The 60,948-nt window shown below is 37.9% G+C and overlaps 1 protein-coding gene across 1 annotated transcript; it reads left to right on the plus strand.

Moving 5' to 3' along the window:
• The first annotated feature begins 33,499 nt into the window (after window positions 1-33,499).
• meox1 (mesenchyme homeobox 1) lies at window positions 33,500-42,921 on the plus strand. The gene is made up of 3 exons (XM_005794733.3): window positions 33,500-34,408; window positions 39,139-39,311; window positions 42,166-42,921. Exons 1-3 carry the CDS (start codon window positions 33,907-33,909, stop codon window positions 42,286-42,288), a joined length of 798 nt encoding a protein of 265 aa, XP_005794790.1. The 5' UTR covers window positions 33,500-33,906; the 3' UTR covers window positions 42,289-42,921.
• Window positions 42,922-60,948: the final 18,027 nt, after the last annotated feature.

The raw sequence follows: 60,948 nt of genomic DNA on the forward strand, positions 1-60,948 counted from the left end.
CTCTCTGAGTTGAAAAAGGAAGTCAGAGCAAACGAGTTGCTAAAAAGAAAAAAAGTCTCCCTATCACAGGGAAAAAACGAGCGTGATTGGAAGTCAGCAATTACCATGTTGGAGATAACAACATGTGAATGATAAGAGTGCCACGATTTGGCCCAAAAGGCAATCCCTTGTGTGTTTCTGTAACTGCTGCTCCACACGTACAGCACACGCAAGATGACAAAAATAGATAGCGGTTCACTACATTTCTTTTACTTTGCGATATCATGCTCCATTAACATATTCCTGGAGTAGGATGTCTTCAGTTAGCTAACATTAACTGGATTTTTTTAAACCAAAGGAAATTCTCCTGTTTGGCTGTGTCAGTAGTTAACTTTGTAGTATCCAAGATAATTTTACCTGCTATTGATTATTTGCCAAAAATATTTGAGCACATATAGAAGGTAGTAACACAGACCTAAAACATCCGTCTGTCTGTCTGTCTGTTCATCCATTCATCCAACTGTTTTTTTACAGTTGTCCAATTCTGCCTTAGGATCTCCTCCCAGTGGAAATTTCCTGGAGAATCTCCAATAGGAAGCATTCTAGATGCATCCTAATCGGAAGCTCAAACCACCTCTGCAAGAATGCACAGGAGCAACAACTCTAATCTGAGATGCTGACAGACATTAAACCACATGGTTTATCTCAGAGAGAGTCATGCTATTTTTCTTACTAAGCTGAAATTCAAATATAAGTGGAATTAAGCAACTCTGTTTAAGAAGAGTCAGTCAACTGTGAAATCACATTTTGTTCTTGTTTTAAGTGCCTACTCAATACTGTTCTTCAGTCATTGTGTCTCATTGTCCAGTTGTTGAGGCTATTTAACTTATTGAACAATTAAAGTTAGTATTGAATAGATTCCAAGTTGATTTTTCTAAATATTTAGACCCATGTATTAAACTGTTTGCACAAGGTTGAGTAATTTTCAATAAAAATATTTTTAACAAACACATGAACTGTTGTCCAGTGCCAGCACACAGCATCTAGTGTGTGAGTGAGTTACCAGCGACTTCATATCTGAGTATTTGTGTGTGTGTGGTTTAGTTTGTATCTGTGTCACAAATCAGAGCTGAGTTTCAGTTGGCTTCCTGCCTCTGTTTTCTGCCAGAATGTCTGCACATGCTCTTCATTTTCTGCTCCTCTTCAGCATCCTTTTATTTTTGTTTTGTTTTTTTTCTCGTCGACTTGAGTATCAGGCCTTCCATCAAAGATGTAAGGATGCTTCCAAACCGCATATACAGTTTCATCCTCATCACGCTCATTATGAACATACATGTCAACAAGAACAGGGAACAGACATTCTTACTCATTATAGATCTTCTCTAATCCACACATGGTTAAAATTAAGATAATATATATATATATATATATATATATATATATATATATATATATATATATATATACATTCACCTAAATATTTTAATAGCCCCACCTATTAAATGTACTACAACATTATTTATCCTGACAAGACCAATTAAATACTGGTCTGTGATCATAATTTCCTGCGGCAGGTAATTTCTTTTTACCAGCATTATAAAGGACTGAGAGAATATCCGAACTGGACCATGTTACAGTTCTGTGACCACGAACTGTGATCATTTTCACAGATTCACATAGGACTGTGTGGCCTGTGTCATCCGATGCAACCACAGCTGAAATGTCAAAATAAGTTTTTTCTGATTTTGATAGAAAGGTGATAGGTTAGCTGCAGAGTGGTCAAGGAGCGTTAGGACTGGTCGACTGAAAAAAGATCTTACAAATCATGTTAGATCATCTTCATGATAAACCATGTGCATATTGCTTACCCGGGGAAGACATTGCACTATGATACACTGTAGGAAAATTTGTAATTTTCTATTTTTTTCTCTTTCTATTTTAATTTGAGTTTGTTTTTAACACTGCCCCTTAAATTTTGCATTATGGCCAACAAGCTGGAAAACGACAATTTGATAGGAGAGCACATGACAGCTGCATCTTTCTCCAAGCAACAACATGTTCCCAAACACCGTAAATCAAACAGGATTTCAACGGGAGTTAGATGTTTTAATTTGATTCTCGGACCAGCTGAGTTATAGACTGTCTATTTTTCACAAAGGGCAAAAGTCCTAACCTGGAATCTGTGTAAATAATTACCGGGAAAACTAGGATTACTCGAGCATATAAAGTATCAGTAACGGATGTGAGCGCCATGTGGTCCCTGGGAAGCTGCGTTGTTACGATCCAAGTCTAAAATGTAAAGAACTGGTTTTCACTAAGCAGCTGTAGCAAAACGACAAAGCAGATGAACACCTGTTCATATTTTTCTATGCACCAGCTGAGATTTTTTTCATCAAACACAACCGGCAATAAAGCACTTCATAGCCTCACAAAATCATGATGCATGTCAAGCTGACATCTGAGTATCTGAAGCAGGATTGGACCATAATGTCTTTACCGTCAGCAGGGCCTGTTACTGTGATCAGATATTTCTGCTGCCATTCTGCAGATCCTGGTTGACAAACCCTTCATTGCGATGGATCTATATACAGTCAGATTCAAACAAGATTGTTTTCTTTTACAGCCAGATGTGATGAGGAGATCCATCAGAATTGCAATACATTTGCAAATGCAATGTCTGCAGATGATCACTGTTTTTTTCCCATCTTGTTCGTCTCGCCATGCAGAAATGACTTATGTGAGAAAAACAGGGGCGATCAGAAGCTCAGATCTTTCCACAACACTGTGAAAGCAAACATCATTAACCCAAAGTAATTTTTATGAGAGAACTCTGTCAGAGAACAGACATCAATAAATACTGCCTGAGAGCGCTGAGTTTCCACAAAAAAGCAACTCCCATGTCCTCAACATTTTTTCTTGGAATTACATTGATGAGCTCTATCAAAGCAGCCTGTAGAAATCTTGAGTCATATTTCATTTCTTCAAGTTTCCAAGAAGTCAAACTTCCTTGCAATACTTTTTTTAATGCTTTTAATCAGAATTTCTCCAGGATTTCTGAAAGTCTTTCTTGTGACTTTGAATGCTTTTCAATGCATGACCATTTCTACAAGGGTGTGCCTTTCTTTATAAGCAACTTAACTGTGACCTATAAATCCTTCAGGTATACAAAGTTTACTAAATCTCAGTCAATGAATCAATGTTGTGTTGAAACATCGCAGAAAGATTTTAAATAAATGCTTGGGGAGATTGTTACATCCCACAAGAATTCAAATGTGCTTATTGTCATCCACAGAATGAATCTTCTCACTGCAAAGACAGTGGTACGGTACCCAATGTTCCTTCTTACAGCTTCCATCAAAATCAACATAAAAAAATAAAACAAAACATCTGGAAGCTATGATAAGAAGAACAATTAGTACAGATGCAGAAAGCAAATACATTTGTGACTCTGGTGCACATACACAAGACTGATCCAAAGTGTGGAGTGTAATTGTAGAGTCATTCTTGGAAACAATGCATTAACACCCCTTTACTTAAGTCTTAAATACAAACCACAAATGAAAGAAAATTAGATGTTATCGTCACCAAGATAACTCATGAAGAACAGATACAAACCTCTGCAGAAGAATTAAATCCCAATGAACCTCACACTTCGTTTTACGTTAGACCAACACAAAATAGTGTACACTAAAGTAGAAAAAGGACAGGTTTTCAATTTCTTTTACAAATATAAATCTGAAAAGTGTAACCTACATTTATATTCAACCGGCTTGAGTCACAGATTGCTGCAATAACTCCTGCAGTAAGTCTCTGCCATTTCATTCAGACACATTTATTTTCCCATTTTTCTTTGCTTTCAGTTGGATAGAATGTAGTGAATTTGTAAATAGCAGTTTTAATTCCTTGCACAGATACACAGATGGAATTACAGTCAAAAGAAAAACTTAAGATATGCCATGAAAGTGTTTTGTAAAATATCTGGACATATGAATAATTTATGTCAATTTTCGCCATACTGAATAATTATTAAAATTATGACCACTGGAGATGTGCAGCAGTGCTCCTGCAGTCCTGCACGGATGGATGGTTGGATAAATAAACAAAAATAACAAGATCAAATGGATTTATTCTGAGATTAATTTACAAACAGGTGGATTCTATTTACTAATCAGACTTCTGAAGGTAGCTGGTTGCACTACATTTTATTATCAAAGTAGGTTGAAGGGACTGAATACAGTTCAAATTAAACTTTTATGTGTAAAAAAATAATAAAATACCCTCCCTCTCTCCACTGCCACCAGGGATTTCTGTGTCCCAATTTAATTTTTGTCTCTCATTCATTTTCACTTGACAACAATAAGAGACAACATGAACACACATCCACATAAAAATATCCCACTCAAAAAAAAAAAAATAACGGGGATATTCTAATCACCCTTAATATATACGATTGCATATTTATTAATGCAATCACAGCAAATTAGTTGGTTTGGGATAACATTCCTATGCCGCCGTCATGTTTACTCTGCACACAAGTACAGCAAAGAAGGTAACGACAGGAAACTACAAAGAAGGTCAGAACTAAGCCAGACTGAACATGAATGCCTTCCTGGTAAGTATTTCTGAACCTGGAACCCTTTCTCTGTTTATTCGACCCGAGTTTTATATTATGCATGAGCTGTCACAGAAACTCTTAACAAAGCAAGTCGAGGCCTCAGAAAATGAGTTTCAGATCTGTATCAAGTCCCGGTCTGAACTGGAGGCAGTTGTTTTGTTTCAGTGAGTCTATTTAAGGCCAGGAGCTGGACACGTTTCATTGAGGATTGCTCTGCCTGAAACGGTTATTTGAATTCAGTGATGTGGAGAAGACTGATTTGACCGTCATTTGTAATCCACTGTGGATAGGACATTCTGTTTGATTTGTGTGAGCACATTTCAGATCATGTTCACAGCATTTGAGTCAGTTTTGCATCCCTGCTGTACGGAAAGCAACACAGTGGACTCTGGGGCAGAAAACGCCAATGCTTCACTAAACAAGATGTGCTTTCAGGCTTCAACTGAGCGCCGTCCAACTTCTGATACACGAGCGCAAAAGGCCGTCACACACGTGCAGGCACACCAGTGACTTCTGTTTATTGAGTTGGATGTTAAATCGTCCTCCAGCGACAGACGCTGAGCTTCAAGAGTGCTGAAACAGACTGTGCCTCGTGTGAAAGATTTCCAAACACAGCGTGTCCAAGTTCACTCTGGAGAAGGCCCCGTGAGAGCCTGACCAGGTCACATCATGCTCGTTTTACCACATCATTGTCCAAAAGCTACAACAATCCATCTGTGAGACTTGTGATGAGGAAAGAGTTTCAGGTCTGCTCGATGAAGTTTAATGGAAATAGATTTGCCCAAAGGAAGCATGTTTTCACGTATACTGCGGACCAGTGTGAAAATTTTCATACCCCTTGGACATTTTGTCACATCATAACCACAAACTTTACTGGTATTTCGTTTTGTGATAAACCAAAGCAAAACAGCACAAAATAGTGAAGAGAATGAAAAAGTTTAAATGATTTGTATCATTTTTTGCACGTACATTTGTATTCATTGCCCCTGAGTCAAAACTTTGTAGAGAAAATGTTCTGTGCAGTTTGATGGATACAATCGATGAACATAAGATTTTTCATCTTGCAACACAATTCTCACTTGGTTTTTGTTCTGGACTTTGACTGGATCATTCTGACATATGAATATGTTTTATCCAAACCCTGTCATTGTAGCATTGGCTGCATGCTTAGGGCTGTTGACTTGGCACTAGCCGCACCTCCACAAGTCTGACATCTTTTCAGAATGTAACAGTTCTTTTTTATATCACTGTCCTAAATTTGGCTTCATCCATCTTTCCATTTACTCCTACCAGATACCTGACAATGAGGCTCTCCACAGCATGATGCTTCCACCACAGTGATTTGTTATAAGCATGGTGTGTTCAGGATAATGTGCAGTGTTTTTTGTGCCACACATAACATTTGGCATGTAGGCCAAACAGTTTGGAAACTGGGATTTCTTTTAGCTTTCTTTCAGTTCTGGCTTTTTTTCTTACCACGCTTTCATAAAGACCACTTCTGTGGAGTGTTGACCTAACAGTTGCTCTGTCAACAGATTTTATGGATCTGAAGGTAAAGTTACAATGTTCTCTCTTTTTTCCGGTCTTTCAGTTGGGGTGGTTGGCCTTGTCTTAGTAGGTTTTCAGTTGTGTGTGTTTGTGTGTGTCATTGTGTTACAAGCTTGAGATATTGTTTTATAACCTTATCCTTCTTTGAACTTTATCTCTGTTATGTCTGCTGTGTTCCTTGGTTTTTATGATGCTGTTTGTTCACTAGAGATCTCTGAAAAAACATCTGAGACCTTCCCAAGACACTTGTATTTATACTGAGATTAAATTACACACAGGTTGGCCACAGTTACTCATTAAGTGATCTAAAACATTTTCAAAGTTCTAGAATAAACTTCTAAAATGGTAGGAGTTTATTCAGTTTAGTTGTAGCACAGACAATAAGGATTTGTATTTGTGAAGCATCTAGAAAAGCATGTATTAGTTTCTTTCCTTAGCCCATTCATGCTTTGTTTTGGTCTGTCACCAAAGTTTTCAATATATCTCATAAAATTATGTGATTGTAATGTGAAAAGGTTTAGAGGTTGTAAATGTGTTTTGCAAGGCACAATAAGAACATTTACAGTCTCTGTGAAAATACTAAATCACGGTCACATAGCTCACTCCTGTGGACAAACGAAGTATAACTCTTGAAGTCATGGCTCCATAGATGGTTACAAAAACCCCCAACTGTTGTCTATCATCAAAACAAACTTCCAAAACCTTTTGACGGCGATCAAACAAAATCAAATCTGCCATTCATCTTTATAATCCAGGATAGCCTGACAATAGAGGAGATACATTTGTTGGAAATAAACCTCCACAAATGTTTCACAACGTGACCTTTTCACTCAGCAGGAGCTCGTTGTCAGACAGTATAAACAAATGTGACGTAACTGCACTGGTGTAAAGTGCATGAGTAACTTGTTGTCTATGAATAATGAGTGGTCATGGTCTCGGTTGGTTTGTGGTCAATTGGAGACAGATGTGTGAGAGAGAAAGCAGCACATGGGTGGCGTAATCAGGACCAAACTCTCATGGGAAAACAAGCAGATACAAACAAATATGGGGGTCCTCTCAGAGCACTGGGAGACCTGGTTCTATTTAATTTATGATATTTTTGAAAGTAAGAAAACTGATTTTTCTAAACAAATCAAATACAAACTTAATTAAACAATGGTTAAGACCATCAATTAAAATAGAAGTGATAACTCAAGTGTACAACATAACACTAAATCTTAATTTAAAATGAGTTGCAACATGGTCCAGAGGCACCTGATAACCTATGTAATCTGGCAAAGCCCCCTGCATATTTTAGGAAAATACCCTTTAATTTATGAGGGAAGAGTGGCTCGGGAAGCTACCAAGTTACAAATAACATGGAATTCATAATGCAACTCAGTCTGAAAAACCTGGCATGTTTCAAAAACTGACATGTAAATTGATTAATTTTTTGGAGTTTTCTACAATTTATGATTACTATTTATGTTCTTAGAAGGTCCTGTGAGGAATTTCATTTGCACTTTTTGGAACTCAGATCATTTTCCAGAATTTGCAGGTTGCTTACATTGCATTTACTTGTAGCATTTCAAATCTTACTGGTTACTTTTGCTGAATTATGAGGTGACTTTTAACACAGTACCTTTTGGAACTCCAATAATACAAACCAGAGTACAGATTAATTTTGTATTTTCCAGAAGATAACCTGAAAATGCAAACTGAAGTATATATTCCAGAAAGTAATCTGTCAGTGCTGAGGAAGTTACTTATTGGTTCTAGAAAGTATTCTGTGAACAGAGGCAAAGTCCCATAAAGCTTCAGGAAGTAAGCCTTCAAACGCACTTTTTGACTTCCTTGCAAGTCAGCTAAAAAAACAGATAATTCCTGGAAAGTACCCTACAAATTTCAGAATGTCAGTTTTAGGTTCTGGATAGTTAAGCATGAATGTACAGAAGTAATACTCAAGTTGGAAAAAATCCCCTCAAGGATATGAACTGGAGGAAACAAAAGATCACTTTGAAAAAATGTCTTAAAATTTATCACAACACCTGCAAAACAGATGGGGGTGTGATTAAAGGAATGCTAATGATCTGAAATAAACAATATCTGTACACAACATGCTGTGCTTTTAATACCTCAGGTGTCTCTTATTTGAGAGGCTGTGTAGTCTTTAAAGATTACCTGTTTGAAATGTTATTTGCAGAAAAATCTTTGAAACTTTGTAATATAGCTTTTCTTGACGTGTTCATGATGTTCTTGCTCACTTGTAAAGTACAACTGCTGTGCTATGTAAATTTCAGCAAGGCTTTGTCCACGACAAACAAACCCTCTACACTTTGTACACTAACTTGTTCAGGACCTTCATTGCAAATGAGAGTTGTAGGCTGTAGGTTATTGGTACTTGTTGCTGTTGCAGTCGGAATACCCAGTATTGGACATATCATCTGTAACTTTGGGGTGTTGGAAAGGAGGCTCCAGTAGATGAAGACACATCTGTTGGGGAAAAAAAAAATATTGGGCATAAAGTTGAGCCTATATTCCCAGTATGTGTTGCATGTCACCAGGGCTCCTCCTTTTCTGACAATGCTGTATGTTCTCTCATTCCAACTCTTTAAGTCCATCTACAGTTGTTGGTACTTCAGAATAAGGTTACAAATGTGAAGAATTGAAAGGAAGTTAAAAAGCTAGAAAAAAACAGTCAGACTTTCTCATCTACATTTGGCTCAGACACATTGCTGCTACAGTGACCTATTCTGCTCAAACAAGTAGAAATGTTTGCATTGAGTGAGCATTAATTTAATGAAAGACTGAAAATACATTATTGTGCTTTATATTTGGGATTTGTTTTGTAAATTGTAACATTTTCTAAGGTTTGAAATATGACTAATTAAAAATTGCATTTGTTCTGCTAAGTTTAAAGACATATTTTTGTCTATGTCATGAAATGATCCCTGTACAGATATGAACAGATGACTACTAGTTTCAATCAATGTTATTTTGCAGCATCCAGATGATGGATGGTTTTTGAATATCCACCATTTATTCTGCCAGAAAAAGCCATCAAGATTTTTTTTTTTTTAGCAATCCCCTTGCTCTTTTTTACTCAAAATATTTCGAGGTCTCTAAACATGGGGTAAGTATAAAAAAAGTCTTAAATATTTCTTTTGGCACTGATCAGCATGTCAACAGGATTCTGGCAGAGAATCAGTCAGTATAATTTGGATTTAAGATTTGAAACGACAGCTCTTTTAGTGACCTGCAAGATGAGTTCTGGGTTTGCCTGCTCATTCTTTCTTCAGCTCTCTGCAGGGAAAAGAAAGGTTACGCCAAAGTCTTTGCTCTTTCCCAGTTTTAAAAAGATTCAGCTCTGGCCTACAGAAGACCTCCTATCCTCTTTGGACCATCTGACAACCCTCTATCATCTTTTTTGATTTTTTTTACTCCCTCATGCTTTCCCCTCCTCGTTCTCCTCTGTCAGATCTGTCTTCGCTGGGGCCTATAAAACCACCTGGCAAGAGAAACTCAAAGCATTGGACTTGAGTTGGATCTCCCGAGTCCCACAAACCTTTACAACCATTTTTACGTTTTATTAAAAGAGAAAAAAAAAATCACTTTAACGAGGTCCACTTTTGTGTACCAAAAGGTCAACTTTTTCTGAATTTTCACCTTCATTGTTACAAAATTATTCAATATAAATGTATCTCATTCTGGGCTTTTCTAAACAATTCTTGTTAAATTTAATTTACTAAGCATGTTGAGGCCAGAGCCCTGCGACAGACTGGCGACCTGTCGACGGTGTACCCCGCCTCTCGCCCGGAATGTTTGCTGGAGATAGACACCAGCACCTCTCCCAACCCCACTAGGGACAAGGGTGTTAGAAAATGGATGGATAGATGGGTTGAGGCCAGATAGGTGCAGTTCCTCTGCTTTTTCTTCCCTACACTCTCAATTATAACCCCAAAAAGCATTGAAATATTTTTATTTTTTATTTTTTTATTGAGACATGGAACAGGTAATGCAACAGGGTAATGCAACAGGTTACGGATATTCTATGTAGTGGAATTTAAACTTGTAAACACGCGAGGGAAAGATACATAAAAAGCTGGCTAAAACATTTTCTTACTGCATCAGCATAATCTCACTTTGAAAAACTAAATAGACATTTCTCAAGCTTCCATTTCCCTACAATATCTCAAGTGTAGCCATTTTTGACAACTTTATAGCCTCTGGGGGGAAAAAAAGTATTTTCTTTGACATATACTTTTCCTTGATTGACCAGAGTTTCAGGGAACTTTTAAATAGTTTTTTAAAATTCTAGTCACGCGAAATATTAATATCAGAGAACATGACATTTAAGTTAAACAAATGTGTGTTGATCTTCATATATCCAGAAACAGCAGCTGAAAACTGCTTCTTAGATAAATTTGCTTATACTGGCAGTGAAAGGATGTTTTTAAAAAGTTTAAGACAACTGGAACTGCTAAAAACAAGGCTGCACTAGGACGCAATTTTATATTACCACCACTTACAGTAAGGGGAGTTATCAGGTGGGGAAAAAAACTACAGAGTGGACTGTTGAAACCTTCACCTGAAAATGGCCTTAACTTAATGTCCCAGAAGGACTCAGCCTTGGAAATTAGTCTGCATGTGGCACCCATCTAACAATGTCAGAGTTGCATGGTTACACTGGAGCGTGCTGTTTCAAAACTACATGTCATCACTGGGCATCAAATATCAAGTCAGCTATGGTCCAAAATACACAAATACCATATTGCGCTGAGTGAGAGCAAAGAGCTGTTCTTCCTGTGTGTTAGTCCCGCTGCAGCCTCTAGATGGCAGTATTTGATAAAAACTTTGGATATACTTAAATCCTGAAGTCTACTATAGTTTCTGAGATGTATAGAGACCTTTTACACTTCTATGCATTAATATTAGATATAATAAACCAGATTTTTTTTTTTTTTTGAGTTTCATGATCCATTCATCAAAATACTAAAATATTTTGTTAAGACAACAGATGTATGCTATAAACTCTGAGATGAAAATAGAGTTCAAGAAAAAAACAAAACAAAAATAATGACAAAATAATTTTGGTTATTACAACAGACAAAAAGAAAAAAGTAATAATCAGAAATCTGACAAAAAGTGTAATGTAGTTCAACAAAAGTGTAGAAGGCACTATATAAAAGTCAGAAGATCATTCTTCTTTCAGAATTCTTCTTTCTTTGGATCTTTCAGAAGAATACATTTTGTATGGTGTATCACTTGCCCCAAATCTATGAAATATTTAAATATTAAAGCTTCTAAATAAAAGGGAAGAATTGCTTTGATACATAAGTGAAACTTTAACAAAGAACCAACTTCAGTTATTTCTTTTGGATGTTACTATCAGTGTTTTTTTTTCTATTTCATAAAATGCATATTACAATACAAAAAAAAGAATTAGAATGATCAAAAATAAAACACACAGAAGAAAAGAGTTTTAGGACAAATCCATTTCCCAAGAACATGTGCCCTTAATAAAAGGGATGTTTAATGCTAGCTTCAAGAGTTGCTATCTTATCTATTGTTTCTTATAGGCATATTTTCTAGTCATCGTTATCCATCATTATTCCATCATTATAATTTTCTTTTGTTTGTTTTACTGCACCAAAATGATTTTACTTATTTACATTTTTAGTTTTAAAAATAAAATGTTAAATATTTAAAATGGAAGTAATATAAAAACAGATATTTAAAAGTTCATTTGTTTTGTTTTGTCACAGTTCAATTACTGGAGATGCTTTATGCAGGAATCAGTTTTCAGGAATTATATTTTTTTTATTTATATTTTTGGCTGTATTGTTAAAAGTCAACCCAGATTTATAAGGCATGGTTACTTTGGTTAATGTTTAATAGAAAATAGATACAAATTTTCACATTACTTTGTTAAATGTGAAAATGGGCTCAGTAAACATTCTGTTTCATTAGATCTGGTAAAACCTACTCTGAAATGACAAAAAAAGAACCCAGAAAACAAATTATAAAAAGTATTGTTAGTGGTAAGCATTAACTCACCAGCATCACATTTCCTTAAGCGTGTTTGGTGCTTGTCACTCATTTGTGGTTACAAAAACAACCGCAGGAGTCCACAGTCGCATTAGATAACAGTAACATACCACCCAAGCTTCATCATCACGTTATACAACTCTCAGAAAGCAGGGTCTGGTTCAGCTCAAGCCAGAGTGAAAGTGATCGGGGACCTTTTTCCTCCTCCGTGATGGTGGGGAGAAAGAGCAGAGTAGGCTGTGGTCAGCACTCGACCATGAGAAGAGGTAAAATGAAATATCTTAGAAATGAAGCATGACTATTCAGAGAGGTGAGAACTAAGCTGAACAGCACATGGGAAGGCATAGTGATGATGTTAGAAACCACAATCTGAGCTCTCCAATCACACCCACACACGTGCACAGAAACAGAGTAAGCGGCAGTCATGTAATAAGGCTCAAATTATAACTTATGCACATTTAACATGATTCAGGAGGACTCAATTATATGGACCTACACTGGTAAATAAATGCTATGTCTGATTATTTTTTTATATACGAGCCCTTGCAGAACTACTCATTCCTTGAACTTCTGATCCTTTTGCGACGTTACAACTTCAAACTTCATTTTATTTTGTTGGGATTTTATTAATATCAATACAATTTTAACAAAATATATTTAAATTTGTGCTTTTGTATGGCAAAATGGTAAAAATGGTTGAGGATGTATAAAGACATTTCCATAGTATAGTAAGCTAATATCTCCACAAAACTGTGACATTAACAAACATCAAATATTTATGCCTAAACACAAGCCTATCAGTAGATTCCAACCAAACTACAATTTAAAGATTTTGCACATAGTGCATAAATTGTAGTGAAGTAACAGTTATTTTTAAATGTATAACCCTAACCCAATTTTGCAAAAGCTATGTAATTTTTTTTATTTTTCTGATGTGATTATTTTTTTATTTTATTTCAATGTATTTTGAGTCCATTGTTCTTTGCTATACAGGCCACAGAGGGGACAGTGTATTTTAATGGCTCATAGAAACTTTATTGACAGTAGTAATTTGAAGAGCAAGTTATATGAAGAATTCCACTGTATCATGAAGAATCTTTGATAACCCAATGACTAAAGGAACACATGTCTTGTGTCTTCAAATTCAGCCCAAATCATCATCCCTTCATCGCCATACTTTGCCATTGCTAGATGTTTATGGTGATTTGTTGTGTTTGTGTTTCTTCCAAACATGGAAATGCTGATTATAGCCAAACATCTTAACTTTGAACTTATCAAAGAATATTTTTAGAGAAATCTCTCCATGCTTATTTAGATTTAACTGAAAAGAAAAAAAAATTGTGGTGCTGTATTTTCCTTCAAAAAAAGCCTTCAAGAAAAGCCTTTTTCCACAGGCAACCATCTGAAATAAGCCATTCTTGGATATTCTTTTTCCATTTCTGCTCTGATAAACATATTCTCTCCTTAAATGTATTTCCATTGTGTTAACACATTCCAAAATGTTCCAAAGTAGCAATCTGCAAAATGTTCCAGTGTTAATGCATTATTAGAAACACACAGATGCTAAAGTCCCTCTTAAAACTTTGAATTTTGCCTTAGGTTTTGAGTATCTAAGGTTGTTTTTAATATACCTTGAAAAGATCAAGTTCTTTTATTGACTGATTCCTCCAATCCCACAGCTTTGAGTGGGTGTATCAACTTTTTCACAACAATCCAGATATTGTTCAGAACAAAAATGATCACACACACTAGGAATGTTTCCCCAAGGATAGTATTACATTTTACGTTATCTCTGCAGCCTGGAACATAAATGAGAGAATATTTTTTTGGGCAGGGCTTTAAAGCATTTCTTGATGCAATGAGTTTGACTAAATTAAATAAAAGATGCTTAAACAATGTTGAGAAAAGCTTTTAAAGAGCCAGAAATTTGAGATCAGTGCACATTTCGTGCTCCAATGGCATGTTCTTATTTGCTGAATTTTGATGTGCAACAACCACAGTGGAAATAATAATGCTTATTTAACTGGGACAAGCTAGAACTTGTGATGGATTGGCAGTGACAGCACCCACTGTATAATGACAACATTTGAGCAGTAAAACTTCAGGGCTTTAGTCAGAGTAATGGCGGAGCTAATGCAGCGTTTGCAGTGCCAAACCCACAGCAGACAACGGTATGATAAGACACAGAATATCTGTGATGCGAGAAAAATTGCCTCAGACAGCTCCCATTAAGATAAATACCTGGGGTATACATTAACTATTGAAATCCTATAAGGGTTCAGTTTGTGGACAGGCAAACAGCACAAAAAGACATGATATCATGTGTGGTAAAATAGTGCTAGTACAAGAACAAGACAACTAATGTCTATATTTATATACAGGGCTTTGCAAAAGGATTCAAACCTCTTGAACTTTTCCAAGTTTTTTTCAAGTTACCACAAACTTCCATGTATTTTGTTTAGATTTTTTTGTGATAGAGTAGAACAGACTGTGCAATGGAATCCTATAGCCATTTGTGTTCAGCCCATGTTACACTCATACCCCTAAAGGAAATCCAGTGCAACCAGGGATGCAGGAAATTGATTCATTAACATGGAAGAAGGTACTCAGATCAGATGGGAACAAATTATTATTATTTTTTTTTACTTTGGCATTCTCACACTGAAAAATGTTGGTAGCACCAACATTTTTGACGTTGAAGATGATATTCAGCAGGAACAGGAAAGCTGGTACAAATTGTAGGAAGATGAGTTGAGCTAAATACAAACCAATGCAGAACAGAGTGTAGATCTATAGCCTGAACTTGAGGAAAAGCATATGTTATTGATTGTTAGTGTACTCTAAGTGGAGTGGATAGTTTATTGTTTTGAGGAAAGCAAGATGCAGAGGTTAATTAGACTGTACTAAATGCAGCACACTGCACAACGAATGCCCTACTTTGCTGCTCACATCCCAGAAGATTTACATTTCACTCAGCAAGTACAACTTAAAATAAATTTAACTTGAAATTGGTCTTTGTCTCTTTAAGCACATTCCATCCTATCCAACACTCCTCCTTTAGCACATTATCACAAAATGCTTCTCCAACGGTGTCAATTTATGATGTTTACCACCGTTTTTAGGAGGGTTGTACTTGGTATGATAGACTCAGCAGGTGCTAGTTTGGTGGAACTGTGTGAGAGAAGCATGGAGAAGGGGTCTTCTCTGGAGTGGGAGCTTGTCTGGGGACTGAAGATCAAAAAAGGTGCATAGTGGGAATAGGTGGCTCATTGTAGGAGCAGCTGTTAGGCACCCCCTAAAGGCTGCCACCAAAGATTCAATGATTTTTCAAACATGCATAAAAGAATCAAAGCAACACTCTGGGTATGTGTTTGATGAGGGAAGCACAACATAATAACATACAAAGCTCAAAAAAGTCAATTTTGCAAAAGCTATGCATGGGAGAAGTTATACTCCCAAGCCAGCAGTGTGCAAAGTCAAAGGTTTTTTAAACTGATAGTTTAAAAATAATAAAGGATAAATGTCCTGTTCTTTACAGGCCATTTATAAAATCGCTTTACACTACATTCAGTCATGCACATGTTTACACACTGATGGTGGTGAGCTACATTGTAGCCACAGCTGCCCTGAGCCATTCTGACAGTCATGAGGCTGCCGTCAGTCAGAGGGCCCAGCAACACCAGCCTTGAGACCACTATCAGGAAGCAAAGTGGGTGTGGTGTCTTGCCTAAGGACACGTCAACTGAGACAGATGGAGCAGTGGTTAAAATCCACAACCTACCGATCACAACACTAACTTCAAACTTCCATCAACGTCACCACCATCAGATTTACTTTGGGATTGGACTTCTAATTAGAATTAATTAGTTGGGTTGAATCTGGCTCAGACACAATGTCTATGGGCCAGGTCTGGTTGGATTTTCCAGACCCAATCTGAACTCTATCACTGAAAGAAAGCCTGTTAGAGTCAGCAAAAGACTTGAGATTGGGGTGGAGGTTCACCTTGTAGCAGGCAACAATCCCTAACATACAGCCAGGGCTGAAATGAAGTAGTTTAGATAAAGAATGGTCATATATTAGAATGGCCCAGTCAATGTCCAGAACTATGTTTAATTAAAACGTTTTGCATGTCTTGACAGAGTTGTTGACATCCAAGATATTTTGCAAAATAACGGTTTCTAAATCTTTCTACATCCCCCAAAGGACCTGCAAATTGGAAATCTTATACAATTTTCTTTCCATGTCATATTAATACACTACTTTGTTTTGGTGTGTTACATAAAACCACAATTAAGTACCCGGAACATTGAAGTTTGTGATTATAATGTGACAAATGTGAAAAAGTTCAAATGATATGAGCAGTTTTGCACTACATTCCAGCTGATTTTATGATGATGGATAGTACACCGAGTGAGCCTTCCCTCATTCAAAATGAATATTAAAGAAGAGGAGGAAGAGGAAAATAAAAACAAAAGGAAAATCCAGATGTCAACTGTAAAGTTTGTCCAGCTCCGGTCTGTGGCCACTGGAGCTTTGTGTATAGCTACAGCTGCTTAAGAGATTATGTCCGGCTGCTGCTGCTGAGGGAGCTACACAACAAAGCCAGAGAATTCTCGGAAGCACTTCAATCAAGGTCTCCTGCATGGTCCCGTGACTGTCACAGTTCCCTGTCCTCAGAACACCGTTAATTTGACGGGTAGATGTGAAGAAAGGGTGTTTCCTGAAAATGTAATAATGTGTAATGCTTAAAAAAATGTGGATGCTGTACTTTTGTATATGAAATCTTCTGATTATGACACCCTGAAAAGTATAAACTGGATAAACTGATATGACATTGGCTGTAGGCACTGGTAATATGTTTAGTTGATGTTTTTTTTTTAATCCAGGTTTAATTTTGTTCACATATAGAACCATGAGTATAGGTGGTGAAACCTGGTTTGTAGCTCTTCAAAAAGTAATGGATTCAGTTGAGGCCACGACTCAGTACAGGTCATTCAGGTGAGCCAGACAGCAGAAACCAGTCTTTGTTAGTTACAGTCTGTATAAAGTATCACTTTTTAAAAAGGGTATGCCTAGATAAAGAGGGCAATCAAAGCATATTGTGAAAGTTCAGTGGGCATATGGATGGAGTGAGTTCAACAAAGATTTTACTGCCGGGGACAGAAATAAAAAGAAAAGCAGAAACAAAATCTTCCCTTTTATTCCTGCTTATATAGACATACATACTAGTGTTAGCACTGCACCACGGTTATTCACTATACATTTAGAGAATTTAATTTAATTTCAGTAGTAGTACTGCTGAGGGGTGGGCATTTATTTTGCGCCCATGCAGATATTTGACTAGAATAGCCTCATCATGTTGTAAGTCTCCCCCCTGCTGTTTCTTCGCCTGGATCCAAGCTGGTATGTGAGCTTAATTTTGTGTTTTTTGCACCATGTGCAGTCTTTGTATTAATTTAACATTTTGCTACAGGTACACAAAGTTAATGATGTGCTAAGTGTCATGCAGTTTCTTTCTTTCTGGAAAATAAAAAGGTGCATGGAATGTATGTTAATGGCACTGTATTATTTCCACAGAAGCTAGTTCTGTTTTAACATTTTATTTTGTGTATCACACCGCTAATTAGCATTTTCAGACGTGCTAGTCCATCTGATTGCAGAAACACTGCTGCTTTCCCTTTTTGCAGTTTTATGCCTATTTGTATTTTAAATTTTCCAATTTTGCATCGTATTTTCTATAAAGATTGTTTTAATCAGTGTGAACTATTGTACATGGACTAATTTGCTAATATCAACATTTGGCTTAAAGGTCACGACAGCCTTGCCTCAATTAATTTTTCAGTGAATGAGATTGAGTGAGTGTATGAAAAAGACTTTACACTCTTTTTACAGGTTTTTTTTGTTTTTTATGCATGTTTCACTCCCTTCATTTTTACCCAACTATCCATGAGCTGTTTGAAGTTGTACCTTATCTGATAATATCCCGTATTAGATGTCTACTGTGTGTGCTACACTTTAAAATCCATATGTCCTGATATAAGCACTGTCCCACGGCTCAAATTCTCCGTTGTGAGCTTTGGCGAGTTGGCTGCCCCTGTGCCTTGGGAGTCTGAAAGCCAGAGTTTGCTCAGTGTTTAAAGAAATGTTTGGCTCTGTGGGTTTGCTCCCTGTTGAGGTGTTTGTTAGCCAAAGCCGATTTTGACAGCCCTCAGAGGAGCGTGCTTGGTATGCCTCTTCAAAGAGTCTCTGCTCCCGAAGCAGGATGTTCAGTTCTGTGCAGCTTGGAAACAACATGAAGCAGACAGGAAGGAGGGTAATCCATGAACACGCATACTCCTGCGACTGTCCACATAGCTGAACACACACAGGCATATTTATTCTCTTTCTTGATGCCAAACAAATGGCAAATGTTCTGTTCTCTCTAGATTGAACTAACCAATAAATTCAATAAAGTCAAACTACTCCTACCAATTTGGTAACTTGTGGTAAGGATAGGTCTTATAAAAGACTTCAAATAAGTTTAAAGAATAATAAGTGTTTTTGTTCAAGTAATTGAGTTTGTGATCAACAACCCTTGAATTCACATTTGCATTAGCCTGAGTGTGGCATGGAAGAGATCAGCCTGCTCCCCTGCTGTTCAAAAAGCCAATAGCCGATTGACAGTATCCTTCAGGTCATCCGGATTGTTGGGTTTGGTGTCTCTCATCTTTCTTTGGCAGTATTCCATAGATTATCTAAGCCAGTTTGGTGGCAAAACAATCACAGTAACACTATGAGCTTGAGTCTGTTTTTGGTAACTTTGGGAATAGAATGTGTAGCTGGAGATAGGCACCAGCAACCCTCCCGACCCCATTAGGGACAAAGGGTGAACAGAAAATGGATGGATGGATGAAATCAGCATCTCCACAAAGCTTGTCAGCTGACGGAAGCATGAAATGCTCTACAATTTTCTGGTAGATGGCTCCATTAACAGCGGAGTTCAGAAAACACAGTTGACCAATACCAGCAGATAACATAAGACCCAAAATTATACCGACATCACTTAAACTTTACACTGGACTCAAAACGATATAGGTGTCACTCCACTAGGGCTGAAACGATTCCTCGAATGACTCGAGTACCTTGATTATTAAAATTCCTCAAGGAAAATTTATCTGCCTCAAAGCTTCGTTAAATTATGTTTTATTAAGTAGCGCACCGTGTTCCACTCGGATCATTATTATTACTTCCGCCTATGAGTTGTTGTGAAGTGCTAGCAGCATGGAGATGAATTGTGCAGCGTTTTGCCAGGATTTGGGGGACAAATAAGGTTTGTTGAAGTTTGCGGTGCGATGGGTGGACTACGACAGCTTTTCTGGCGTTGGAATGGCGGCGTCACGGTTTTGGAGCGAGGAATGAGAGAGAGAGATTCCTTGGATAATCGTAAAAATATTCTACAGAGTACTCGATTACTAAAATATTCTTTTACAAAAGCTCTACGCTCCACTTTCCCTCCAGACTTTGTAACCTTGATTTCCAAATTAAACCACAAACTTGACTTTTATCTGAGAAGCAGAATTTGGACCACTGACCAGTAGTTTAGTTCATTTTCTTCATAGGCCAGGTACAAAGATTGAGGCCATGTGTAGGATGCACATGTAGTAGCTCTTGTGGTTCTGCTGCACCATCAGTCCACTCCTTGTGAAACTCCCTCCAATTGTTTACCATAATTTGCAGGATGATCGTGGTCATCCTTGTCATCATAAATTCCCAATATTTAACTTTTTTTTTCTATATTAAAATTTTCAGACACGCTGAATGTTTGGTTAAGTTGTATTTGAATAGCACTTTATCAAGTCCTGAGTATGCGCCAGCAACACCAGGCCATTTGACCACCACCAGCAGGCCAGGCAGATGTAGTGACTTGCTCAAGGACACAATAACAGAGACTCTGTATTCCACAGAGACAGACAGTGGGACAAACTCCTACCACCACTGCCACCATTGTTCCCATCAGCTTAAGCTGTAAAAGTTTAGTCTGATATTTTAATGTGAATCTGGATTCAACTGTTGCCCTGCAGTTGATGGACTGGCGACCTGTCCAGTGTGTACCCCACCTCTCAATCACTGACTGCTAGAGATAGGCATCAACCCCCTTTGTGATCCTGCAAGGATAAGCATGTTAAACAATGGATGGATGGTTTCAACTGTAGTTGTTTTGTTTGTATGCCTTAATCCTTAAACTAATATCTCTATTATCCCAACTCAGCATTCCATCAAATTCAAATGTAGGGACTGAGTAGGGCAGCAACAATCAGCACATGTGCATTTCTCAATACTGTCATACATAGCAGACTTTTTGTTTCGCCTGAAAGCTGTGCTATATGATCAGTGGTGAGTGGAAGATGTGGGTGCAGTCAAGAATGAGACATTTGAGAAGTTTCAGTTGAACGGGCAGCAGGAGAAGATTTTAAGAATGTTTTTAAGGTGTACTTCAATTGCCTGTATGCTCTATGTTTTAGTTAAATAGTAGAGGTGATCAGCATTTCATCAAATGAACAGCTCCTTGTGTGGTGCTTCTGCTTTCCTGTATTGCAGCTATATTTTTATGCGTGTGTGCAGAAATTCCGAAGGTCAGAGCAATGTGCAGCTTTGCCACAAAGGCAGCAGAGACTCTAACTTCTAAAATAGCCGGAAATTCCTATCAAACACGATGGATGGGAGGTTATTTTTTGGGGCTGGATTGATTTGGCTTGGCACAAGTACAGAAGCACATCAATGACACAATACTGAGGGGAAGTCAATGTATCTTTCTGTATTTCAAGGCAATGAGGCTGCATCCTGCTGTGTTGCTATTTGGCACGACACCTACCTGTCAGACAAAGATTGATGATCGCCATTTTTTGGATTCAGCCCAACAATTTTATGTTTATAAACTCTCCGGGGTTATGAGAAATGGAAGTCATTAAAACCCACTGAATTCTAACAAATGAGTGATATAAAGGTAATTTTTTCTACAAGTATACTAACTGTTTCTGAAACAATGGGAGGTTCTGAGTTGTCAAAGCTGTTTCAGGTGGAAACCACCAGAGAGCACTCTCCAACTGATTTTCCATGAATGGAGAATCAACTCATCCTGCGGCCAACAGCTGAGTGAGAATGTGGTTGGAATAAAAAACCGATGTAGTTGCCAATGAAATCAGTTGTCTGGTTTCCACTGTTTGACCCAACTCCGTCCTGCTCGTGTCATACATGTGGCACGGCTGTGGCTACATGGAAATTAGTTCTTGTGGTGGTGTGTGTCAGTAAGGTAAAGATTAGTGTTTTTATTGTTGTAACGTGACCCAATATGGAAGCTGAAGGCCTATAATAAAAAAGACAGCATGTTTGGGGTCAGCTCACGGAGGATTTGGGAAATTCCACATCATCAGAGCAAGAGGAGAGGAAATGTTATTCTTAAAACCTCCACATTCTGCTTAGTTATTTTATTTATTGTAAAACTGCCAAGTGGAAAGTGCATATTGCCGTCATGACCTATTTATTCACACTTTGCACCATAACAGTTTCACATGGTCATGTAATATACTGATTAACAGATATGTGAGTCAATCTTGGTACAGTGCCTTTAAAGAATAGTCATACTTGTTTCACTTTTTGCATTACACCAAAAATTTAACATTTTTTGGGGGGAGGAGATTTTATGCAATGGACCAAAACAAAGTAGGGCATAACTGTGACGTGGAAGAACAGGCAGGCATGGCTCACTACATTTTTATTTTACTGCCTTTTATCTAATCCAAAATAAACACCCAAGAATTAATCAGTAAAGACCCACGGTAACTATGGAGGAGCTGCAAAAATCCACAGCTCAAGTGGAAGATTTATGCATCTGATCCAAAATAAACACCATATGTGGCTATGGAGGAGCTGCGAAGAGCCACAGTGCATGTGGGAGATTCTGTTGACATGGACAACAGAAATCTAGTCATGGACAAATAAAATCTGACCTTGATATAGTGGAAGAAAGACAATCATTATTTATTTAAAGAAATCCAAAGCTCTGATTAAATATTTGCAAGCGAGATAGGGGACAGATCAAACATGCAGAAGAAGGTGCTCTGGTCACATGATCTTTTTAGCCCACACAGAAAATACTGTCTAAGGATAAAAATACTCCATATAATCCTAAACACATTTATGGTAATTTACAGCTGAAAAAAGGGCTAGCTTCCTAGTCCTTTTTTTCCAATAAAGACTAGGAAGCTAGTTGAAGTTGATGGAAAGATGGATGAAGCTAAGTATTCTGGAGGAAAACTTGTTAGACCTGCTTAAATCTCGTCATCTATTTAAAAAAGTGGCTCAGTCAAAGTCCTATCTAAGTTCAGTGCATGCTTAGCTCACCTGATTGTGACTGTGTATAAGTAGGAAGACAAGTTGTCTCACAGTTCAAAAGTTATTAATTCCAGCTTCCTCTTGCCACATGTCAATGTGGGCACTAAGCCCTACCTGTTGGTGTATGATTGTGTCTGTGTGCATTTGGGTGAATGTGGTTCTAGTGTAAAGAATGGTGTGGCATTTTTGAATTCAATTTAAACATGCTTATGCTTTTTTAATTGCTAACAGCAATAACCTGGTTTAATATTTAATTGTTTTGAAAAGCTTTTAGTTGAATATAGTTTATGCCCTATGTAATACAGTAAACCCTCGTTTTTCGGGGGTTACATTCCAAAAAGAACCCGTGATAGGCGAAATCCGCGAAGTATAGTAACTTTTATTTTTTTACAATTATTATACATTAAAATACTCCATAATACATTTAAACCAAAGAACAAAACCTTTTTACAGGCCCAAACATTTGTTTAACAAATAAAATTACTGTATAAACTTTTTTTTTGTTTACAAATAACTACTGTACTGTAAAATAATAATTTTAATACGAACTGAAGACAGATTCCCGTGCCCGAATTGCGGAGATCAGCAACCGCCCCACCCCGACCTGAGTCATTGGATTAGAACGGGTGAAAATAAAAAATGATTATGAAAAAAAACAAAACAAAGTACAGTAGGACAAATAGTGACTCGTGTATTTCACTGCTCTTCTGACTGAGCCGCTGCATCCTGACTCCGCTCTGTAGTGTTTTTTTCTTCTAAAGCCCGCAGTGCAGGTGTGTTTTTTCGAGAGAAGAACATAGTTATCGGTAGTTGATGTCGCTCTTTTTTCTTGTGGGCAAAAAGATTCTTATAAACCGACAAGACTGTTTAGCCAATCAGAACACAATGCACGATGCAAATCCGTGAAGCAGCGAGACTATGAAAGGTGAACCGCAATATAGCGAGGGTTCACTGTATCTAAAGTATCTCCCCGTTTCAGATTTCTTCTTTTTATTTTTCATCATGGATGCATATTTCAGAAAATTCAACTCATGCTTAAAGTTCATTGTCAGACCACTACAATCTGAATAGACATATAAAAACAAAGCACTCACTCAAACAGAACCTATCTGACAACATGAATGAGAGATAATCATTAACGTCTATCAATCCGTAAAAGGAATACAAAGCAGTTTCAAAGACTTTGGGACTCCAGAGAACCATCCTGAGAATAATAATCCACAAGTGAAGAAAACATGGTGAACCTTTCCAGTAATGGGCAGTCAGCCAGGATTACTCTAATGGCACATTGAGGACTCATCCAAGAGGTCACAAAGTACCCAGAACAATGTTTAGAGTACTGCAGGGCTCACTTGCCTCACACTTGACATACATGTGTCAGTATTGCCAGCTCAGTGCTTATGATTCAACAATAAAAAAAGAGATTTGGCAAAAATGGTAAATGTGGGAGAGATCGCAAGCCAAAACATCTGTGGAAAAAACAAGAACGCAAACACCCGTTTAACATTTTAAAAAACAAAATCTTCAGGAAGGAAAATATTCTGTGAACAGAAGAAGTTGAGGGTTATAGTTCATTTAAATATTTCATTTCATTTATACTTCATTTCAAACCAATACAGCATCAGAATCTGGGTGGCATGTTTTGATCGATGGAAGAATGAATTCTTCTTACTATTAGAAAAATCGTGAGTGAAAATGTGTGGGTCATCAGTAACACGAAGATAAAAATCATTCGGATTGTGTTGCAGCACACTAATCCAATAAACACCAACATCTAAATGGCAAAAAAATAACAACAAACAAATGGAAGGTTCAAAATCCAGACTTAAATCACACTCATATCCTTAAGCATCAGCTTTATCAATCTGTTTGTGTTTAAAATCCTTAAATATGGCCAAGTTAAAACAATTCTGCACTGCAGAGTATGCCGATTTTTTTTGTTTTCTCACAGCAATTCACTGCCAGTTATTAGCAACACTCCATAAAAGTTGTTCCCATCTACCCCACTTTTTCACATACAGGTTGGGTTAGATTCTTCCTTTAATAAATTGTCCATTAAAACTAGTTTTGAATTTAATCAAGTTATCTTTGATTTTCACGTTTCATATACAGAAGAAATCTGTGACTGAAAAATACTTTCTTGTAGGTTGTATTTAAATAGAACACTGGTTTACATCGTTTTTGTCAACAACAGAACAGCATTGAGAGCGTTAGATTGACTTTCACTATCCTAACCCTCCACAGTCTTGCTCATATTATTTCCAGGATGTTTTTTTTTTTTTTCAATATTCTTTAGAGATAAATTAAGATAAAGCTGGGCATTCATAATTTATTCTTTAATAATCTGACCATGAAAAAGCACAAAACTGCCTCATGATGTGAAATTATGATGGACTAAAACCTTGGAGAGCCGTAATGTTCTCCCACAACAGCAACAAGCTGTTGCCAACACCTGATTCTAATCATCTGTGATCATATGTGATTATTAGCACCTGTTGTTCCTTCCTCTCTCCAATCCCCTTTCCAGACACACACGTGCACACATGTATATATGCTGTAATTTATGTAAACAATACATTTTGTTCAGTACTCAGCAAATAGCTTGCAGATTATTTCTAGGATCTGTATCATATTGGAGCCCAAACCCTAAAATAGTTTTTTTTTGTTTTTGTTTTTTTTTATGATGGATCAGTCAGCCAGTAGGACTTCCACAGATTTTTATTGTAACATTAGAGCCAAGTCTTTGTAGCACAGACTCTGTTAAAATGTGCTGAGCATAGCATTGTGTTGGCCAAGCATCATCTATAATTCACCCTGCCAACTTCTGTTGCTGTCTGTTTTTGACAACCCTGAGTATTTTTAGTCAAACATTAGAAATAATTGACAAATTTGTTGAAAATGGTGATTGGTGTGTGTTACCTGGACTTTATCCTGAAACTTGTTGAGCTCTTCAGACCTTTCCCATTTCTGCTTTTTGGCATGGAACAGAATCCTCTGGAAAGAGGCTGTAGCCGTCAGGGAATACCATTTCCATGAGTGGGTGTACATAGTCTGCAGCAATGCTTAAGTAAAGCGTGTTAAAGTTACATGTACATCATATCGGAACACAAGGTTCCCCAACTGAACATTGCCCAAAGCATTACACTGTTTCTGTTGGTTTGACAGAAAAATCAACATCCCTGGGTGATAGAACAATCATATGATAGTGTTTTTAAATGATCATTGAAATAGTAGCTTAATTTATGATCTAACATATAAGCTTGTTATCTATTTTATGAATACATTTCTGCATAACAGTTAAGTAAAAAATTAATGCAACTCTGTATTTGACCCGTAATTGACTGGCAGCAGCAACCAGTCCAGGGTGTACCTGGAGACAGACACCAGCCCCCCAATTGCCCTGCAAGGACAAGTAGTTGATCAGTGTAATCAAACTTCCTCTCAATTCATATAGTCCACAGGTTCAACTGCATGGCTTCAGTAGTCGAGGATAACATAAATCATCTGTGGATGTGATGGAGAAGTCCACAGTTTATGACAGTAGTTTGGTGTCAAAATCTGTCAAACAAGAAATTTAGCTGTGTGTTAGGACAGAAAATATAATAATATAAAATATGATTCCTAAACTGTATTACATGTCAAAACGTCCATATTTAATTAAAGGTCAATTCCTATTTATTCACATATATTTCTGTTTATTCCAATCAATTCCCATAAAAAATGTCCAAATGTGAACATTTCCAATTCCAACTCAGACTACAAAAAAGGTTGGCGTCAAAAACCAAACTCTGCATTGACTATAATTTGAGTAAATGAAGCTTTTCCCTGCACCTTAACACTTCTTTCTTTATTCTGTTTCAATTAAGAAACTTTTTCACAGCCAGAAGCACTGACATCATTACTCTGTTTTGGCAGCTTCTGTGTATTTTTCAGCACAGCAGGCAGTTATGTATCTAGCTCAGCTAATGACTTCAGGTTGCATTGTTGGCAAAGTAAGAATAGAGAAAACACTCCATTTATTTTACTGAGATCCTTTCTTGCACATAACTGTTTACACACTCCATTGTACATTATAAATTCCTTTTGAAGCATGAATAATCACTCCCAGCTATTTGTCACTTTTCCATGTTTACAGTAGACTTTAAGAATGGTGGGTTAACACATATGGCTAAAAACATTTCCTGTTTCATGGTGCAGACTCTGGTTTACATTTTTCAACACTATTCCCCTCCTTCCACAAAGCATTTAACATGCAGGGTCTGCAATGAGCTCATAAAATATGACGCAGCCAGTAAATTAGCCAGATGGCCACACAGAACGTGACTTTCTCCTGCTAATGTGCAGGTGAAATGCAACACTTCAAGAGCTAATTTACCTTAGAATTTTTTATTTTATTTTATTTTTTTAGTTTATTGCTTAAAGGGAGAGTAGATGTTTTTAAGTGGTCGTTATGAGAAGTAGTGAGTAACAGGGAGTCAGTATATTAGCTGCAACAGAAAACTGTTGGAACAACCTCAGTCTGAAGAAACAGATTAGTTCTCATCAGAGTTAAGCTGAAGCTGCTCTGTGCGCATACATAAATATGTGCTACATTGTTCTAAGTGTGAGAACATGAAGTGAATTTGTGGAACTTTCTGAAGTTTGTGTTTAACAGATGCATCCATGTTGTACATATTCAGTGTGTGTATTTGGCTCAAGGTTGTGCAACTCAGAGTTGAACTGGCAGGATGGGTTACATTAAGAATCATGGTAACCACATGATGTCACTTTTGTGAGGTGGTAAAAAAACAAAGACAAGACAATTTACAAAAGTAGAACTGAAATCTAAGCTCAATATTGATATATCATTTTGTAAAATACTTCCACAAAACATCAATAAATAGCAAAATGGGGCAACTTTGGGGAGGGGTGCTACCCTCCACTATTGTCCTTCAACACAGGACCGGCCCAATGCATAAACAAATTAACCAGCCGCTTTGAGCCACAAGGCCACTAAGGGGGCCCCTCAGTGGAGCTGTTTTTTTTTTTTGTTGTTTTTTTTTTAGTAATAATTTCTATGTCATAATATCAAAAACACAATTTCACTATGAAGTGATTTGTTTTTACAATAATATATATTTGATAATGTATGTAGAAATTATTTTATTGATAAAAAAGATTTTAAAAATTACTCTTGGGGGCCCCTGGTGGCCGCGGTAGGTACCGCACGCTTCGCCGGTAACATGAGCTGCCGTGTAACGCATAGATCACGCCCAAAGCTCCGGTCAGAAGTTAAGTAAGCAAAACAATGTCTCAAAAAAGGACTTATCCTTCAGGGAGGGAGGAAAGAAAGAGGAAGAATACAAAAAATGCAAAATAAAGGTTTATTTTACTGTGCCTTGATGATGTAATGTAAAGGTGCTAATAGAAAATTAGCTGGATAGCGACCTGCAACGGTCCAGTTCAACAGGCAACCATTTATGCTAGGGTCTTTGTGTTTGTGTGAAACTGAGGCTACATAGCTGCTACATCGATGAGCTACTTTATGCTGTAGTTGGGGATATGTTGTTTTCTTTCTGCTGAGCATAATCATTTTGGGGCTAAAACAAACATTATTTTTACATTAACTTGTAAGTTATGAGAAACTTCTGTTAAAATCAAAATCAAACGTGCAAAGATGACCTGGTGGGTCGGTCTGTCAGTCAATAATAAATCAATAAATGGTCGATAAATCAGATGGCCAATAAATGTATCCTATTATACATGTATGTAATGTAAACGGCACTGCCAGAGATGCAATAAGTTTATAGCAGGTGTGTGAATGATCTAATGATCGGACTGCTGATTGCTATGTAGCCCTGAAGCCTGTCCACATTGTTAGCAGAACTAGAGGGCCCCAAAACCAAATTTCACTTAGAGCCCCATGGGGGCTTGGGCCGGCCCTGCTTCCACACCATATTCATGACGTGGAATGTGATTTGGTCAAATAATAAAGCGATGCAACTGTACAGATGTTTATTAGTGGAAATATAAGAAGAATCCTTTTCTGTATAAAAAGAGATGTTAGCAGACATTGTGAAGTGATATACAACAATAGCAGTATGAACCTGAACCAACAGCTGGATGTCCAAAATCTAGTGAAAACTCTTCAGATTTGAATTCAGAAGATCAGGCCTAAGTAAAACTTTTTACTTAGCGTTTCTTCTCCAACAAATTTAGTTTGGCATGAGTTCTGTCAACGGTAGGTAACATATAGACTGAACAACTTTTCTACACAACCTCGGTTGGAAAAAGTTTAAGGTATCTCTTGAAGTTGGAGAGTTAAGAGTCCTGCTGATCTTTCATTTATTGGATGGTGTGATTTGCTTCTTGGCTGCACCAGTTAGACAGCAGCAGCCTTTTTTATTGGCTCCCATCTCCAAGTCAGAAGCTGATATCTCAGTGGCACTGATGGTTACATAACCATGAGATAAATTAACAGCGGGGTGCTGGAGGGATTTCACAGATTGATTGTTTATGCTCATCATACTGTATGTGATTTCTAAATGCAACCCGCCACCTCACCTGTCAGTAAAGGAGATAGAAGGAGGCTCCCAGCCTAGTCAGATTCAGGTGAATGTGGGGTCACAGCCATTTTGCCGTCAGAATGAGGAGACTGATGAAGTGTCATGAAGATGGATCAGATTTAAACACGCGCACTAACACACACACGGTGTTGCTTACGCACTTAATCACACATTTTTATACATATTTATGCTCAATTTTTCTTCTCCGTCTACATGACTTAAACCTATACTTCAATATGAACTACCTCTGTTTTTTACTTCATTCTTTCTTTTTCTTCATTGGACACACACACACACACAGCCGCACCCCCCCCACCCCCCACGCAGACTCGTACACAGTGCTAGACTGACAGTAACAGGTTGTCGGCAGGGTGAGGGGTGATGTGACTAATGTCCAGCTCATTTATCTGCAGCTTGTGATGTGAGTCTCACTGGGTTTGAGTCCACATACTAAGGTTTCTCAAACAAACACGCTTTGTGTTGCATAAACATCGGCATAGCAGTGATCATATTTTACCACAGCCAGTGCAGAAGCATCCAGGGAAACCTGTTTATTATACAAAATGTATCATAAGTTTATGCCTTTCTTAAACATAAGTTTGGTAGCATTTATAGAACCCAAATTTCAAATAGGCCACAAGAGAATTATTCGGTCAGTTGTTACTGAGGAAGGAAATCTTTGCAAGCTACAAATATCTTCTCAAGTTTTATTGAGTCTTTATATATGTAATAATAGAGAACTCTTGAGAGTTTAAATGTAACCATTTGAACATGCTTGGTCTAATAAAGTTTAATTTTTCCCTATTTTATTTTGTGGTAATTGACTTCTTTACAGGGCCTTGCAAAAGAATGCATACCACTTTTTTTTACAGTCTTTAAAACCATTTAATATGTTTCAATGGGTTGATCCTCCGTCTTTATAACTTCTGGAGTACTGGATATTAGCAATTGGGTAAAATTTAAAACTGCAACAGAGTCTACGCCTCCAGGAAGCAATTGTTTTTCAATAGACGAAAGCCCAGACCCTCTGTACGAGGCAAAGTGTGGTACAAGGGCCTGGTTTTTTACCAGGCTAGGTCAATATCGAAATGAATTATTATTTTACCTCAGTTGTTTGTCTGAAGCAGTGACAGTGACAAAAGCAGTCCAATGTCCTAGTAAAGGTAATTAGAATCCATTTCTTCAATTTATCTGTGAAAGACAAAGTTTACATAAAAGCTATCATAGTTTGTTAGCATAGTTAGCACACCACAACAAGTGGAAAAAGGAACATGTGATTAAAATTTCTACCAAAAGTAAGATCAGTTTAATGTAAAATAAAACACAAGAAATGGCCCATCTAAGACAGAATATGCCATTTTTTCATGTTATAGCTCCATCTAATTATCGATCTGTAACACAGCTTGCTGAGACAAGAAGTTAGATAAATGCCTTTGCAAAACTTCCATGAAACACTACATGTAAAGTGGAGTTGCTTATAATCTACATGTTGATTTTTGCCAAATGATAACCATTTTAAGTTTGTGAACAGGTATTTTTTGGTACTGGACCTACTAAGGCTATTGCTGTAAATTGGCTTTGAAAAGCAGAGGGTTTGCAGTGTTTTTTTCTTTTCTTTCTAACTGAAAATTTACAAGATAAAAAGCCATCTGCTGATCTATGCCCATTTGATTTAACTTCTCGGTAAAGTGCATCCCAGCAGCCTGAATCGTTCTTTTGAGTTATTCGGATACATGCTGTTATTGACGTATATGTTCAGAGTGGTCACACAGAGAAACACACAGTAATTTATCTTGACACACAGATGGCCCCTGCTCTGACCACAAATGTAGTGTAACCTCTGCTCCCTGTGGTGTGGGCAGGACTCAGGCTGCCAGTAAAAACGAGGGATGCTTCATGGCTCAACAATTCGCTAGCTAAATGGAAAGGTTTTGCTGTGTGACCTGAAACTCTCTCCCATGTGCCTCTTTTTTTCCATTCTTTCTATATCTCATTTGCTCTTTTTTGTGTCGTTTTGTCTACTCTTGATTTTGCTGTCGAACTAAAAGTCAGATCTTTTGAGTTTTATTGCCTTACCTTACAATTTTGAACTAGTACTAAATGGAAGCACAGGGTCACTGCAACACCTACGATTAGCAATATCTTTCTTTTTTCTTTTTTTTTTTGCACTTTATGTAGGGCTTCATGCACTGATGTACATACTGAAATTAGCAAGGTAATTAATCATGCTCTTTACATGGGTAGCCAGCCTCTTGTCAGCTGTTTTAGAGTTGACGGTTATCGAAGATAACTCTAGTTTAACAAGAAGTGTTACCTTCATATGACTGTACATGTTTTTCAACACTGGGGAGATTTACAGGCAGCCAATTCTCCTTTTTGGGGGGCAAAGTGTAAAAGTATTCTTTCAGCCAGCTTACCGGCAACTAACCCAACAAAAGTTGGGATAGGCTATCCAGCCAATATCTGGGGAAATCTCAAACCACTTTGGCACCTTCCCTGCCATTCTATGAAAAACGCTGTTAAGTGTTTGAATGATTTGATGGAATTTCTTGTTTACTTTTCTTCAGAACCTTTACCTACCTTTGTACAGATTGATATGGGAGCTTATTTCAAATTGATGGATTTAATCCGTTTTCAAAAAACAAATCCTGTTCAGATTTTTTAAGAAGATGAGAATCACATGTTCTGATGTGTTTCATGTCCAAGATCCGAACAACACATGTTTCACAGTGGGAATAGTGTTCTCATTTTTGAGATGTAGACAATTCTTTATTTTTCATCTGGTCAAAGCATCTTCTTTCAAATGTCTGCTGTGTCACCCGCATAGCTTGTGGCAGACTTTACATAAGACTACTTAAAGATCTCTTGCAGCAATGGCTTTCTTCCTCCCTCTCTCCCATAAAATTAATATTTGTGGAATGCACATCTAATAGTTGCCAACAGATTTTCCTACCTGAGCTTTGGATCTCTGCTGTTTCTCAAGAGTCACCATGTACCTCTTGGCTTCCTTGCTGAGTAATTAAACCCTTTCCTGGATGACAGCCATGTCTTAGCAACTTAAGAGTTGTGCCATACTCTATGTTCAGATTATGGACTGAACAGTTCTCAAAGTACTCTTAATAACCAAACCCTACATTTTATATAGCTTTCTCTTTGACATGTTTGCTGTTGTCAGCATTTTCTGGTGTATTTTGGACTTTGGCAGTTTGTTTACTCGATTTCCATTTAGTCCTTCTACCTGTCAAAAACAGCAATTTACACAGTAGCTGTTATATATATTCATTTGTTCTAACTTTACATTTCTGCATAATTTTGTGGTGCTCTGTAAAAAAGATGCATGCAATGTATGTACAGTTATTTTTCCTCCGATCAGTTTGCTTTATGCCATGGACAGGTCGCGATGGACTGGCAGCCTGTCCAGGTTGTCTGCCCAATGACTGCTGGAGACAGGCGTTAGCCCCCTGTAATCCTACCAGGATCAGTGGGTAAAGACAGTAAATGGATGCATTATTGGATGGTTAGCTCGACCATTAAGTAAAGTCAGCTGTATGCACTTGAAACATTATTGAGCACCTCCACAAAAAAATATTCCCCTCCATAGCTTGTTCTCTCCTGTAACAAAATGCGTGATCCCCCACTTCTAGTTTCTAAGGGATTATGCCTCAGTTCATGATTATAAGCCTTTTGTGTTGTATGGTCAAAATCTGGTTTGGTGAAAACGGTTTTAAGGGGGTTTAAAGTCATTACTTCACAGGGAAAAGGCATATAGAGATGAAAAGTCACCGTCAAATAAAAAGGCAATGTCACTCTACCATAGGTTCAGTTGAGAGACAGTTTTAGTCCATGCCTGTGAAATATGGTCTTGAAATTCCATACTGTGTTTCCTCAACATCAGAAAACCTCGGGAGGTGTGAGCGCTTGCATAAAACCAATATCAGATCCAGTTGTTCTCTCACCTTGAAGCTTCAGAAAGTCCAACCAGGTGGTTTCAGCCACACATATACAGCCATAAAAAGAGAGAGGGAGAGGGAGAGAGAGATTTTTCAAATTTGATGGGACAGCCAGGGATTGGGGTTGGAGTGAAGGGGTTACGGTTAACTTTTCTTTAAAGGGTGTCAAAAAGGGAACTAAATTGGGTGTCAGAAAGCAGTAAGAAGCTGAAATAAGTCAGGGTCTCCAGCTCCCAGGTGGGTGGGTGCTTGCTTTATACTTTTCAGACAATGTCCCTTTAAAAAGCCCTGCGTCTGGAAAGCCCATTAGACGTGCATATAAAATTTCCCCCCCGTGATTAATAGATGATGAGGACGGGTTGGTCGAAGGGTACCAACATGTGGACGGCTTGGGGCTCCTCCTCCTGCAGGCTCATGTTTCACTCCATAAACTTGCCACTCTTTCCCACCTATGTGTTTAAAAAGGAGGAGGAGGAGGTCTCGCTTGTCAAGAACTCCTCAGAAGAGTTGTGAAAACAACCAGCCGAAGGAGGGAGTCACACAGTTGCAGATGCAGCTCCCACGCTGAGCCACGAGACAGTCAAATTCTTCAGAGAGTGTGTGAGCAGAAACGCCAGAGGACGTCACTTACACTCCCACAGAGAGAGCGCTGTCACTGGAAGGTGTCTATCCTCACGCTTTCTGAGCTGTGGAAAACTCAGCAGCCCACTGACAGGAGCCAGCCTTCTGCAGCAGATGAAATGAGAGCTTCGATAAGTTACATGTAGTCAAAAGTGGCAAAGATACAGGTTTCTAGAACTAGTTTGCATTTAGAGGAGGCTTTAAACTCAAGAAGATTACTCAAAATTGAGAGGAACTCTTTTGCATCACCATGGATCAGCCAGCGAGCAGCTGCATGCGGAGCGCCCATCCTAGCAGTCCCATCTGGGGGTGCATGAGAAACCCCCACTCCGGGGTCCCAGGAACCAATCTGCAGTCTCCGTACCAGCAAAGCCCATTCTCTCTACACCAAAAACCCGAGTTCCTGGCTTACACGGACTTCTCCACCTCCTGCCTGGTGCCAAGCGCACCCCATGCGGCCTACCCACGGGACGACAGACTCTATCAAGACAGCCACGGTGGTTACCCAAGAGCTGACTGGCAGTTCAACCCCTGCGAAACCCGGTCAAGGTCAATTGATGCCTGCCCACCCATTTCAGCCACGGTAGTGGGCACTGGAAGTGGTGGAGGTTCTGAGCTGGAGAACGTGGGGGCCGAAAGGGTTCCAGGCAGTGTCCCACCAGGGTGTCTGGATGGAGAATACTCACCCCAGAGCGTAGCATCAGCTGACTCGGACAAGAAGTGCTCTAATAAAAGGAAGAGAGATGTTGCAGGTGAGTCTGAGTTTGCTGTGCCAATGTTGAGGCAAGGCAAGTTTATTGCACATTGAACTATTCATACAGAGGGTCATTTGATTGCTTTATGGGAAAATATGGATTAGTAGAATTAACGTTAAACACAAAGATTCATTTATTGCACAATCATAAAATGCTATAAAGCAAACAGAGGGGGATTTAAAATGAAATGTATAAAATCAATGTGAACAGTCAATCATCCAGTCTACACCTAATTACTCACTAGAAATTGGAACATATAGGAAATTTTGAGTATCTAACAAAAAGTGGTCCTATCTTTTGTATTCTGGTGTACGTGATGATGGAGAAAGGAAGAAAATAACTGGAAATCTTTTAATTTTACCATCTCTGTCAAATAATCCTAATTTCCTCCAATGAAAAAGTTATTAATATCATTCTAGATAAATATCTATAAACACAGATTATAAACCAATGGCCAGGACACTTTTAAGCTTTTGGAATTTCCGTGTCAAGGTCAAGAATTTCTTCCTTGACCTGTATCGGACCTGGCAAAAACAAACAATCCGGCTATTTCCTTGCCAAATTGGGCATATTGTAGCAGCACTCTCTGCAGACCGCTGTGTGAAAGGTGAGTAGGTGACAAGACCTCAGTGTTAGAGATGCTTTTTAAGCTACAGTTACATCCTCTTATTGTCCAAGAGCTTATAATGAACCAGCTTTCATACGACTGGTTCATTATGTTTTATATCCGTCGGAAATGAAGCATTGCTTAAAACCAATTCATCCACATTAAAAAATGGTGCAAAACACGATACTGAGTGTTAGAGGGTAAACATTTCAACCTATCTGGTGCTTCAAAATTTGTTTACTGCAGGTGACAAAATAAATTAATAAATCTTGACCCCTTTGGAGGAAAATCAGAAACTCCTCTTAAAAGAGTTTTTCTGTTTCACCGTAAAATATTATGGCTCCTTACAGAGTATACTTCACTTAAAGGTAGGTGAAGTATTTACCTTTGAGACCAAAAGCAGTAGTAATTCTGTTGGATTTTTATGCCATTTACTCATCATATCTGATTTCACACATGCTAATAGGAGGTTGAAGTAACCGATAGGCGTGACGGACAAATTCCCAACAGTCTCAGGTGTAACTTTAGCAGCAAAAACCAACAGGCCAAAGGAAACGTTTATTTAAACTGAATCTAAATGCCCCAAATTGCCCGTTCTCCAGTTTTTCACTCTGGCAAAATAAAACTTTGTCCTCCACAGTACATTCAAATACCTAATTGTTGATGGTCTCACAATTTTGATTATTAGCAGGCATATCCAGTTTTATTATATAAAAATGGAAATTAAAACTTTAAAAAGTTTTAATGACTTTTTTTAGTTTAATCCTTTTACAAAAGCCATATGATTACAGAATGATTAGATTTGTTTATCTTTTGGCTGCTTCATATAAATAGCATGTTCTCCTGTCTTTCCCATTTTGGCTTTGAATAAGAGCGGCTAAGAAAAATTATATGCTTAAAGCCTATAGAAACAAGAAAAAAAATATAACTCGCGTGAATTAAAAATGCTTCAGTATGATTCATATTATAGGATTTTTTCAAATTTAATTTATGTGTCACAAATTATTTATACCCAAGAAAAAAGAAGGAGGATTGGATAGCCAATAAGAAAAAAATCATAGGGGCTTTGGTCCACTTAAAAAAACTTTCAGTTAAATGACATTCTAAAAATGTTGGGGTGTTTGTGTGGTGACAACGATTTCACTTTAACAGTTTTTTTTTATGTATTGTTTTTTACCAGTTAAACAAATGTACTCAAACTACAGGCTTGATTTTTTTTTTAATAATGCTTAGTGTGTAATTCTACTAATGCAAGACAAAAATAATTTATATGGTTAAAAAATATATATATATTTTTTTATTCTCTTAAAATAGAATGATCAGACTCAACCAACTATAACTCAGCATATCTGATAAAAGCTACCAAACCAATCCATACAGCAGACATGAGGCTTATTAAAAAAATGAGATGGGGGAGGATGAAACCCTCCACCCCACCCGATCCCCCACTCACCCACCCACCCACACCCCTGCTCCATACCCTCCCCCTGCCACCCCCCCACCCCTTCCCTCCCTTTCTTACCTTATTGTAACCTCCACTCTCTCCCCTGAAAACAAGCCAGACCACGTCTGGTAAATTCACTTTCCTCCAAGCCCACTTCTTACATTCTTATCCATTGACATTTTCCTGTCGTTAAGCCGTAACACAATCTCCCACTGAGTGCATGCAACATGTCTGACCACTGCATCAGCTCTTGGTTTTAGACAAAAAAAAAAAAAAAGAGCCATTCGCCTTTATAAAATTGACAGGCTGGTAGAAGAGCATATATTAGGAAAATGTCCCGGAGGCATTTGCATGACAGGCACAGCTGCTGTACAGTCAGCCTTCATGAGTTTTTGCTGATATGATAATGTAATGCAGATGAGGGATACTGCCAAATGTTGTATAGCAAAAGTTCTGTAATTTGACACTGACTTCACGCCAAATGTTTGAGTCTATTTTTTTCTTTTCAGCTATTATATCCTCTTAAATTATTGTAATTTATTTCAGAGATATTGATGTAAACATCTGTATGAACATTAGTAGTTTTACCTTTACTTATCTCAGTATGTTGAATCCTGACATAACCCCAGTTATGTTAATTTGGTGTGACCAAATGCATCGAGGAAAAAGATCACAGCATTTACGCTAATAGCCTTGTGTCGTTAGAGGAAATATAATTTCCAGGACATACAGGTCAGGTTCCTATATAATTTAGGACTATTTTGGTTGTGTTTTTCAGTAGTTTGAAAAAAAACAAAACTATTTATAACTTTGACCGTTTTAAAGGTCACCACGTTATCAAACTTAGGTCAAAATATATTTTCATTACTGAAGCTAAAAATACTGATTAGTTTATTCAACAAATTAATTATTCCATTTTTGAACAATTTTGTTTTCTCTATGAGATCACAACCATAAACATTAACTTACAGCTTCATTCAAATGCAAATCAAAGGCTAGTATAAAGAAAATTAGCTAACTGCATATTGAACTTTTACTCAGAGATTTCGCCTTGGATTGGTTCTAATTTACAACACTTTTAAATCTGTTTAGATTGAGACAAAATGCCTCCACCATCCAGCAAAAGCACCAAATGCTGTTTTCTTAGGGACCCCGCTGACTGCAGAAGCCTCCGTCATGCAAGTTTTACAGCCTCTGGCTGAGCAGGATATTTCTTAGTGGGTCAGTGGGGGGTGAAGGGGTGCAAGTTAGCATGTGGCCTGCCAGGTGTTCAGTTTAACTGGAAACCTGTTGGACACAGCTCCAGAGCAGAGAACTCTGAGTACAGCATCATTTGCGACACTTCATTATTTTCTGTACATGGAAAATAACAAAGCATGCACAAGCCTATGCATGCAAAATGTGTCAGATATGTTATATTTTTCTTCTTTGGCCCACTGTTCTGGCAAGGACAAGGCAAAGGTTCTCACTTTGACAAATTAGAACAATTTTGTGGGTATTACATCAGCTCGTAATGCGGCTACAAATGAACAATTATCACCCAAATGTTTTCCCTTTATTGGAGAGAAGGGGTTTCACAAAAAAAAGTTGAGCCACATTTGTTTGTTTATGTCCAGATTAATGAGGTATAAATTAAAAACAACAGAAATCAATAAACTGTAAAAAACTTTAGCAAAGCATTTTTGCTTGAATATTCAAAAATTCCTATCATAAATCAATGATTATATCATTATTGAAACATAATTATCACATTTAAAAATTAAAAACAAATACTCAGGTGATCCATTAAAATAATTCACTTGATCAAATGCATGAATATAAGACAATAATTTTTTTTTAGATATAGAGACAGTGTTAATGTATTAAATGCATTTATTTTCACTTTAAATTGTAATTATGGCATTTGCAAATAATTGTCTATTTTTTTGTATTATTGCACTGCAGTATTTTTTGTACTATGTGTATTTGCTTTGGGAATTATATATTCATTTTCTATACATGGTGTGCGTCATTTTCATATGGATATTTCAGGAATTTTTTCCTTTATGTCTGCTGTCATGCACAGATGAGTTAATGCTGCTCTTCCCAAAGGGCTCCGGTGGGAAACCGTCAGTCAGACCTGGACACATCCGCACCTTTGTTCTTTTGTTAGATGCTTTAATGATGTTCCGCTGCATTCCTCTCCTAACTCAGTCCCTCTGTGGCCAGTTTGGTGGCCCCTGCCCTGCGCGCGATACATTCTCACACATAGACGCACACGCCAACACACACACGTGTGTGAACCACAATATATATAAACGACTGCTCAGACGGAGAAGCAGTAACTTGCAACGTAATTCATCCATATTCAAAGATAATTAAGTGGAAAATGCAGCTTTTATTGGGGGTGAACTTGAGTAGTAAGTCGAGGTCAGGGTGGTCATTTTGTGCTGCTTTTAATGTGAAGTAAACTGACTTTGGACTGTGGTTTGGTAGCTTGCGAAGATTTTTCTTTTTTTTTTGGTTTGTTTAATAGTTGATGGCTGAACATTAAAAGCCTGAGAACTAACTCACAGCAGATTATCCGATGATTTGCAGGTAATTACTGAAAAATAGAGGATTAGCTTCATGTGAAAAAAATCAGACAGGGAACAATCAAAACCCCAGCAAACAATGTTTATTTTTGTCTCTACCTAGATATTCAGGATTCCAGTTTTAAGGTGGATTCCAGCTGCAAGGCCAGGAAAGAGCGCACAGCATTCACCAAGGAGCAGCTGAGGGAGCTGGAGGCAGAGTTTACCCATCACAACTACCTGACAAGACTCCGTCGCTACGAGATCGCCGTCAACTTGGACCTCACAGAGAGACAGGTACCAGGCTTTTACTGAAAAAAAAAAGTCTGTTCAACACAAATACATTTATACTTTTGGAATAAAACCCTACACATCTAATTAAAAGCAGTCTGATTAGCGAGAAAAGAAGGGAAGAGGTTTTAAAATCTTCTTCAGTCACTAAAAGTATTTTAACCAAAGAGCGTTGTGAACATGACCAGGTAGAACTTGTATATGGTGCATGAAAAGGGTTGTGTTCCGAGACTCATTTAGAGCCAGTCAAGCTTAAAACCATCAGGTTGCCTGCTGGTTTTTCTATTCTTTTTACCAGTTACAAAAACACAAATGAATAAGAAAAAAGAAATGAATTTCTGTTTCTGACCTGGCAGAACCTCTATACAATATTCATGAGCACAAATAGTCCAAAATCATTTACAAAATATCAAAAAATGTTACATTTGCTGCTTGATCAAGACAGTAGTTAAAATTATACACATTTAACTGAGTGAAGATATATAAAAATTCCTACAGCGTGAAAATCAAAGGCAACTTTTCAAGGTAAAAGATACAAACATTGTCTAAAACGTCAGCTGAGCAAGATTATCCACATTAAAGTCTTTGCCTAATCTTCAGGTATTTTACAATCAAGTGTAAAACCAGCTAATTCCAGTCAGCAGCCAATATCTTGGTGCTACTCTGCTTTTCAATAGCTAAAAATATTAAGAAAAAATATATTCAATCAACATTAAATAAGTAAAAAAGATATCCTAAAACATTTTTAATAACCCCAAGGTGGGGGAGCACAAATCTTAGAAATTAATTAATAGATTTTCAGAAAATATCAACATGTTTTAAATTATTTTTGCAGTGCCGTAGAGTAGGTACTTTTAAGGGTTCAGTAAGCACCAGGAACTCTCATACTAAACTACTGCTGGTTAAAAAAAATATAAACCTGGTTGAAAATGCCAATTACACAACTGTATAACTAAATTATTCATTTTTTTAAATTCATCTGAGTTCTGTTTATAATCTCTTGTGCAAGAGAATATTTCAGCCTCCAATTATACTGCCATGCTGATGCACAAGCGCAGATGCATCTGAATTACAATGAGCATTTTTTCCACAGTGCTTTTCAGCCTGTGGTTTGGGCAGAATGACGTGCAGCTGTAATTGTTGAGGCAGCTCCAGACTCGCTGAAATCGGGCAAAAACATGTGTCGATGCTGCTGGATCAGAGCTCAGTCTGCCTGTCAGAGCCAGCGCTCGTCCTAATGAGGCCGCCGTGCAGTGACCACACACACGCTGTCGTCTGTTGCTTAATATCAATCCCAGCCTTCCTTAAGAGCACACACACATCACACTCACACAATCAAGGTTCATCTTCACTCAGAGCTCCGTAATCAACCACACGCAACTTTACAATAAAATGCTCAGGCTATTTGTGATTCTAAGTTGTGGTGAGTGGACACTATAATTCAAATTTCTATGATTTATAAACCTTTTTATTTTTAAGCTAATGTTCCTTTAAAGACTTTTCACTACAATATAAACCAGTTAGAGATTTTGAGGTGACATTTGCTGAAAACCTCATGGTACTGATTTCAGTTGTTTCCTAGTTCAATAAGGTATAAATAAATGCAGATTTATGTTCTTGCTCCAAAAAATTATGATAATTCGTAGGTGGTATATACTTCTGAAAAGACACATAACCTATTGATTGGCAACTCTGTAGTGTATCTGATACTCTTAGATTTTCGAGCCAGAACCAAGAGCTGTGTTTTGGCAACTCATGTTGTGCAAAAAACCCAAGTGATTTTTATCCTTCGCTCTGAGATTTATGGGGGATTACTTGTCAATTTTTTTTATTATTTCCAGTATGGTTTTTTTTCTGACTGTGTTATAGATTTGTCCAAAACAATTGCAAAATGAAGAAAGAAGTCACATCTGTTGTGCTATGAAATCAATATCTGGTGTAGCTCTGCATTTGAGCTTTGTATTCAAGCTCCAAAGAAGAGTTTTGCTGGAGACATTAAAGAATTACTTTGTTTGTAGTCATTTTATTGTGCTTGCTAAAGTTTTTAAACTGCATATAAAAAGTCAAATTCCAGAGAAAATATTTAAAGTTTATGAAGGTAAATTAATTAATCTGCTGCAGCTCAAATATGTATATCCAATAGGTGGTGATCTAAAAATTTGGGGTCATTGTTATTTATCAGACATAAACCATTAAATACTAAGTATTGAAGAAAAAAATGCAAAAACAATTATGTCTACATATTTAATTGTTGAATAGTTTATTCTCTGAAACTTTTTTGACACCAAATCTGCCTAATATTCTAGTGCTGCCATCAACCATCCCTCTCCTGCTGTTAATTTTGCTTTCATGAACATTGAAAATAATCCTACACCAGTTTGTGTGTTTCCTCCTGTGCATTCTTCTCTGTCTTCTCGAACCCTCAGTCGGTTGTTGCAAATGGCCTCTTCTACTGAGTCAGGTCCTGCTGTAGGTTTCTTCCTGTTAAGGAGGAGTTTTTATCTCCACTGTTGGAGATAAAATGAGGGATTGCTGTAAAGTCAGTGACTCAACACTAACAGTTTTCTGCTGTCACTACGTGCTCATCCAGCAGAGTGAATGCTTTGTGTCAATGATTCAATGCAATCAGCTGGCTTTCCTCAAAACATTTTTTAAATTGCTTTGAATATTCAGCTGAGCTTATTGTACTGTTTGAAAACTAAGATCATTTAGAATCTCTTGTTGTGATTGAATTGATTTTTTTTTACAGTGCCTTGAGATGACATTTGTGAATCTAAATAAAACTGAATTGAATTGAATATTCTTTAATATTCTTTGTGTATTTGTAGTTTAATAATATTCATGTATTTTCTCATCCCAGGTTAAAGTCTGGTTCCAGAACAGAAGAATGAAGTGGAAGAGAGTGAAGGGAGGACAATCAGCCTCACCAAACGACCTGGAAAATGATGACTTGGACTCAGCCGCTTCACCCAGCTCTGAATGAAGGAGGCCATCACTGTAGAAAATTACAAAAAAAAAAAAAAAGATGCAACTCGATCAGCTGGACATGAACATAACATTTGTTTAATTCTGTGGAAAGTTGGCTGGTAGAAGCTTTAATTTTTAAGACTTCATTTTTTAAGTATCCCATTGGAAATAAAAGACTGAGCACAGCTTGTACTGTTTTCTGTTGTACATAGTTGATGTAATAAGCTGCGTTTTGACATTTTACTGATAAATACTCAGACTGACAGTTTTTGTACTGACTGTTTAAATATGAATGAAACTTGAGCTCAGTCTGGATTGGTGACAGACAGAAGCTTTAGGTGTCTCAATGACATATCAGACTGTGATTGTGTTTGAAAACAAACCCTCTCCTTCCAGTATTGTTAGCAGGGCCTTTGATGCTTGACTACAACCACCTGGAAAGACTCCGACTGCACTCGCGTTGCCAAGTCCTAAGTGCCTCCGAGTCCGACGTTTTGTTTTTTTTAATAATTTGTCAGTTTCTTCTTTTGCTTGTAATTTTTTTCTCTAACGCTTTTTTTATCTCTCTTTTTATACAATTTGAATGCCATTGATAAAACACAGATGTTGACTTTTTCTGCAAAAAGAATAAATCATCTTTTGCAAACGATTTCTTCCATCTGCAGCAGCTTCTGAGTCATCAATTGAACACTTGGTACAGTGTGTTCTTGGCTGAACAACTCATTTGTGGACAGTTTGGTGAGACAATGAGAGCATCCATCGTTAAAAATTTTGAAGTGGGATAAAGAGTGGGGCGAGGGCAACGACTCCTCACACTAGTGAGATTTCATGAAAGAAAGAACAGGACGCATACACACTCATACCTAATGATATTTTAGAGAGCCTAATTAACCTAACAGTCAGATTTTTGGACGGTGGGAGGAAACCTGGGGAGAACCTACGCATCCACCAAGGGAAATTATGAAAACTCTATGCAGAAAGATCCCAGGCCAGAATTCAAACTCCTGCATCAAGACAACAGTAAAATCATGCGTGCCAGCGAGCAGCCCCGTTCTAAAGCAATCCAATTCATTCCAACAAATATAGTCAAATTAAAATCCAGTGATGTAGTAATCAATTGTAGTTATAAAAACACAATCAAATTTGGTTGACCATATAATGCCAGTTGGTAAAAAGATCAAAGTGAGCCCAGCCGTTGCCTACAAGTCATGAACTTGACAACCACCATAAACATCATGGATCCTCCAACAGAACCTCATTGACGGTAAACTCTATATGAAAGAAAACAGAGTTAACGGCCACAGTAACTCCGTTAACCAGTAGTACAATGGAAGAAAGGTTGAAGAAATATATTGGTTATGACTGTATTTTACTTAGGGATATCAGAGGACAGGGGGCTGAAATCAAATGCTCAGTTGTGTGGAAGGAACTTATGACACAACCAACACACATTACATTTTGTCAAATGCTATCATCAAAATAATAAGAACCATAATACATCAAATATAAACAACTGTTCCTTTTATTTTTGTTTAAATACAAGTCTAAACAAATGGGTTTTTAGCCTTGATTTAAAGGAGATCAGTGTTTTTGTGACTAGAAAACAAAATAAGGAAGGTGTTTTTGCTGCTAGAAAGTGAAATAATTAAAACAGCACATTAGAAGTGTTCATTATTAATTATTAAACCTATCATTATATTTAATGAGGACATTCTTTCTAATTTTAAGAGCGTACATTTTTTGTTTAGTAGCAGGAATTTCACCCACAGATATTACAGTTGACAAAGTTTGTCCTTTAAGGCAGTCTTAGTGAGCGAAGTACAATATGAGGAAGCCTCCTTGATTTTTTAGCAGCCTAATTCCGTCACATCTTCCTCACTAAATCCCAAATAAAATAATCACGTTCAGTTTTAACACTCAACATTTTTGTATGCGGCTAAAGGAAACCCCACAAAACATGTCTTTATTTCATTTTCCAAGCAACTGAGCATTAGTAATAAAGATGATTAAAACTAACATAAAATAAATTAGAATTATGTTTTATTTCTACTAACTCGGGTATTGTCAAATTGTGTAATTTTTTTAGGCTTTTGAGGTGTTATTAATCCTATTGAGGCAATAGAAATGGAAATGTGTTTCAGTGGAAACAACGTAACGCAGCTGTTCTTGTAACCGCGGCATAAATATGTCCACGATTGTGGGATTATTTTAATTTAGTGTCACATGGGCATGCCATCTCACTTAAATTAAACATTTGGCCAAATTCACTGGAAACCTGTTTTAGGAATATTGCTGCTGAGTGCTAAGGGTGAAGTCACTGCCTGCTTGGAACACTGATTAATGTTTTCTTATTCCTCTTTGCCCACAGAGACACTCGTGTTCAAAGGAGAGGAGTTATTTCAAGAATGTTTCCTTCAGTCGAATCTGCTTTTATAATCAAAGCTTGTGGAAAAGGTCTTCTTTAACCTTACTTTGGATGTGACTGTCGAATGGGCAGAGCAAGTGGAGGGGCATTCTTTGAGCATGTTCGGGCATAACTGTGCCGTGGATTTAAAAAATCTGCACAACCCTGGTAAAATAAAGGGTTTTCTTAATATAACAAAATGAAATCAGAATGAATCATCTCAAGACTTTTTAAACATTTATTTTGACATTTTATCCTGCTAAAATAATAATAATAAAACAACCATATCTGTTTCAGGGAAAATGCAATAAATAAAAACCTTTATAGTCTGGTTGCTTAAGTTTGAACATCTTTAAACGTCTGTTTTGTTGATGACCCTTTTGATTCAATTGCATCATTTCATGACAGGAGCGTGGCCATTTTTGTTCATCATATTCGCAAAAGTTCTCCCAGTCTTTCAAGACTGTTGTGAAGATATCTGCCTTGCATTCTCAGGTGACCTCACAAATTTTCTGTAATATGTACGGTTGGATTTTGGATGCATCGATGCAAAACTTTAATCATCTTGTTCTGCTTGAACTTCAAGCAATGGAGGAAAATAAAACCCTTATTCTCCTTCAGTTTTCAAACAAACACCAGACTGCTTTGGTTCAAAGCTGACTGGTATTTGCAACTCTTTACTATTTTTTAAAAAGAGGAAAAATAGCTCCATCTGAAGATCAGTAAACTCTTTTTTTTCCCTCCTGTGCTTTGGGGAGATTCTCTTTCTATTGAGGGTGCTGTGCTGACCCTAAATTGAACATACCCTACAATCACCAGCTGCTTATTTAGAAAATGTCTGCAACACAAAACACAATGATACATAAGGAAGGAGATTTTTTTACACTTAGGATCAGATGTCTTCACAGCAGGATAATGTGCCTGTTGTTGTGGTAGAGGGCAAAGGGGCAAATAATTCAGTTTCAGTTAAAGGTCCTGGAGATGTTTTGTTGGGTCACTGGTTCAACTGTTCCTGTTGCTGTTCGTCAGGTAGTTTTTTCCAACAAGACAAGACAAACAGCTGGAAGGGGTCAAAGATACCCACATAAAGAAGTCTGAATATGTCTTTGCAAGGCCGTATAGGATATGAGAACCCCTCAGTGTTGTTAATGGTTGTATCTGTGCCTTTATGTTCTATGCAGCATCTGGCAACCTGGTGGAGTTGTGACTAATAGTTCTTCTTGCTGACTACATACCAACACAACATAAGCAGGATTCATTGTTGTCGAGTCTTTGCTCAAACTTTTCTATCTTCCTCTATTCCCAGACAGACATCATGGATATTAGGCAAAAAATTTATTAGGCAAAAAAATAAAATAAAATAAAATTATATATATATATACACTGCTCAAAAAAATAAAGGGAACACTTAAACAGGTGTTTAACACTTAAAGTGTTCCCTTTATTTTTTTGAGCAGTATATACAGTATATGCTAGTGTCATTGTGCTATGCCTGTATACAGTTTATATAACTTTTTTTTTAGAATTTTTATTATTATTGCTTACAGGTAAAGAAAACCTAAAATTGTGTGTCTCAGAAAATTACAATATTACATTAGACCAATCAAAAACATATTTAAGCACAAATGTCAGGCTTCTGAAAAAAATATAATCACAATTACACTTCATAAAATATTAGACTTTATTCATATTACAAATGAAAAAAGCTGTATTTGATCTCATGAAATAGTTTCTTTTGCGTATGTCTGATCTAGGGAGAATATAGGGCCCCTTATCATATTCCTGACCCAGAGCATGGTACTGTCACTGCCATTTTTCAGATACATGGTTCTGGACCATGTATTTATAAAACACTCTTTGCACAATAAGAACGTTTTGTAGCTACTATCAGACTCAGATAGGAGCAGTTTATGGCCCTAAACCCTTATAAATTCAAGATGATGTGAAATTGCATGTAGCATGTTGAGATATAACCAAAAATCTATTCTGAAATTATTGTGCAATCATCATAAAATAATGACCAGCTTTATCAATGGTTTCATAATGTTTGGATGACACTTGTCTTTTGAAGGATGCCAAGTAATTTTTAATGTGATATGCTTGAGGCACATGCAAGCAGATAATACTGTCCAGTGAATTAAGTGACACAGCTGCAAACTGCAACTCCAAATAACACACAGCTTTGAAAAATCTTATATGTGCCCCATTGTAAGATGATATATGAAAGTGGACTTGGTTTGAAAATTGGATATGTGTTGCTCAGACTGTAAAAATGTAAACAATAATAAATTATTCGCAAAAAACCAATCATATATTCATAGCCTAAATTTAAGGATTTGCACATTCATACGTCTATGTTATTGCAACTTTTAATGTTTTACTATCATGCAAATCACTTTTTCAGAGAAATTGTACAGTACATGTGTCACATGAATTAATTTTTTTCAACTGATAACCTGTCATTTTAGTAGGAGTGTTCAGGATTGTTTGATCCGCTGTATAAGTAACATTAGAAGAAGCTGTTAAAACTTCATTGACGCTGTAAGAAAGCAAGTTTAACACAGATCAACTACTTTACAAACAGATAAGTGAAAAGAGAAGCCTTCATTTTAGTCTCTTTGGGTGTTTTGGCAGAATCACATCACCGCCGAATTAAATCTAATCCATGAGTCTGACCACCCCAGCGCCTTTTAAAGAAACCTCCACAGCGAAATAACAACATTCCAGCCTCATTAGTTTACACTGCTGATATTAATACTATCATTACAATTGGACATGGTTTATTTGTACTACTATTACCACTAATACAATAATAGACCCTAATAGAGGTTGAGTGAGGGGGTGGAGAACAGGATTGACTTGGAGTCGTTCCACCTCCAGCAGCTGCAGCGGGGGCCCAACCAGGGTCAGGCGTACAGTAACACTTGACCCCCACACTGCTTGTGTGTACGTGTGTATGGTCAAACCCTCCCATCAGCTCCAGTCCCTGCAGACCAGCAGAAAGGGCAGTAACCTCTGAAGGCTTTGTTTGGCCGGCCGGATTGGGAGCATAGGCCCACCATTGTAAGTCTGGGGACTCCTCAGCTCCAGCTCTTGTTTTCTTTGGGAAGCAGGAAATTGGATGACTGGCTACCTGCTACAACAACATCCTGTACTTGAGAAGCCGTCTTTTCACCCATACCCACCTATTATTTCCTTTTTCCATCATACACAAGTGGTCAGCCAACAAGGCTTCTCTTTTTTCTTTCTTTTTTTTCTTTTTGGTCCAGCGAGCGCCTTGCGTGGGTTTGTCTCAGTTCCACTCAGGTTGAGATCAAATTGGCCCCATCCAGATGCTTCCGTTAAAAATAGTGTTTAGGGGCCAAATGCTTTCAGCTTTTGGAGCCTGACTTCAGCTCAGCAGGTTAATGGCTCTTTGTGAGCTGGATGAAATGATAATGATGATGTTACAGCTCTGTCAGTGCTTCTTTGGGTCAGTTTTGTCCAATTAGAATCATCTGCAGAGACCACTTGTTGCTACAAAAACATTCTTGAGGATTATAGAGATGTCCAGAAGAACTGTGTGGGCATTGATGGGAGTTTAATCAGATCTGACCTTGTTGACATTTCACCTCTGTTTAAGACATAAATGGACTCCGTTACAATCATTTCATCATTGGATGGATTTTGGATCTTCGTGAGTTCTTCAAAATTATACTGCACCTGTGACTGTGAAACTACTATTCCTTGCATACAACTCCACAGTGCTTTGCAAAATTACTAGAAATTCAAAGTATTTTATTGGGATTGTATGTAATGGACCAACAGAAGGTAGAAATGGTAAAGTGATATGAAAAGGATTTATGGTTGTGAGAATATTTCACAAAAATATAAATAGTATGGCATACGTTTATATCCAGCCCTCTTTACTCTGATATCCCTCAAAAAATCCAGTGCAACAATATCGTAAGATGTGAAATTCTTACAGAACATTGCTTAATCCATCTGCTAACAATGGAAAGAGTATAGCACAGCTGCAAACTTAAGAAAACATGGCCACCCACCATGTAGGCTGGGTAAGGAGAGCATCAATCAGGGAAGCAACCAAGAAGTCGATGGTTACTCTAAAAGAGAAAATGTTGACCGGACAACTATTAGTTGTGAACTCCACACATCTTCCTCTATAAAGAACAGAGACAAGAAGACAATCTTTGTTAGAAGAAAACCAGAAGACACAGCAGACCCGTGCTCTGATCAGATGAGCCAATGCAAAACACAATGTGTGCTGGCCAAATCCGGATGGTCAGATGTTGTGATGTGGCCCTCTAGATTCCAGAAATTGAAACTTTAAAATTACAGAGGGCTTAAACATTATGTTATCAATCAAATCCCAACAGTTTCATCTGTGTTCTGTCAACTTACATTAAGGTGAAAAGATGTTTAATATTATTTAATTTCACTAAGTTCTCATCGAATGAAGAGACAGCGAATTATTTGTATTTTAGCAGTTTATTAGTAAGTAATTTTAGTAATACATTCTGCCACAATCGTCCCCTGATGAGAATCATGATCATGATCTGGTCTGAAATAAAAATGACCAGAGTTAGAGGGATAAAAACAAATGGATGAAAAGCAACCATTTAACAATCATGTAACTGTTCCTTCCACCTACCAGTTATTCTTTTGCAAGGCACTTTACATTTATAAAAATATCTTGATGGATTGCCAGAGGTGTGAAGGTCATCTTTACAAGCGTTCACAATTGAAATTAAAGCATGTCCTTCTCCTACTGGGCTCTGTCCATCTGCAGGCTGTTATGACATCCTAAGATGGAAGCTCTTTGGTCACATCAAAGAGTTTCTCTCTTTAAAGAGCTTATAAGGGAAGAAGATGTGGTAGTGGTGTAAGATACAAAGGTGATATATTCTTTGAATGATACTGTAGGAGCTCTGAGGACAAGACTTTGCATAATTTAGCTTTTTTTAGACTTGAACAATATGTTGCACTATTTCCCCTAATAAGTCTCTAAAACATGACAAACAGGTCTCTCAACATTAAACGCTCCCTTTCTGCTTATTCTAGTCCTCATTTTAAACGCATCAGAAGGAATCTGTCACAGATATCTGTCTCACCTCACGTTAGTCTTCAGTAGCTGTTTTTTGTCAAATAAAATGAGACCCAAGAGAAACTCAACAGGGCAGTTTTCCCTTTTTCTCCCACACTGCTCTCCACTCTGGTCCCACTTTCAAATTTTCTTGAGAGAACTGAGCTCACATCCTCTCTTTCTCTTCACCCGCATTGTTATTTTAGGCCACCTGCAAGCCCCTTTCTTTCTGTTGTGTGTGTCAGTTTTTAAGTCTGTAACACATGTAAAACAGAAACGTCAAGAAACGGAGGAGGAAATGTGCATTGCCTTCCCCACATCCTCCCAAGACGGCTGTTGTGTTGAAGGAGGGATGCAGGCAGCGCGTGTTTGCATGAGTGTCATGTCAGAATGAGCCCGTTTGCATGTTGTGAGCCTGCATGTCAGATCGCGTACCTGTGTGGAAGCGAACAAGCCTGGTGAGTAAGTCCTTTGTGAAATGGTCAGTAATGCAGCTCTTCTATGTTCATCCCTCTTCCCAAGTCTCTTGTCTCCGGTGATTAGCGGCTCCTCCAGGAGTTATAAATCTTCAATTTCCATTCCACAATCAGCCAGGATGGGCCAAAGCTGAGGAGCTACACAGCATTAAATTATGTGAGACTTCCTGCTAAGGCTTTTTTGGATGTAGCATCTCAAGCAAATTGGATACCGAAGCTTCAAGCTCTGAGTCAGGTCTAAAGCTCCCACTGGTTGGAACTCTGACCTACTGTGTCCTGCCTTGTGTGGGAGCAGGAAGCGAAGAAACATTTTAACTCTGAAAATCATCACACAAAGGACCAATCAATCAGTTTGCAGACCAAACTAAACATTAAAAGCTTTGTTCACGTGAAAGAAGAAAAGGCATAAATGTTTAAGAATTAATATGTAATGTCTCATGGATTTAAAGTTAAACACAATTTCCAGGCATTTATTTTTCTTTAATTGCTCTGAGCCTACCAGTAAATGCAAAATGAGATAATCAATAAATGTCTTTTAGATGTCATTATTTTCACGTTACAAGCTGCCTTGGATCCACAGTGCAAGCTGATGGTTTAACAGTGTAGTAGTAATTTCTTTGACACACTTTTGTGTGTGAGAGATGCTCTGCTTCAACTGAGCATCTCTCACACACAACAGCATTGATGAGTAATATTGATGACCCTCTCCATCCCTTTATGACCACAGTGCACCTGTCTTCGTATGGCTACTTCCAGCACGACAAAGCACAATTTATGAGAAGCATACCATTTTAAGCACTCAGCTGAATGTCTGAGTCTGCGAGACATACGCAGGCAGAAAAATAACAGACAGTGATTTTTTTTTTCCCTATTTTTAATAGATTGTATAACTTTTCACATAACTTGCCCAGACTGTCTCAAATTTACATGTCAATTTTCAAAGATGGTTTTGTACTTCATCACTCACTATCTGATCAATAAATTTCCCAATTATTGGGTAATAGCTATGTAATATTTTTGTCCCTAAATTCCTGGGATTTGGATTTCTAGCCAAAGCTTTAGACAAAAGATTACAGAGGGTTTTCAACCTCAGGTGTGGTCATTAAAAAGATGACCATTTCCTAACAATGATCAACCTGTGTGAGCTAATGCCATCCATAAAAACTTGGCAACAGCAGCACTTTTCCCCTCCTTTCTGTCTTTCTTTTCTCTTTCCTTTTTGTCTCTGTATCTGCTACATACCCAAAGCAAATTTAAACATAATTTCACACACACACACATATATATATATATATATATATATATATATATATATATATATATATATATATATATATCGTAGTGTCGTAGTGGATAAACAACAGAGGAAAGCCGTTGTGGTAGATGTAGCAATACCAAGCGACTGCAACATCAGGAAAAAGGAGCTCGAGAAACTAGAGAAATACCAGGGCCTCAGGGAGGAACTGGAGAGGGCCTGGAAGGTGAAGACCACAGTGGTGCCTGTGGTCATCGGGGCCCTCGGGGCAGTCACCCCCAAACTGGACCAATGGCTACAACAGATCCCAGGAACAACATCAGACATCTCAGTCCAGAAATGTGCAGTCCTTGGCACAGCCAAGATACTGCGCAGAACCCTCAAGCTCCCAGGCCTCTGGTAGAGGACCCGAGCTCAGAGGATAAGAACCACCCGCGGTGGGTGAGAAGGGAATTTTTTATATATATATATATATATATATATATATATATATATATTTATATATCAAGTGTAGCCTCATTGCTAAAGTTGTAATGCTCTACTTATGAATGTAATCTGTTGGGCATCACCTTGACACTAAGACAACAATTCAGAGTGCTGCACTGCCAGACAGGACGCATAAAACAACAACAACTACTAGCATATACTCAGCATATGATTTAGTATAGTACCTTTTTAAAACTGAGGCTTCTATGAAAGTTCATAACCATCTGCCACTCAAGTATAGTAAAAAGGAGCTGCACATATATTTGCATAGCTAAGGTCTGCAGATGTGAATGCAGTCAAACAATAAGTCTGGCTCATATTGAGGATGTACAGACTCCCCGGCTCTCTGTGTTTTAACGACTCGTGAAGTCCAGACTGTGACTATGTTCACCTGTGCCAGTGCACTCAGCCTGGCCTGTGTCCACAGCTGCTTTGAGAAGGAGCAGAAGTAATCTCAGCCACTGCAAGCCAGGATTTGTTGTACCCCCACCCCAACTGTCATCCATCCAATCCAACCCACCATCTATTCATCTCTCCCTGGCTGCCCATCTCTCCTCCCCACAGTCAAACTCCCACTGACCCTTAAGTTTGACCTTTAAGAGCCTTTGCTATTACAAACTGTACTTGTGCTTGCCTACTTCATGAGTGGGTGTGTGTCCACATTGTGTCTCTGCAGGTACGTGCATGTGGGCGTGTGTATGTGAGTGCAGAGTGTACTGTGTCTGGGAGCCTGGCGTTTGTTATTCTCTCTACAGTCACACTGTCTTTCATCAGGGCCCGTCCTCCAGCCCACAGACTCTCAGTATACAGTTTCATAGTCCTGGGCCCCTGTCTGCTTGAGCACGTGGGTGGATGAATTCTAACACATGGGAACCTTGGGAGCCCACGCTTTGCTGGAATAATACTGGACCTGTCAGTATCAGGGCACTGGAGGAGGACGAGACGGCAAGCGGTGGTGATGTCACAATCATTCACACCCACCCACACTTTATCCCTCCCCCAGCCCCCAATTCCTTGGCTCCTGGTCATTCCGATTGCATGCACGCAAGCAGAAGCATCGGCAGGAAGAGAGATTATTGTGGTGCAGAAAAGATTTCCTTCATTGTCTGTTTCTTACTTCTTGCACTGCATGTGTATATTAAACACCGATATATTCAAAAGTACTGAAAACGATTAACATGAACCCCCAGATACAAGTCATTCTTCAAAGTGACTTGGGCCATTTTATTCTAATTTTGTAAACTTTAACATCCTGTAAAGATCAATTCTATCTGAAGAATCTGAGCAACACACTTATTAAAGATGCTCTTCCAGCAATAATATTATTGTATTAATGCGTTGTAATTGAACAAAAATAGTTTTTAGTTATGGTAGGTAGGCACAGATGTCTTATCCTCGCCTTTTCTATGCTTTAACAAGGTTCCCAGGTCAGTTAGTTTTTCATTGCTCTAAAAGGTGTGTGTGTGTTGTGCTTTGACACAAAATATTTAAGTTATATTTCTATAAGCCCACTTTTTGTCTTAACATACTTTCAGTTGTGACTGCATAAGTGTGTAATTAATAATAATTAATTGATTATTAGCAATACTATTAATAAAGTCTGAAATAAATGTAGAACTTTTTCTATTCATTAAAATTATTCAGATTGGGATTTATCAAGTGTGGCTCAAACCCCAAAGACAAAGCCAAAGAACTTGGTCAGTGAGAAGCCATCTCCTCAAAGGAAAAGAAGACTGGACCGCAGTCTGCCTTTCGTCCAAGAAACTTTTAAGTCTTTTTTTTTTTATAAGATCCAGTCTGACTGGGGTATGGAAGCTGTTCCACCTCCCAAAGCCTCCACTTATAATCGTTCAGTGTCAATATTATGGAAAGATAAGTTAGATAAGTGGTTCCCAAAGATTTTCTTCTGGGCCCCCATATGGATTACAATAAAATCACCCCAAAAAAGAAAAGAAAAATCAACTGGGCACGTCGTTCAACCAGACATAAACCTATACACATATTTTGTTTTCAAATTCCATTGAAGTTTATTTCACACTTCAGGTTACAACAAAACACACTACAAACCATCTTTACAGTGAAACACTTTTGCTGTTTCACTGTTTTTTTTTTATTTTTATTCATCCACTCCCCCCCACCCCCTGCAATGGCACTGCAGTCCCCTTAGGGGGCACGCTCCACACTTTGAGAACCACTGGGTTAGGTTATATTGATTTATTTGTATTATTTGAATATTCTGCACTTCTGAACTTGTAAAACATTACTAATTAAAAATAAGTATAAATTTTTTAGAGAGGCTGTGGATCTTCAGTTATTTAAGTCACCTTTAATCTTAATTCAATGGTGGCAACATGATCTTGGTGCATTGTTCATGCATTTATAGGAGGTTTTTAAAGGTTGCCTTAGGGTCAAAGTTACCAAAACAACAGCCCTGGGACTCCGTAGGAGTCACTAAATAATACCTGGCTCAGAGTTAAGAGCAAGTTTTAAAATAGATGAGGAACAACCATTGATTGGTATAATCTGTGAAGCCTAGTTGACCTCTGGGCTACTAAGTTTAAACTTTGTATTCATTTCAAAATTGAATTCAGGTTTAACCTTGCATGTCATGTTTTGCCTGACTTATAACACCACTAAACAAGACCTGACTCCTTCAATTGTATTTTAATTTAAGTTAGTTTCAACTCAAGCTAGTCTTTTCAAGATATCATCTAAATAACAATCCAAAAAGAATAATTTAGTCAGAATAATTAAGTTCTCTATCCAACTTTTCTTTCATCCCACATATCGGAGAAAAAAATGCTTTTAATGATAATGCTGCCAAGGTCCCGCATTATGTATTAAATTTTCTTTTAAATCAAAATTTCATAGTCTTCAAACTCTCTCAAAGTGGTTTCTACATCTGGATGCAGGACAGTATTGGAGCCTTCAAATGTTTTTGCAGGTCTTTATGTGCACCCTGTATGTTCTAAATCCCATTTAATTCCCAGAGGGTAAGGCCTCTCCAGCTGCACACCACTTGCACGTCTAGTGGATAGCAATCTGACTTCCTGTTGCACCTCCTCCTCATCGAAAGAGAGAAGCAACTTTAGCCACATGTGGGCAGCTGATCATCTGGCTTTTCTACATGTTAGCAAGTTGGCAGAGGGAGCAAAACAAAGCTGGAAACAATATCTTTTCAAGCCTTGCAGAGCCGGAAAATAACTTCTGTTACATCTGTCTGTATCATTTATCACATCTTTATAGCTCCTTCCATTCTGTTAATCTTTTTGTGAAAAAAAAACAAAAAAAACAGGCGACACAATACTGTTAAGGTGTAGGTGGTGCTCATGGATAGTCACTGGAGACTTTTTGGAGGCTTGAAGTCAGTGAAAGGAAAAACAGGACATTTCCCAGGGGTCGACTGGAGAGTCCAGTAAGGCGACAACACACACCGGGTCCAGAGAGTGAGGGAAGCTATCAATCATCAGAAGCCCACAGGAGAAGGAGAAAGTAGCTGCTACCAACTGATCTCTGAACTTAAATGCTATATGCGTGTGTGCCTATTGTTTGGTCCACAGCCTCATTGTGTTGTGCTGGTAGCTTCCACACCCTCGGTTTTCAGTGAGAGTCGGCACCTTCAAACACTCTCAGGAAGAGGGATTTGTGGGAAGGAAACGTTAACTTTTCTATTCATACACAAAAGTGTTTGAACCAATTCAGAGCAACTCAGTGTGATCTTTGCAATACTTTATAGATAATCAAGTAGCTAGCCTAACATTTAAACCTATTGTGTCATCCCTTTTTCTATTTCTATTTCGCCAAGGTTGTTTACAGCACATGAACAGTATGAAGTATTCCAATGTGAAATGCTGGATTCAGTAATTATTCCTATTGCCCATGGACCAATCAGGTTTTACCTTAATACCAATATGAGAAGTGAGTAACACTGATTATCTTCTTATGTTGAATTATACTTTGAGTAACAAGTAAGCATTTAAGCTAAATATTTTTGAAGGAAAATGGGCAAATTTAGTGATTTAATAGTTAAATGATCCTTGTCTTCCACTAAGAAAACAACAGCAGGCTTGACAGCATCAAAATTGGATTATGAAACAATAGAAGAAGATGGCCGCAGAGAAAGATGAATCAAATTTTCTTTTTCATTATTTGGATGACCAGGGGGGTGGGCGTGTGTGTGTATGTATGGCATAAGGGTTAGAGTTATCTTGTGCTGGGAAACCCCTAGTGCTTACCATACCATCGGCTAAAATTAATGGAGAAAAGAGATTCATTTTGTCATCACTAATCCCTTCAGAAAAGTCTTTGACTAAACTTGTCTGTGTAAACTGACAGCTTGTTATGCTGATCAGCAGGCTCTGTGGATGTAACCTAAACAACCCCAGCGTAACCTCTGCGTTTGTTTCACTGTTTACTCTGGGCAGGTTAGCTGCCCACCGCTAACAGCAACACAGGCCATCACTGTAGACCATCTGTGGCCACGGGTCAATGTTGACTTACTGCTTTCCTAACATCTTTTGGCTTCCCCAGAGAGATCCTGTTCAGCTAGCAGCAGCCGCACAAATGTGGTTTATGAGAAAATATGTTTGCTGTCAGTTTCGAGTGGAGTAATCCTTTTTAATGGAATTAAAAATACCACCTAGCATTATTTAGCCACAGGTACATTTGATTTTTTTTTGTGGAAAATGTATCCTTCAAAGATTGGGTTTTTATATCAACCAGTTTTCTATTACAGCTTAAATCTGTGGAGTGTATGTGAATCTTGTGGTGCACAGTGAGAACCCATTAATGAAAACCAAGAACATGCAGCATTTATGCAGGAAGGCCTCATACAAGTAAGTCCTACAACTGCTAAAATTCGACCCTACTCCATTATTGTTTACATTCGGTGAAGAATGAAGTTGCACTCTGTGTATTGTTTAAAAAAGGCTTTCATGTTTCCTTCAGTGGTTCTTAGTGCCACAAGAGGCTCAAAGGGTTTGATTTGCTTGACACTGCAGTTTGAGTCCTGCAAGAAACAAAAATCAGCTATAATATCCCTTAATATATTATGTTAGTTTTTGTCTTGTCTGTTACAGGAATTAATCCAGCTCATCTGCAAAATATTTTGCACAGTCTACACAATACATATAAATTTGTAACAAACTTTCAGACAAAAGAGTCACATTTTAATGGAAAAAGCTTAAAAACATGCTTTTATGCAATATATAGTGACCAGTTTGTTTTTTTTAGTTTTTTTCTGTTTTTATGTTTAAATGAGTTGAACAGTGTCAGTATATATTTACTGTTTTTTTATGCTAGCAAAATATCTAAAAATATATCAGAATCTGGGCACAGCAAAAGAGAAATGTATATGAGGAAGTCTTTGTGAAAGCTTTTACATTCTGAAGTTATGGCTTTTTAGGTAATCTCCTAAGCCCTAAACACTTCCTACTGTCAGACTGTTGATTATTACGGCCATTTAACACCACATCAAAAACTGTGGTGTATTAACCAGATACATGCTAGAATCTTGGGTACCAGCTGGTGTGAAACCAGTGGAATGTATCCCTTTTCATAATCCCTTCTCACAGAGGACAAACCCTTTCTTTCTGCAAAAACACCATGTGAAGCCTAAGTGCAAAAATGCCACTGCCATGCTATACATCATCATCACCAGCTATTCACAACCCAACAATCAGACATCATCACCCTGTCCTCTTCCATCATCTTGTTTCCATTGCCCTGCACAGGTCTCTACAAATAGGTAGCCAGACAGGAAAGCTACCCTTACAGCCAGCGCTTTGAGTTTGCCTATGTCTGAAGGGGAAGTTGGTGTCCACAAGTGTAGACTACCTCGGCTGTAAACCAATTCCTGCCAAGCTATCGCCTTTCAGCCCCCCAGTCCCTGAGTTATTACAGCACGGCTGTTCACTGCAGTGGCCTGGACCTGCTGGGGTTCAGGACTGAGTTCTGCAGTCAGTCACTTCACCCCTGAAAACACCCCCAACCAAACAGCAAGCTTCCGCCACAGGTGGCTCAGACTTTCTACTCCTTCTCTTGTCAGTCTTTTCCCCTTTTGACTTGTGCTTTAGTTTCCTCTCGTCTCCCTGCTTCACCCCCTCCCACACTCCTCTTTCTCTCAAGGTTCTTGTGGCCAGAGCAGATTGTTCTCATTTAGACTGGTGAGTTCTTTCCATAATATCTTCCTATAGACCCCCAGAGCAAGCTCGTTGTCCATCCTTGTCACACAAGCACACCCAGATGCTCCTTCCTCATTAATCCTTTTGGTTTTACAAGTCTGAGCAGCTGGTTTGACCTGTGGATCTCTGGGGATTTTGAATAAGTTAGAAGACTAAGCTTGAAAAAAGGTGAGAGAGGTAAAGGTCATCTTCAACACAAAAGACGTGATAAAGGTGTGTCTTGTGTCCTTAGGTAAATTAGACCTTTCCCTACCCATTCCATCACTGTTACCCTCTCATTCTCTAACACCTAGGTCACACTAAAAGTCACTTAAATGTGCAACTGATCAGCCATGAGCTTTCCCAGCAAAATGTGCAAACAACCATCATACTCTCATTTGGTTAAAATTGCAGTTTGGTGGTCGTTTTATAGTATTTGCCTCTATGAAAAATAACTATATGAAGAAATGTGCTGGCTTAGTATAAAACCTAATTCACGATATAGTTTTAATATTATGTTGTTACATGAATCGATTAACTATGTCTAATTGCAGTCAAATCGAAACAGGATTATTTAGATCAGAAATCTCTAACACCAGGCCTTCAGAACCACTGACCTGCAACTTTTGGATGGATCCCTGTTTCAACAACCCTGAATCAAAAGAATGGATCATTGCCAGACCTCTGCACAGCTTGATTACATGCTGAGGGGGTAATTCACATTCCATTTGATTTAGATGGGAGACATATTGTATTAAGTACCTTGGTCTCACCATTGTGGACCATTCTTCATGAATGAAAATACTCTATAGATACCACCTGCACCAGCAGAGAATTTCAAAAGGAATCATGGTGGATGGCATGTACAAAAAGAAAGACAAATTAGTGCCTCGTTCCATTTAGTTTTTTCACATTAAGATTGGATTTATAGTCACTTGTAAAAGTATTCAAACCCATTAAACATTTTTACATTTGTAACATTAAAGCCACAAACTTCAAATTATTTTATTCTGGTTAGATGTGATCGGTCAAGAAGTATGTCAATATGAAGTACAAAGTGTTTGTCATTTAATTGTAGTATGAAAACAACTGTTCTGAGTTCTGTGGAGAAAACAATGCACAATACCCTAAACACATCCTCTCCAGAGTGAAACATTGCAGTGGGAACATGATGCTGTGGGGGGAGCTCTTCTTTAGCAAGTACAGAAAAGCTGGTCAGAGATCGAAGCTAAGTGTTGGACAATCCCATATTTAATATTGTTAACAGCCAGTCAATGATCCTAAACATAAGTCTGCAAGGGGACGGTTTAAATCAAAGCATGTTTATATTTTAGAATGGTCCAGTCAAAGTATGTACCTAAATTAAAATATGAATATCTCCCAAGACTTGATAACTGATGAGTTTGGAGGCTCTACCTCCAATTTGAATGCATGTTTAAGGTATTTCAAAAGGAAGAAAAATAAAATATTTAAGTCTCTGTATGTGGAATAGACACCAAAAGACAAGAAGCTGTAATCGCAGTGAAAATTACTGATTTGTATAATTTTCTTAGGTTCTTTAACCCTTTGATGCATGAATTATGATCCTTTGTGTCAGAATTTTTTTTCCATTTTTAATTTTTTTTTCTTAAGGCATAAAAAAAAGGTAGGAACATTTTTTTTGTAAAAATATTTTTTAATTTTTTTAATATTTTTATGTGATGAATTGTAATTTTGTCCAAATACAAAGTTGTTATTTGAAAAATACATCAGTAGTATTGTTCCTTAGGGGTTATCTGATGTCACAATATTTTTTTTACTTGCAAGAGTCGTCTACAGTAGAAGGAGGGACCAGGTCTGTTCTCATGCTTTTTTGTCTGTCGGCCATATTGTATTTAACAAAAATAATTTCTTGCATTTGCAGCTGATGGCCAGTAGTTGATGGTATATTTTATGATGCATTAGTGTCCACTTCAGTGGTCTGTATGCATTTATCACATAAAAATCCACAGGAAGTACAAGAAAATGGCTTTTAGATAGCTGTCCACTGTAGTGACCACTATGCATGAAAGGGTTAAGAGACAAAATGTGATGATGTTTCAAGGGGTATTAATACTCATGCAAGGTGAGATTCAACAGTCATATCAGTTTGTGGGGCTACCCAAAGGTAGTCACTGAAGCTCAGATTTTCAAATTGGAGCTCCTTTTTGACGCAATTCAAAGAAAGTGAGAAAGTGCAAATGGTGTCCAATGTGGTAGCAACACCTCTCCCTCAGCTGGCCTGCTAAGTGGGAGGCCATGTTGTTTGTGTTGTGTAACTACCATTGGTGAACCAAAGCAGCACCAGAAGTAATAAAGTCCAAAGATCACAGCCTTGTGCTGAATATTTACCTTAGACTAATCTGACCATGGTTTATATCATCCGGGCTCTGGGGATTGAAGAGGATGTAGAGCAAGGGCACCTTTGCCTGACCCTTAGCAAAAACCAGTAGACACTTTTAGGGAAACCTGATCAGCAATAAAAACAAGTATGAAGTCAGATCTTTATTTTAGGTAGTCAGCGGGAGCGCATATCTATGATATCCAGAGGAGAGGAGACAGAAGGGGGAAGGAGAAAGGGAGGGAGAGCAGCTCCGACTGCACCTCTCCCACCCCCATCCCATCCAGTCCCTCATCTCCCAACCTCCACCCACTCCTCCATATTTCTCTCTACTGAGTTGTTTTCTGAATTCCAGCCAGGAAAGTTTAATGGCTGTGGAATTTGGACAGGAAAAAAGCGGCGCTGGAAGTTTCAGAGGAAGTGGGGATTTGTGCCTCACGAAGGCAGCACCT

The sequence above is a fragment of the Xiphophorus maculatus genome, chromosome 10 (assembly GCF_002775205.1).
Source record: "Xiphophorus maculatus strain JP 163 A chromosome 10, X_maculatus-5.0-male, whole genome shotgun sequence".
NCBI classification, from domain to species: domain Eukaryota; kingdom Metazoa; phylum Chordata; class Actinopteri; order Cyprinodontiformes; family Poeciliidae; genus Xiphophorus; species Xiphophorus maculatus.

What these genes read in the sequence shown, in the direction of transcription:
- meox1 (XM_005794733.3), top strand. Translation starts at nt 33,907, where the DNA reads ATGGATCAGCCAGCGAGCAGCTGCATGCGGAGCGCCCATCCTAGCAGT. An exon ending in AAGGAAGAGAGATGTTGCAG is followed by an intron (nt 34,409 to 39,138) that starts GTGAGTCTGAGT and finishes GTCTCTACCTAG; the next exon opens with ATATTCAGGATTCCAGTTTT. An exon ending in TGGACCTCACAGAGAGACAG is followed by an intron (nt 39,312 to 42,165) that starts GTACCAGGCTTT and finishes TTCTCATCCCAG; the next exon opens with GTTAAAGTCTGGTTCCAGAA.